The sequence below is a fragment of the Cajanus cajan genome, chromosome 4, assembly GCF_000230855.2.
Source record: "Cajanus cajan strain Asha chromosome 4, NIPB_CcT2T_4, whole genome shotgun sequence".
Classification (NCBI taxonomy): domain Eukaryota; kingdom Viridiplantae; phylum Streptophyta; class Magnoliopsida; order Fabales; family Fabaceae; genus Cajanus; species Cajanus cajan.
Genome location: NC_138520.1, coordinates 55,958,974 through 56,031,062, shown reverse-complemented (window position 1 = coordinate 56,031,062; position 72,089 = coordinate 55,958,974). Strand labels below are relative to the sequence as shown.

The window sequence follows — 72,089 nt, the reverse complement described above, 5'->3', positions numbered from 1 at the left end:
GTGTATTTAGTAAAATTGATCTTAGATCGGGGTACCATCAGATTAGAGTTAAGGATGAGGATGTACCTAAGACAGCATTTAGGACTTGTTATGGACACTATGAGTATCTAGTAATGCCTTTTGGTGTAACAAATGCTCCTGCAATTTTTATGGATTACATGAACCGAATTTTTCATCCGTACTTGGATAAATTTGTAGTTGTCTTCTTAGATGACATACTAGTTTATTCCAAGACTAAAGAGGAACATGAGGAACACTTAAAGGTAGTACTTCAAACTCTCAGAGAGAGACAACTTTATGCCAAGTTTTCTAAGTGTAACTTTTGGCTAGAGGAAGTGAGTTTCTTAGGACATGTGATTTCAAGTGGGGGTATAACAGTAGATCCATCTAAAATTGAGGCGGTACTTAAGTGGGAGACACCTAAGTCAGTTAGTGAGATTAGGAGCTTCCTTGGATTGGCTGGATACTATAGAAGGTTCATAGAGGGATTCTCTAAGTTAGCATTACCCTTGACAAATTTAACTAGGAAAGGAGTTGTGTTTGTATGGGATAGTAAATGTGAGAATAGTTTCCGAACTCTTAAGGAAGTTGACTAGTGCACCTGTTTTAGTGTTACCTGACCTTAGTAAGACTTTTGTGGTTTATTGTGACGCTTCTAAGATGGGTTTGGGTGGAGTGTTAATGCAAGAGGGAAAGGTCGTATCTTATGCATCTAGACAATTGAAAGTACATGAGAAGAATTACCCCACCCATGATCTTGAATTAGCAGCTGTGGTATTCACACTTCAGATTTGGAGACATTATTTATATGGTTCAAAATTTGAGGTGTTTAGTGATCATAAGAGTCTTAGATATTTATTTGACCAAAAGGAATTAAATATGAGGCAAAGGAGATGGTTAGAGTTCCTTAAGGATTATGATTTTGATTTTAGTTATCATCCGGGTAAAGCCAATGTGGTGGCTGATGCTTTAAGTAGGAAATCTTTGCATTTGTCTTCTCTTATGATTAGGGAGATGGACCTTTTGGCTCAATTTAGAGACTTGAGTTTGACTTGTGAGGTGACCCCTAGTAGTGTGAGACTAGGTATGACTCGGGTGACTAGTGAGTTGTTAAAGGAAATTGGAGAAGCACAGTTAGTGGATTCATTTCTAGTGGCTAGGCGTGAAGCTATAGGACAAGGTATTGTAGGAGAATTTACCTTGGGTGTAGATGGAGTGTTAAGATTTAAAGACCGAGTGTGCGTGCCTAGTGACCCTACACTTAGACGTTTGATCCTAGAGGAAGGTCATAGGAGCAAGCTTAGTTTTCACCCAGGGGAAAATAAGATGTATCATGACCTTAGAAAGATATTTTGGTGGCCTAGGATGAAGAAAGATATAGCTGAATTTGTGAGTGCCTGTTTAGTGTGTTAGAAGGCTAAGATAGAACATCAGAAACCTTCAGGACTACTTCAGCCTTTGAGTATACCCGAGTGGAAGTGGGATAGCATTTCTATGGATTTTGTAGTTGCTTTGCCTAGGACTAGGAGAGGGCATGATTCCATTTGGGTTATAGTTGATAGGTTGCTAAGAGTGCACATTTCTTACCTATTAACATTAGGTATTCTCTTGAGAGATTGGCTGGACTATATATTGATGAGATTGTGAGATTGCATGGGATACCATCTAGTATAGTGTCAGATAGAGACCCTAGATTCACCTCTAGGTTTTGGGAGAGCCTACAACAAGCTTTGGGGACCCAACTTAGACTTAGTCACTACTAGAAAAATTAAAATTAGAGAGGGAACAAATCTGTTACTAATTTTGATAAAATCCGTCACAAATCAATTAGTGACGGAATTTGTGACGGAAATGGTTCCGTCACAAAATTTGGCGTCACAAAATATTTAGTGACGGATTATTTTCTCCGTCACAATTAGTGACGGAATTAAGGCATCACAAACAGTATAATTTTCGTCACTAATTTCTAATAATAAATGTTTAGAAATTAATAAAAATCCGTCACAATTTGTGAGGGATTAAATCCCTCGCAATTTGTGAGGGATTAAATTCGTCACAAACTGTGATGACTTTAATTAAGTAGAATCCGTCACAATTTGCGACGCCAGAATTCCGTCATAATTTGTGACGGATTTTATCCGTCACTAATTGGGATGAATCCCTCACTAACTGTTGATGACTAAATTTGAGGAAACCATTGTTTTTAAGAGTCTAGTAATCGATTACCTATACATGTAATCGATTACTAGACAATGAAAATCATATGTTCGAAATTTACTTATTAAAAGGTTCTCTGGTAATCGATTACCCATTTCTTGTAATCGATTACTAGAAGATGAAAATTTCAAATTTGAATTTAAACTTTACAACTTGAAACTATACCGTTGTAATCGACTACCAAGTCTTGTAATCGATTACCTGTCGCCACCGGCCCAAACGGGCCTCGGCGGTCGCGAAGACGGTCGAGCTCGCTTTTATTTTAGTTTTGAAAATGTATTGGATTATTAGAACGACTTGTTCTCAAACTGAGACCTTGTCGATCTTATCCAATTTATTTATTAAAATGTCTCACCAATCCATATTAATCCCAAGCGGGACCCTCCATGGATTAGTGGTTTTCGTAAAAGGAGGGTTCGTGGAGTCGCCACCAATGTTTTACTCAAAACATTGGAAAAAGGGATAAGGCAATTGATTTTATAAATCAACTTTGGCCATTACAACCAGAGTTGGGTAAGGGAGTCGGTTACGCGTGGGGAAGGTGTTAGCACCCCACAGCGCCCCTTTCGGGTTCCCTATGACAGATTATTTTCTAAAATAACAGCGTAAAATTACTAAATTACCCCTATTTATTATAAGCGATTATAAATTAACTATCTACATGATGACAGTTTAAATATGCACACAGAAAGCAGTAAAAGGAAGGATTTAAGAAGAAACCTCTTGAAGCGTGCTTTTATATATTGAGTAAAACTGGGAAGCTTTTTGGCGTTCCCTCGCTCTACAAGCTCGCTCGCTCCTTCCTAAAAACTTTTAACTATGGAAATCCGGAGGATTTCCCTTCGACTAGGTTCGATCCTCAAGCAAAATGGCTCGGGGCTCAAGAACTTTGTCGGATCAACTCTCCGAGTGATTTCTAGGGCAGAACACTGCTCAAAAACCCCAGAATACTCAAGGAGAGGGTTAAAACTATCTGAAAAAGTGTGGAATGACGTCCAATTGACGTCATATTTATAGGGAATAGGCGCAATACGGCCTACAGAAGCAATACGGCCGTATTGAAATTTTTGAACTTCAATACGGCCGTATTGAGTTCAATACGGCCGTATTGAAATTCAGAAATTTCAATACGGCCGTATTAAGTTCAATACGGCTGTATTGAAGCTTCAATACGGCCGTATTGATTTCAGTACGGCCGTATTGAAGTTTCAGAAACTTCAATACGCCGTATTGAGTTCACTGCGGCCGTATTGAAGCTTCAATACGGCCGTATTAAGTTCAGTACGGCCGTATTGGGCTTCATTCCCTCCACTTCCTTATTTTGAGCTATTCTAAGACCTCTAGACCTACAGAGAACCCTCCTAGGGCCTTCCAGGAGTCCTTCTGGCTGATCTTCCTTCAGTCTTCGAGAGTCTTCAAGCTTTATTTCCGACCCGGACAATTTTAGGGGTCTACAGCTGCCCCCCCTTTACTTAGTCAAACGGTCTTTTTAGTGTATCGATTGACAAGTAAAGGAGTTGACCCAATTGTCCGGGTAATAATCCAACCTTCTGACTTGTAGTGTCTTCCGGTGGAAAATTGTCGAGTAGCCTCTCCAGGTTTTGCTTTGCTTGCTGCCCAAGCTGGAAGCTGTGAATACCGCCTCTCCAGGCTTAGCTTCACTCTTTGTTCGAGCCGGAAGCTAAGTACCCTTGTGACAACGGTAGCAGTGTGAGTTTCGCCTCTCCAGGCTTAGTCTCGCTCTTTGTTCGAGCCGGAAACTAAGCACCTTTGTGACGACGGTGAGCAGTGTGAATTTCGCCTCTCCAGGCTTAGTCTCGCTCTTTGTTCGAGCCGGAAACTAAGCACCTTTGTGACGACGGTGAGCAGTGTGAGTTTCGCCTCTCCAGGCTTTGCTTTGCTTGCTGCCCAAGCTGGAAGCTGTGAGTACCGCCTCTCCAGGCTTAGCTTCACTCTTTGTTCGAGCCGGAAGCTAAGTACCTTTGTGACGACGGTAAGCAGTGAGTGCCTCCTTTCCAGAGATAGCTTCGCTCATTGCTCGAGCCGGAAGCTGTGTACCTCCGTGTTTGTGACGACGGGGTAGTGTGAATATCTCCTTTTCAGGGATTTGTGATGATTTTGTCTCCACAGTCCACGATGCTGCTTCGACGGTTGTTTTTTTGATTTTGTGCCACTGAGGGCTGGATAACGCAGGGATCCGTCTAGGGGATGTGCAGTCATTCACAGGTTCCTGTGCCCCAACTTGCATTGCATTGTTGGTACCCTTGGGGAATTTCTGACTCCTTGGGGTATAGACACAGATGCTCTTTCTCTCTGAGTTGAGCAATGCCTTATGTTTGGCTGACGTCCTTTTGACGTAGGTGGAGTATCCCGGTTATCCTTATTCGGGTAACTCTTTTTAATTTTTGGATTTTGTTGCCTCTGTGTAGGCTGTTATCCGCCAGGGGATTTTGTCATTGGTTGTGATTGGCCTCTTCTGTTAGGCAGATCATCTTGATATTCAATGATAGGCTGAGAGCCGGATTCCGCTTGGGGAATGATTATTGATCTTTTTATGATTTTTCCTTTTGAAGGAGTGCCTCTTATGTAGGCGACTGAGGAATTGGAGTTCAGTGTTCGGCTGAGTGCCAAATTCCGCTTGGGGAATAGTTATTGATGTTTTTTTGATTTTTCTCCTTTTGCAGGGATGCCTCTGAGTAGGCGAATTATCTTAATGTTTGATGATTGGCTGAATGCCGAATTCCGCTTGGGAAATATTTATTGATATTTTTTGATTTTTTCTCCTTTTGCAGGGATGCCTCTGAGTAGGCGATTGGGGAATGAGGGATCTTATGTATCCCAGAGTATTATTTAGGAAGCCTCTGCAGGCTTAGCCTCACTCAGCGCTTTGAGTCGGAGAGCTATCTTCCACTGAGGAAGTGTTAAGTCCTTTGACTTGTATATACTGTTTGGATGATCGCACTTCCATTGGGGATTGCGTCGATTTTGCTTTGATAGCTCTTGCTGGGGATTCGTTCCATGAGCTTGAGTTGAGGTTTTCTCTGGGGAGTATTATTTCTGCGAGCCTCTCCAGGCTCATTTACTCTGTACAGTTGGGGGAGTATTATTTCTGCAAGCCTCTCCAGGCTTTAGTTATTCTGAGGAAGTATTATTTCTGCAAGCCTCTCCAGGCTCAGTTATTCTGTGCAATCTTTTTGTTGGATTTTCTATATCCTTGCTTTTTTCATTTTCGGCTTTTTCTGTATTTTGCCTTTTCTTCTGATTTGGCTTTTTTCTGTATTTTGCCTTTTTTATGTTTTTGGCTTTTGCTGTACAGAAATTAAAAGTGCTAAAGAAATTAAATTCAGTTATTATGAGAGAGTATTATTTCGGCAAGCCTCTCCAGGCTCAGTTATTTTGTAGGAGTATTATTTCGGCAAGCCTCTCCAGGCTCAGTTATTCTGAGAGTATTCTTTCGGCAAGCCTCTCCAGGCTCAGTTATTCTGAGAGTATTCTTTCGGCAAGCCTCTCCAGGCTCAGTTATTCTGTATGATGCTGTTGATTTTCTGAATCTTTGCATTTTGCTTGCTGCTGTCATACACAAGCAATTTTCTATTTTTCTATTTTATGCGGTTGCCTCATGATAAGGTCTTTGAATGTACAACTAATGTGTGTGTGATGCACAAATGCAATACAATTTTTTTATTTTTGTTCATTTATTTAGAAAAGTGAGTGGCTCTCCCTATCCTCTTCTTCTTGGAGGACTTTCTGTCATTGACGCGAGGGAGTATTTTTGTGAGCCTTTATGCAGGAGATTATGGATTTTACAGGAACCCCTCCAATTTTCTTTTATTGACCGATTATTAATGGAATTTCGTACAATTTTATGAAAAACCAATTCAGAGGCATAATCACATGGTCAAGAAAGAAAAGAAACAAATGGATATTTTATTGATATTCACAAGTGTTTTTTACAGAAAGGTTTACAAAGGGAATTTCTGAAGAATGGCTGGCCGAGGTGGGCTATACATTTTTTGCTTAAACAATTATATCTGTGATTGCTGCTCTTCCCGTTTCCCTAGTTGTTTCGGGTGAGATGCCTGAGCCAGGAGTGTAGATACTGCAAGACGCTTGCTTCTAGAAGATTATCACTTGAACCGCCTTTTGGTTTTCGGTTCAAGTGATCGTTGCTTGCTTTACTTTTTGCATCTTATTCTTTTGCCCCTAATTTTTTCCTAGGACATGTCCTAGCGGGGATAATTTTGCCTTTGTTTTGCCTAGTACCCTTGTACTGGCGGGCTTTTTGTTTTGCCCTAACTTTTGCCTAGGATGCCCTTTTTGGGTTTTCATCCTAACGGGCTGATGCAAGCAACGTCTTCAAGCATAATACTTCTTTACCACGTCAGCATTGACTGGGTATCGAAGTTCTTCTCCGTCCATGTCTGTGAGAATCAATGCTCCTCCGGAGAAGGCTCGCTTCACCACGTATGGTCCTTCGTAATTTGGGGCCCACTTTCCGATTTTGTCCTTTTGAGCTGGTAGCAATTTCTTCATCACCAGCTCTCCCTCATGGTAGATTCGAGGATGGACTTTCTTGTCAAAAGCCTTTTTGATCTTCCTTTGGTAGACTTGACCATGGCATATGGCGTTCAGTCGTTTTTCTTCGATAAGGTTCAATTGGTCGTGTCGACTTTGAACCCATTCTGCCTCGGAAAGTTTTGCTTCCATGATTACTCTCAGAGACGATATCTCGACTTCAACCGGCAGAACTGCCTCCATTCCATAAACAAGGGAGAATGGAGTAGCTCCTGTGGATGTACGTACTGAAGTCCTATAACCATGGAGAGCGAAGGGTAGCATCTCATGCCAGTCTTTGAATGAGACAACCATCTTTTGTACTATCTTCTTGATATTCTTATTGGCTGCCTCGACCGCCCCATTCATCTTTGGTCGATATGGGGAAGAGTTATGGTGCTGAATTTTGAACTCTTTGCACAGTTCTTCCACCATCTTATTGTTCAAATTGGATCCATTATCAGTGATGATTTTGTCGGGAATACCGTATCTGCATATGATATTCTTTCTGATGAAGGATGTTACCACCTTTCGGGTCACATGAGCATACGATGCCGCTTCTACCCATTTGGTGAAATAGTCAATGGCCACAAGGATGAACCTATGTCCATTGGATGCCTTTGGTTCGATGGGTCCAATAACATCCATGCCCCATATTGCGAACGGCCATGGTGAAGCCAACACATTGAGTGGCGTTGGTGGGACATGAATGTTGTCGGCGTATGCTTGACACTTGTGGCATTTCCGGACGTATTGGTAACAATCCCTTTCAATGGTCGACCAATAATATCCTGCTCTGAGGATTTTCTTAGCCATTGCAGGCCCGGGAATATGGGTACCGAAAACCCCCTCATGTATTTCTTTGATTACATTTTGAGCTTCGACTCGGTCTATGCACCTCAACAAGACCGAGTCATAATTCTTTTTGTAGAGGGTTTCTCCAATCAACAGAAATCCCATGGCCCTTCTTCGGATATGCTTTTTATCATTATCGCTAGCCATATCAGGATATTCCCCTTTTGACAGATATTGTTTGATGTCATGGAACCATGGATGATCGTCAACAGCTTCATCTATCAGTAGGCAGAACGCTTGCTTATCGTGCCGCCGGATATTGATGATGGGCATTTCATGCTCCTTATCCAAGGCGAACATCGATGATAGTGTGGCAAGGGCGTCAGCGAACTGATTTTCCTCCCTTGGGATATATTCAAAGACGACATTTTGAAAGAATTGTATCAGGTCTTTGATATGCTCAACATATGGTATCAGCTTAGGATTTCGGACTTCCCATTCACCTCGCAGTTGGTGGATGACTAAAGCCGAATCTCCGAATACTTTGAGCTTTAGGATACCATTGTTGATTGCTGCTTGGATTCCTAACGCGCAAGCCTCGTATTCGGCCATGTTATTTGTACAGTCGAAGTTGAGTCTTGCCGTTAAGGGGATATGCTTTCCTTGTGGGGAGATTAATACTATTCCAATCCCCTGTCCAAGCATGTTGGAGGCTCCATCGAAATACATGGTCCACGTATCATCCTTAGGATCTTCATGTTGTAAATGCATTATATCCTCATCGGGGAAATCATCCTGAAGGGATTGATAGTCATTGGTCGGCCCGTGCGCTAGGTAATCAGCTAGGGTACTACCCTTGATGGCCTTTTGTGTGACATGTATGATGTCAAATTCTGATAATTGCACTTGCCATCGGGCAATCTTCCCAGTGATTATCGGTTTGTCGAACACGTACTTAATTGGGTCCATTTTGGAAACCAACCAAGTAGTATGCCTAATCATATACTGCCTGAGCCGTTGTGTTGCCCATGCTAACGCACAGCACGTCTTTTCTAGTGGCGTGTAGCGGGTTTCATAATCAAGGAACTTTTTGCTCAGGTAGTAGATGGCTTGTTCTTTCTTCTTTGTTTCATCTTGTTGTCCTAGCACAGCTCCCATGGACTCATCAAGCACCGTTAGATAGAGGATTAATGGTCTTCCCTCGACAGGTGGCACCAACACTGGTGGATTGGCCAAACACTGTTTGATCTTATCGAAAGCTTGTTGACAATTCTCATCCCAAACTTCGGAATGATTCTTGCGCAACAGCATGAATATTGGTTTGCACGTGTCAGTCAACTGTGCGATGAACCTTGCGACGTAGTTCACCCTGCCGAGGAATCCTCTAATTTCTTTCTCAGTTTTAGGAGGAGGCATTTCCATTATTGCCTTTACTTTATCGGGGTCCACCTCTATGCCTTTTTCACTGACGATAAACCCGAGAAGCTTACCTGACCGAACTTCGAAAGTACACTTAGCCGGGTTTAGCTTAAGCTGATACTTACGAAGCCGATTGAATAATTTTCTCAAATATTGGATGTGGTCCATCTCGTCTTTTGACTTTGCGATCATGTCATCCACGTATACTTCAATTTCTTTGTGGATCATATCGTGGAATAGCGTCACCATCGCTCGTTGGTAGGTGGCACCCGCATTTTTAAGTCCAAAAGGCATTACCCTGTAGCAGAAAGTGCCCCAGGGTGTAATGAAAGAAGTTTTCTCGCGGTCTTCTATATTCATCTTGATTTGATTATACCCCGAGTATCCATCCATAAAGGAATAGAGTGTGTTTGTGGCGGTGTGATCCACAAGTGTATCGATGTGGGGCAAGGGAAAATTGTCCTTTGGACTGGCACGATTCAAATCCCTATAATCAACACACACTCTAACTTTCCCATTCTTTTTGATGACTGGCACAATGTTAGCCAGCCATTCGGGATACTGGGATACAACCAAGAATCCCGCATCCAATTGTTTTTCTACCTCCTCCTTAATCTTTAAGGACCATTCGGGCTTGATTCGTCGAAGCTTTTGCTTAATGGGTCGAAACCCCTCTTTTAAGGGCAACTTGTGTTCGACAATGTTGGAGTCCAAACCGGGCATATCATGGTACGACCATGCAAATACGTCCTTGTATTCCCTCAATAATTGAATCAATTGTGTTTTTATTCCATCACTGATACGGGTCCCAATGTTGACCTCTTTCAATTCTTGATCCTGCCCTAAATTCACGGTCTCCAATTCTTCTTGATTCGGTTGGAGTAGACGAGCTTCTTGATCTAGCAGTCTTTGCAGATCCGGAGAGATGGTCTCCTCATCACTGTCCAACTCAACCCATTCACCCTCGGCTTTCGGATCCCGGTCAGAGCGAGCAATCACAGACATAATTATTTATTGGTTCTGTTTAGGTTTAGAGTTTATTAATATTAATGAGAGAGAGAGAATAGAACAAAATGAGAGAATAATGTGTGAAAAATGCCTCTTTATTGATATATGTATGTAAAACTGTACAAAACCCTTTATTTACATGAAAAGGTCCTCATGATCTCGGGTACTGATCATGAGTCCCTAAAAGAAAAAATGTGGAGGGGCCCTATCATGGCTTGCCCTTCTCTCTACTCCTGCTGCGGTAGAGGATTCTTGCTCACGTCGGGCGCCGTCGAATCGAAAGTGACCCACCCAGCATCGATAAGGTCTTGGACCTTATACTTGAGAGCTCTGCAATTCTCCGTTGAATGTCCCGGTGCCCCCGAATGGTATAGACATTTGTCTTGTGGATTGTACCAATCGGGGTAAGGTGGATTCACTTTCTTTGGTGGAATGTAAGCTATAAGACGCGCCTCCACTAGCTTCGGCAGGAGATCGCTATAAGTGGTCGGAAGTTTATCAAACTTCTTCACAGAGTTGTTTTGCGATTTGCCTGACTTCGAAGCGGAAGAAGATGGAGAAATGGTTATAGCGTTGACTCCTCCTTCTTTCTTCTTCCCGAAGGCCTTCTTAGCTTCATATGGTTGGGAAGGCTTAGCCAGCTTCCCACTTTTAAGTCCTTGTTCCACCCTTTCTCCAATGGTGATGATGTCCGAGAAGAGTGTCGTTGTGTTCCCTATCATTTTATCGTAATAGGGACCAGTCAACGAGTTGATGAATAAGGACACCGTCTCCTTATCCGACAGCGAGGGCTCTATCTGTGCCGCCAACTCCCTCCAACGTTGGGCGTACGCCTTGAAGGATTCATTGTTCTTTTTGCTCAAGGCTTGAAGATCAGACCTATCGGGTGTTAGGTCGATGTTGTATTTATAGCGCTTGAGAAAGGCGTCGGCCAACTGCCTCCATGTATGTACTAGATTTCCATCTAGCTGCATATACCAGTTGAGTGCAGTTTCAGCTAAGCTCTCTTGAAAGCAGTGGATCAAGAGCTTTTCATTTGTGGCATATGCAGCCATCTTGCGACAGTACATGGTGAGATGACTTTTGGGGCAAGTCGATCCCACATACTTTGGGAAATCCGGCACTTTAAATTTAGGAGGGAATTGAATGTCCCTCACTAAGCACATGTCGGCGGCATCTTTGATGTCAAAATCATGCCCCTCCATAGCCCTTAGCCGATCCTCGAGGGCGTGGAATTGTTCCTTTGATACTTCGGGCTCTTTAATCATAATTCCAGCCCCAAGGTGTACAGCGTGTGGAGGATCTTTTTCATGCTCTTCCTCCTCTCCCTCATGATGGGACCCATGATCACTGTGATGAGATTCATGGATGTTGTGATGACGCATGAGTTCCATCATTTGCGCCATTTGGTCTTTAAGTTGTGAAAGCTCGGTTGTGAGCTTTTTGTTTTGCTCCTCCAATGCTTCCATTTTCTTGATCTTCTTTGCGCGTGTGAGGACAGAGAGATGACCAGCCACTTTCTAAAAATGAATATTTAATCTAATTAATTTATGGAATGAATACGCTCTTGACATGAGCTTGATAACCCTCCATTTTTAAGGCGCTGCCTTTTTAAAACAGAGTGTTACCACCCTCCTTGACTTATGATCTCTCCTCAACGAAGAATCTCGATAATTATGGGTCACTTTTACTCATGTCAAGAGGTATTGGTGAACCTAAAATGCATGGTTTATGAGGATGCATGATATCTTTATTGGTAATGATGCACATGCTCCTCATTTTTATTATATTTTTACACATGGTCTTTCCTCTCATGTCATGGTTTTTTCATGCATGGGGATTATTCTTTAGACCTTATCACGAGGTTATTTATTAATGCACAAACAATGTCACATAACGAATGCACAAACAATTCACTCATCCACGAACAGTCACGAGCGAATCACGAGGTAGGGGTCTCCTGCAGAAAAGTGCATATTCAAGGAGGATCTAACTGTTCTCACTTGGTCAAAGGCCCCCAAGGTGCCCCCATTATAGGGACCCAATTCCTCTCATCGTAGGTCGATGGAAAGCTCCAACGCACCGTTGGACTCAAGTTCATGGTTATCACCTTGAGTGATGTTTTCCGACAACGGTCTACGGGCACCTATAGACCCATTCGACAACCGGCCGTACTAACATCCACTCCCTATGGTTAATCACTCATGCCCCCGGGTATAGAGGGAACTGTTGTGTGCAAAGGTTTGTGTACAGTTTGTATTTCAAACAATTGCGGAATTTAAACATACAACAGTTATTTAAAGCCACAAAATAAATCATATTATCATACAATCAAGGGGTAATGAAGTAATTTTTAACTATTATTTGTTAAAAACAATCTGTCACTAAATGGGACTGACTCTCGAAGCTTCCCCAGTGGAGTCGCCATCTGTCGCCACCGGCCCAAACGGGCCTCGGCGGTCGCGAAGACGGTCGAGCTCGCTTTTATTTTAGTTTTGAAAATGTATTGGATTATTAGAACGACTTGTTCTCAAACTGAGACCTTGTCGATCTTATCCAATTTATTTATTAAAATGTCTCACCAATCCATATTAATCCCAAGCGGGACCCTCCATGGATTAGTGGTTTTCGTAAAAGGAGGGTTCGTGGAGTCGCCACCAATGTTTTACTCAAAACATTGGAAAAAGGGATAAGGCAATTGATTTTATAAATCAACTTTGGCCATTACAACCAGAGTTGGGTAAGGGAGTCGGTTACGCGTGGGGAAGGTGTTAGCACCCCACAGCGCCCCTTTCGGGTTCCCTATGACAGATTATTTTCTAAAATAACAGCGTAAAATTACTAAATTACCCCTATTTATTATAAGCGATTATAAATTAACTATCTACATGATGACAGTTTAAATATGCACACAGAAAGCAGTAAAAGGAAGGATTTAAGAAGAAACCTCTTGAAGCGTGCTTTTATATATTGAGTAAAACTGGGAAGCTTTTTGGCGTTCCCTCGCTCTACAAGCTCGCTCGCTCCTTCCTAAAAACTTTTAACTATGGAAATCCGGAGGATTTCCCTTCGACTAGGTTCGATCCTCAAGCAAAATGGCTCGGGGCTCAAGAACTTTGTCGGATCAACTCTCCGAGTGATTTCTAGGGCAGAACACTGCTCAAAAACCCTAGAATACTCAAGGAGAGGGTTAAAACTATCTGAAAAAGTGTGGAATGACGTCCAATTGACGTCATATTTATAGGGAATAGGCGCAATACGGCCTACAGAAGCAATACGGCCGTATTGAGTTCAATACGGCCGTATTGAAATTCAGAAATTTCAATACGGCCGTATTAAGTTCAATACGGCTGTATTGAAGCTTCAATACGGCTGTATTGATTTCAGTACGGCCGTATTGAAGTTTCAGAAACTTCAATACGCCGTATTGAGTTCACTGCGGCCGTATTGAAGCTTCAATACGGCCGTATTAAGTTCAGTACGGCCGTATTGGGCTTCATTCCCTCCACTTCCTTATTTTGAGCTATTCTAAGACCTCTAGACCTACAGAGAACCCTCCTAGGGCCTTCCAGGAGTCCTTCTGGCTGATCTTCCTTCAGTCTTCGAGAGTCTTCAAGCTTTATTTCCGACCCGGACAATTTTAGGGGTCTACATTACCAAAGCCTATTATTCTGGACTAAACAATAACATTTGTCTTCTGAAATTTAATAAAAAGTAACTAAGTGTGCTATATAATCCTATCAGATGCAAACAATCATTGAAAAATGCGTTTATAGTATGTTAATGGAACAATTATTGATTCAAGATCTTGTGTATTTAATTTGTACAATTAATCAACTGTATATAATAACTCATTACTATTGTCCAACATATTATATTCATATGTTCTCATATAGTAAAACTCTAACAGTAATAATTATAAAAATTGAATGATAAAAAGGTTATAAATACCTTCAGTAAATCAGAAACCTTCTCAGTAATATATCTTTGTTCAATATTGACTCCCTCCTATGTTACTTATGAACATGAATGCACAGTATAACTTCATCAACACATTACACCTAAAAGTAAAACTTAATAAATTCTAGGAACAATATATATAAATTATTGCAACCAAAACTACATGCCTGGGTGGGTTCAAAACTATATACGGAATAAATAATACAAAAACACAATAACAAAACTCCAACAACTTAGGTACTCACCAATTCCAGTTTCTGAATTATCAAGATTCCCCTACTTTTGATCTAGAGACAAGCCAGATCCTACTTTTTCCTGAAACAGTTTTTAATAGGCAAACTGAAGTCAAGTCAAGGCAATACAACCAATAACTTAAAAAACCAAATCAAATATCACACCACTAACTGCAGACAATAACTTAAATAATAAATTGTGTTGCACAATTAAAGTGTTACCAAACATACAAACCAGGTGTCATCTAAAATAAAACATTCAGATGAACTTGGGGTTCCCGACAATAAAACATTGCACCCAATTGAAAATCTCACAAAAGAGTTTGATGATTAAAGCAGCTTCTTACCTCCTCAACGTGTTGGGCATCACCAAGCATGCTCCCGACAAGAACATTAAAAATCATTTCATATTCTAAATATAAAAGACCAAAAAGCACAAAATCATAAAATAAATTTCAAATTAAGTTTCCACATTCATACTTAACACCATTGAAAGTCAAAATTCTTGAGCACAAATTAAGTTTTCAAGTATAATTATAAAATGATCTTTTGTGCAACAAACCTTTCTCTAACAGCTCCACCAGATAATACACCTCCATAGGCCCGGTTTACTGTCCTGCGGTTCCTAGGCAATCTGGACCTCTTGTATTCAGCAGGTCTCAAGTGTGGGATTTGCAGATTATGTAAGGATTAGAAAATCATGATAGGAGAAGAATGCTGCTCACACTACTTAGGACATGTTCCGATAAACAGCTTAATTAAATACCAAAGGCAAATTTAGGTAAACAGCTTCATTAAACACTTATTAAAACATGCATTTGGTAAAACTTATTTACAGTTTCATTGAGTTTATCTTGCAACGGAAGCACTATAAAAGTTCAAAAGCTTCTTTTAGTTTGTTTTACTTAGCTCTCCAAAATAGCTTACAAAAACAATATAACTTTCTTCCCTCATTGATTAAAGGTACAAATTACACACATAAGCACTTCTTCAATAAGTGCTTAATTAAGTTGTTTACACGTAAGTGTTTACCATGTACACATTTGAATAAATAGTTACTATAATGGAAGAGGAATTATAGCAAAACTACTTTCATATACATTGTAAGTGGTTTTCATGTTATTCAAAAGATTGGAATAAGTTGAAACAAAATTTGTATACATCATAAGCTATTATTATTAATTGTCCCAAGCCTAAACAAAATGTAAATAAGTTCTCCCAAACATCATTATTCAATATGTTCATATTAAGTGAAAGCTTACTCATAAGCTTGGCCAGGAGCTTACAACAATAAGCCATAATCAAAACTCGTTCCAATCAGATAACTGATATAAATCATTTCAAAAAAGTGTTCACCGCATTACACATAACTCATTAACATTCAAAATCTGAATTCGGTTATCTAAGAATTAAGGCTACCAAAAAACACCCAAAGGACTTGAAAATTATAGCATCCAAAACACCTCCTTAAAATGTCCATACCAACACCCATTCCAATCAGATAACTGAGAAAAATCATTAAGAAAAGCAGCTCAATCTCATTCCCACAACCTGTCCTCAATAGATACATACCCGTCACAAAAAACATAATCAATTAGGCACTGAACCAAAATTGAAGGGAAAAAAATAAGAATCATCCAGAAATTTTCCATCTCAACAATTTCACAAGACACAAGATAGACAAATTTCCCCAGAGTACAAAGCATGCCTATCAGATACATTCAGTAATTTTATAAATACCCAGATCTCTAAGTATACCAATTTTCATATATACAAATTAGATTCTTCACAACAAATCACTGATCCTTAGTATTCAAAGGCAATATGAAAAAGAAGACAAAATAAATAAAAAAAATATACATACCCCTTGGATCCTCTTTCAAGTGACAGGGCATTTGGGTCCGCTTGCCCTCTTCTTAGTGGTCTGGTACACCAACTTCCCACCTGAGACATACCCATTTGCAAAGGTCAGTTAAGCCACCAAACAACATTAACAAAATCAGATTTTGACAACAACCGAAGGAGCATAATTGAGATCAGGAGAAAAACACACAGTTGGGGAAAAACAAAACATAAAAAAATTGAAAGAAAAAGCATACCAGGGGTCTTAACAACCCGGTGTTGGTTCAATTTGGTAGCATAGCTATGGCGCTTCCGGTAAGTGAACCTCTGAACCATCGTTGTTGTTGACGAAAGCAAATGCTCAAACATTAACGAGAAAACACGAGCAAGAAAGTAAAAAGCAAAGGAGCATGCACGTCAAGCCAGAAAGAGAATGGAGTAGAAAGGAGGAAGAGAATAGAGAAATGGAATTGAAAACCTAACCTGGGCGGCGAACTCTTAAATTTTTGGGGAGACAGAGCGAAATGTAAGGCGCGGGGGTTTTTTTTTTATCTCGTGAGAAAATTAAACAGGGCGAAGAGACAAGGAAAAAAAAAAGGAAAATTACAAAGGGGAATAGATGTCCTCCCCTACTACTTGACCATAGTGTATGAGCAAAGAGGAAACAAATTGTGAAGGGGTGACACCGTTCGCTAAAGACCTAACAGATCCCACCAGATTGCGCGTGAGATAGATAGGGGTTTTGTTTGGAATTGAAATTTGAAACGCATTGCCTTATGGGATTTGAATTTTCATGAAAATGGGGAAAATTGAACAGCGGGATAGTTTCCTGCTTAAGATATTTCTATTTATCAAATTCATTTTTTTATATAAAATAACATAAATATAAATTGTCATTTCAATAATTTCTAAATTCATTTTTAAAAATTTAAATATATAATCATATTTTATTATAAATTCAATTTTAAAATTAGCCTAATTTTGAATTTTGAAATTTATATAATTTTTATGGGTTTTTTAATTACAAAAATTTAAATAACTAAATTTATGTTATTTTTACTATTTTATTTGGAAATTCAATTTCATTTGAGTTTTTTCCAAAAAAAAATTATAAAAAAAATCTACAATAAATTATTATGTTTAGTCTTTTTTTTAATCTAAATCATGTTTACTCATTTTTTAAAAAAATCAATTTAAATTTATTTATAACTTAACTAAAGATAAAAGAAATACAAAGGTTTTGATCTCCACTTTATTAAAAAATAACCTCCATGTAGTAGTTTTGTTGGTTATCCAATTTTACAGTTTTGTTGGTTTTTATAATAAAAATAAGACATAATTTAAAATAGATAAATTATTGACGGTTGAAAGAGGATGGAGCAAAGCAATTCTTGCATTTCAAAATCAAAGTGTTTAGGGTTTATTGAATATGCATTCCAATTCATCACAGTAGTAGTACTTTCCATTTTCATTCGAATTAAATCTTCGATATAAGGTTCCCAACCTCTCCATGTTCTTGTTAATCGAATTCATAACGACCATGTGTTACTGTCAAAGCCATGGTTGAGCCAAGTACTATGATATTGATAAAAATTGATTCACTAGAGTGTGGGATTGTTTCTCATAATTTGTTAGATATGACTCAATGAAGGGTTTCAAGATTTCTTGTTTTCTTACTTCTTTTCCTTCATTTAGAAACAATTAAAGTTAAAAAAATAATTAAAAACTTGTAAATTATCCTTGTCACTTTTAAATCTAAATTACATTAATTTATAAGTTTGTTTTTAAACATAAAAATAAAGAAATTAAAAGATATTATTTTATTAACATAAAATAAGAAACTTTTAATTTTTTAACTAAAAATTTACACTTTAAAATTATAAAATTATGAAATTAGAAAGATATTTTTCAATAAACAACTAAACTAAAAAATAAGAAATCAATAACTTAGAAAAATAAATTGACACTTCTAATTTCTTTACTTTAATTTATAATATTATTCATAAATTAATATCAATAATATTATCTACTATATTTATATTTTTGTAAAAGTATATTAATATATACTAAGTTATATTTATCAAATTATCAATTTATCTATAAATATACTAAAAATATTATTGATATTAATTTATTAGCAATATTAAATTATTAATAATATATAAATTTTATTTATTTAGTAATAATAAATATATATCATTTGTTACATTAATAAAAATTATAGTATATGTTAACTTAAATAAGCAAATAATTGTATAATTTTAAATTATTATATATATATATATATATATTAAAATTTTAAAATTATTAAATTTTTAATGGGAGAGATTCAAATTGCACAATTATGATTTTTGAGGGACTATAATTGTTCAATTAAAAATTAAACGACTAAAATTGCACAATTACAATCCTTTAGGAACTAAAATTATCCAATTAATATCTTAGGGATCAAAATTGCACAATTACAATACTTGAGGGATCAAAAATGTAATTAAGCCAAAATTAAATTAATATTCTTTTTTTTTTTAATTTCACAAGTTTTTTTTTAAATATTTTTAATGAATGTCTTAGTTTCTTATTTTGTTCAAAATTGACAATTTTTTATTTAATTAAATGAATTTCATAATTTTTTCAGTCCTTTAATGAAATGAAATATTTTTAATTTTATTATTTTTTTAAAAAAATTTAACATATTTTCTTTAATTATGCATACTTCTTAAATATAAAAGTTTCATAAATAAAATTTAATATTTTGAGAGGGAACAATTTGTCACAAATTTTTCACAAAATATTTTAACCTATTTGTGACGGAATTTTGAGAGGGAACAATCCGTCACTAAATTTTTTCATTTTAGTGACGAAATTTGTGACAGATTTTTTAGAGACGAAGTTCATTCCGTCACAAAATCTGTCACAAACATTTTTTTTATTTAGCGATGAAATTTGTGACGGATTTTTAGAGACGAAAATTTTTCCGTCACAAAATCCGTCACAATTTTTTTTTTTTTGATTCAGTGACGAAATTTGTGACGGATTTTTAGAGACGGAATATATTCCGTCACAAAATCCGTCACAAAAGTCAATAAATTCTAGTCTGTTACAAAACTTAAAATTCCCTCACAAAATGCGTCACTATTAGCGATGCTATTTTTTCCGTCACAAAATTCGTCACAAATATTAATTTTTCTAGTAGTGAGTTCAGCTCACCACCCTCAAACTGATGGTCAGACTGAGAGGACTATTCAATCTTTAGAGGATTTGCTTAGAGCCTGTGTGTTGGACCAAGGGGGTAGTTGGGATAGTCTTTTACCTTTGATAAGTTTACCTAAAATAATAGTTACCACTGTAGTATAGGTATGGCACCTTATGAAGCCTTGTATGGTAGGAGATGTTGGACCCCTTTGTGTTGGTGCGAGCCTCGTGATAATGCTATTTTAGGACCTGAGATTGTGCAACAAACCACTGATAAGGTTAGATTGATACAAGAGAGAATGAGAACAGCTCAGAGTAGACAGAAAAGTTATGCTGACAGGAGAAGGAAGGACCTGGAATTTCAAGAAGGTGACCATGTGTTCTTGAAAGTCACTCCGTGGACTGGGGTTGGTAGGGCATTGAAATCCAGAAAACTTACTCCTCGATTTATTGGTCCTTTCCAAATTCTAAAACGAGTCGGTAGTGTTGCCTACCAAATTGCTTTGCCTCCTAATCTGTCAAATCTCCATGATGTTCTCCACATTTCCCAACTTCGGAAATAATCCATGATCCTTCGCATGTGATTGAGTCGGATCATCTTGAGGTTAAGGAGAACCTAACTGTAGAAGCTACCCCAGTGAGAGTCGAGGATCGAATGGTGAAGCAACTTAGGGGTAAGGAAATTCCTTTGGTGAAAGTTATTTGCGGAGGAGCTACACCTGAAAGTGCTACTTGGGAGTTAGAGGAGAAGATGAAAGCTTCATATCCATTTTTATTTGCTTCAGGTAATTTCGAGGACGAAATTTCTTAAAGGATGGGAGAATTGTAACACCCCAGTTTTTATTTCACTTTTTATTTATTTATTTTAATTGAGGGTATTTTGGTAATTTTATAAAGGTGATAGGGGTGATTCATTAGCTTGGAACGGGCTGTTCCGGAATTGGAACGGGCCGTTCCAAACTACCAAAAGGTATGTGATTTAGTAGCTTGGAACGGGCTGTTCCGGATTTGGAACGGACTGTTCCAAACTACCAAATTGTATGTGAGGCAATAGCCCAGAACGCGCCGTTCTCAAGATGGAACGGGCCGTTCCAGACTATTAAATATGCCATTAACCCTAAATGGGAACGGGCTTGGAACGGGGTGTTCCCAAAATTATGGTCGTTGGGTGTAATTAATGCACACCAAAACGGGCCGTTCTGGTTTTGGAACGGGCCGTTCTGGATGTGATTTTTAGCCATGGTTTAAGGGTCCAGAACGGGCCGTTTCGGATTTGGAATGGGCTGTTCCGGCACAGAATGCCTATATATAGAGCTGTTTGCCACTCCCAAAAAGCACACCTTTCATTTCTGATTTCTTTTCTTCTGCTCTCTCTCTTCTTTCCTCTACTTTCTACTTCAGACCGAGGGGAACCCAGCGAGGGAGATCAACCAGATCTAGTGTAGATATTCAACTTTTACATATCTAGATTCAGCTTCTTCATATCCAGTTACGGGGGAAAAGGGAATTATTTATATGTAGAGTTACATGAGAAAATTGGGTAGAGGAGAACCCTAATTTTATAATTATTTCTGTTTGAAGAATTATTGGTCTTATTTGATTATGTATGTATTTAGGAACATGGATATATGATTAATTGGTAAAAATGATGCTCTAGGAGAGAAAACGAAATTATAGAAAAGTGCCTATAAGTTAGGTTGTGAAAAGTTGGATGATTTCTGTTTGAGGAATGGATGATCCCATTAGATTTTGTATGTGATGAGGATTATAAATATTCCAATAATTTGTAAGAATGATGATCTGGGAGAGAGAACGAAATTATAGAAAAGTGCTTGTAAGCTAAGTTTTGGAAAAATTAGAATATTTCTGCTTGAGAAATTAATGATCCCATTAGATTTTGTATGTGTTGAGGATTAGAAATACATATTTAATTTGTAAGAATGATGACCTGAGAGGTAGAACGAAACTGTAGAAAAGTGTCTGCGAGTTAGGTTTTGGAATAATTGGGAATTTTATCGTTTATGTTAAGCTTGTATTAAAATTGATTATTATATTAATTTATGAATCTTATTGCTATATTACTTGATAAAAATTGATGACTTAGATGTGAATTGCTTGAGATGTGCGTATGGAATTGAATTATGAGATGTTGTGTGGAATGTGAATGAGATGTGATTGTGGTTCTTCACACCTATGACCAAGGGTGAGCACGGCCCGAGATTGTTACGTGAGTATCGTGACCTTGGTTAACATGTCAGGGGTGAGCACGACCCTAGGCTAGGGGTAACGTGACCTTGGCACAGTGTTATATCAGGGGTGAGCACGACTCTGGATTGTTACGTGGGTATTGTGACCTTGGTTAACATGTCAGGGGTGAGCACGGCCCTGGGATAGGGATAACGTGACTTTGGCACAATGTTATATCAGGGGTGAGCACGGCCTGAGATTGTTAAATGGGTATCGTGACCTTGGTTAACATGTCAAGGGTGAGCACGGCCCTGGGATAGGGATAACGTGACCTTGGCACAGTGTTATATCAGGGGTGAGCACGACCTGAGATTGTTAAATGGGTAGCGTGACCTTGGCATAGTGTGAAGTGCAAGATTTGTGATGATTTGGGTGATTGAGAATTATGACGTGATGATGATGCATGATTGATTGAAATACGATATGTTGAAATATTTATGAATATTATATAATGAGATAATATGTTGTGTTTTCTTATGTGCTATATATATAGATATTTTCTTTTCTCACCGTGCGATTTGTGGATATTTTAGGTGAGGAAGATCCGGCTACGAGTGGCATCTAGAATGCCAACGGTTGAGTTGTGGGTATGCTCTGATATTGTGACATCGGGGTAGAGGATTTTCTTTAGGACATAGATTTTTATATGAAATTGGAATTGTAAATATTATTTTTGAAAACAATTTGTAAACTCTTGCCTTTCATTTTTATTATTGTGATTATTGAAGAATAATTTTGAAGATTCTCATGTGAACCCTTTTTACCGAAATTGAAGAAAAAAATATTATTAAGTTTTCATTATTACAATATATGTGTTAGGGTAGTAAGGGTGTCACAAAACCTCTTTGCAATTAGACTATTTTCTTAACCACACCTTTAGGTATCTTGAAACGAGAAAGATAATACAGAGGTAGTGCCAACAAGACAAAATTAAATAGACAGATTCTCCCAACCATGCATATTCCACCCAATCTAGCTTTTTTTCTATTTTTTTTCTATGACCAATTTCCATGTGTCCTTCCTCCTCGGATTAACCCTTATTTGAATTTCTAGATACAAGAATGGTAAAGCCATTAGTTTACAATTCAAGATACTAGTAACAACTTTTCCAAGTCTTCTCTTTCAACTCCAATTACCCTAAATTTTCTCTCGAAGAAGTTAACTTTTAGGTCGGACGCGAGTTCAAAGCAATGCACTAGGAACTTAATGATATTCACATTGTTATGGTTGGCCTCACCCAAAAAAACTATATCATCAGCATATTGTAGGAGACAAACCTCAACCTAATTTTTTCCCACCTTGTATCCAAATAGATTCTTCTCTATGGCCATCATCATTATTCCGCTTAGACCTTATGCCACAACAACAAAAAGAAAAGGGGCAAATAGGTCCCCCTTGTCTAAGATATCCTTTTGCAAATCAAATTCTGCCATTAGACTACCATTAACAAGCACAAAGACAAATCAATAATCAAGCATTCATACATCAAATGCCTCTATTGTTTTCAAAAACCTAGTCTATGAAGCATGTATAGTAGGAAATCTCATGAAACAAAATAATACACTTTTCCATAGTCCACCTTAAAAAATATGCATTTCCTTTTTCCTCTTTTCACCTCATCCAAAGCCTCATTCATAGCCAAAACATAGTGTAACAAATTCCTACCACTCAAGAAATCACTCTATGATTGATCAATAATACTTGGAATGACCTTTTTTAGTCTATGACAAAATTTTAGCTAGGATCTTATAGATGCATCCCACTAGTGATGTTGCCCTAAAGTCATTCAACCCCACAGGAACCATTACTTTTGGTACCGAAGTTATGAATGAGGAATATTGCATCATCTTGATAATTTCCCATTTACAAAAAAAGTAGTTCATGCACCTTATTTTGTCTTTTTTTACTAAGTCCCAAAATGATTTTATAAAATTGAAATTTTAGCCATTTAACCCCTATCACATTCCCAAACAACTTCTTGGATCTCCGTTTCAACAAATTGTGAAATGAGAACATTGTTTTGGGTTAGTGTAGTCATTGGAAATAAATCCCATCTAGCCTAGGTCTTTGCCACTTATCCTCTTGAAATCTTTGTTCAAAAAATTTGCTTGACTTCTTCCTTTGCCTATCTTGGATCATCTACCCAAGTTCCTGCAACGTTCAAACCCTTAAGCTACTCTTCCTATATTTCCAATAATTACAATATGGAAATACTTGATGTTAGAATCACCCTCCAAAAGCCATCTTATCCTAGGTTTTTGTCTTAATATGGACTCATTCCTCAATGTCAACTGCCAAAATTGTACTTATGTATCCCTTATAGCCAGCTGTTCCTCCTCTAATAATTGTCCCCTTTCCTCCTTCCTATCAACATCACTTATTTTTTTTCTTTACTATTTTGAGTTATGACCGAATATAGTCGACAAACTATCCAGCATTCTAGAGTTTCATTTTGTTCCTTCATTCTCTTTAATTTTTCCTTGAGTACAAACGCACCTAGCCTTGCACCTGACCCTCTTTCCATGAATTTTCAACTAATTGCCTAATATTTTTATTTTGTAACCAATAGTTGAGCAACCAGAACGTATTCGGTCCCCAATCTACTAATAATTTTTTAGTAGAATGGGGCAATGGTTCGAGATATTTCTCTCCAGAATATGTTGGGGGATCATCCTAGCCACATTGTTAGCCATTCCCTAGAAATTAAAAATCCATCCAACTTACTTCTCTAGTTCTATTAGGTTGAAACCAGGTGAAGGGCATCCCCAATGATGGGACATTTTCTAGTTCCATATCAGATATGAACTGATTAAATTCTCATGTATCAACCTTCCCTACTTCAGATCTTGACTCACCTTGTCTCTCGCACCTCTTTCTAGTACTACTGAAATCTCCTACCACACACCCCATACAATTATTATTGTTTGCTTTTTTCTTCCTCAATTCAATCGACATCCTCAATTTTTTGGTTAGACTACAAGATGCATACACATCGACAATGGTTACTTGTATACCTTTCTCCTTCCACATACCTACCACCCCTACATATCCATCCCCTTCAAAATATATTCATCATGTCAAACACTGAGTTATTCTAAATGCACAAGAGTTACCAACTAAATTATTTGCAGGTTAAGTCACCAAATCAAAATCACTATCACCCCATAGTGATTGAGCTACTTGCCGACTAATATCCTCTTTCTTTGTCTCCTGTATACATAGAAATTGCGCTTCCTCTCTATTAACCAGATTCCTGATGTACCTCAACTTCACCTTCCCCCAACCCTTTTATATTAAATGACACTATCTTCATAAATTACACTTTAGTACTCCCTCTCTTTCATTGAGTTTCTCATTCGCTTACTAATTCCTCTTTTTTAGCACCTAACAGTATCTCCATAATTTATTTTTCATTCCCTCCATGTGTTACCCCCAATGACAAGGCCATCTCCCACAATTTTGTTTACTTCCTTACCCTGATTTTGCAACCAGAATATAATCGAAGAGATAATAGAGCAGGCCATATTAAGTCAAATGGTTTCAAGGACTACAAATTTTAAGTTTTCTCTTTTGATTATGTTCAAAGCTTGGCTTTGCCATATTGAAATTATGCTATCCTACATTTGCTTACTTTTATGTTAAATAACGTTAGTGGTTTTAGGACCTTGCAATTTAATGTAAGTGGTTCCTCAGTTTGTTTAATTTGTTGGATTATCCTACTTATTGTATTGCTAATAATTGGATTTCCTTGGATTCTATCATATTTATAATAGTAAACTAGTACATGATCTTCTTTAAAAGAAATTGATTATCTCTTTTAAACATTTTATTCTTGGGTTGGTTTTCTAAAAGTTTTAATCATAATGCGAAAAAAAAAACAAAAGTTATTTTGAATTTTCACTTAACAATAATGTCATTTGTTCTATAATTTCCTTGTATACATGATATATCATAATAATGACTGACTTGTGTTATTTTGATTACATTGCATTTGTTGAGATCTAATGCTTCTTAATAAAATGAAGTCGGTTGTGCTGTCATAAATTCTTATAATAGGCCGTTGACTTAGAATATGCATAACTTGAACTAGAAAGTCGGTTGTGGTTTTGAAGCTGATAAATGATTATTTCTAAGCAACACTTTTCATATCTTGGAGCCTAATAGTCTACAGATTGCTCAAAATGCACCGAAAGCCATATCCATCTTTTCCTTGCCTTTTGCCTAGGAAATTCTTATTCCTACAATCCTAAGCTTGTTAGAAAGCTAATGCATTTAAGAGAGGCCACCCAAAAATTCCCTTAAAAACTTTTGTATAGTTTTTTTACATGCAAAACAACTATTTTCATTTTTATATATATATATATATATATATATATATATATATATATATATATATATATAATGAAGAATGATCCATTTACTCCAACTTATTTCATTAAATAACACATGTTTTACATCAAATTTCAATGATCCAACCATTGAATTTAAAGTTCTTAATGGATAAATCAAATCTACAAAATTTTAAAAAAAATTAAAAATTATTTGATACTTCACTTCATTAATTCAAATCAACGTATAAAATATTTTTATGATTACCCGTCAATTTGAATTAATGAAATGAAGTATTAAATGATTTTCAAATTTCTGAAAAATTTATAAACTTGATATATGTATTAAAAATCTTAAATTTAACAGTTGAATTGATGAAATTTAATGTAGAACATGCGTTATTGAATGGAGTAAGTTTAGATAAACTCTCCCAGAATAAATGAATCTCTCATATATATATATATATATATATATATTAATTGAATTTTCTTTCAAAATAATAAAAAGTACATCACAATTACACAATTAATTCATGCATGGATCACATTTGATCAAATATAAAACAAATGAATATATATTATATATATTATACCAATACCAATCGTTTAAATATGTATTCTTCGTGTGATTACAGCGTTTTCCCTTTTTTCTTTTTTGCTTTTTCTTTTTTCTCTATGTATAAGATTAGTTATGTAATGCATTCTCTAGTTATATTAATAAAAGAGGACCTTGTTTTTTATTTTTCAATTATTAGAGTAAAATGGTTTTTATGCAATACAAAGTTGATTTTTATATATAGCAGATGATTTTCATTTACAACATTTTCTCATTTGGTCAATCTTTATATTTTTATGCATTCTTTTGGGAAAATTGGTTGGTGATGTTATACCTGGGACCCATGGTCCATGTCCTGCATGAGATAGCATCTCAAGTTTTGTACATTAGAAATTGATGGAAATGGCTTGTAGGAGTGGTTGATGATCTCCTCCAAGCTTCATCTCCTTTGTCCAATCTTTTCTTGAGGTTGAGACTTGAATGCGAAATCAAGGAAGCAAGCATCAAAACTTGAGAAGCAACCAATGAGATTCAGTTTCTTCTTGAAGAAGAAGAAGAAGAGTTAGGAAATCAAGACCCAAAGGAAGGATTCCTTTGTGAAGGTTCCTAGAAGGGAGAGTGATTTCTCCGCAGTTTTAGGACCTTTGAGAGAGATAGAAATTCTGAAAATTCAATCTCATATATGTCAAAAGTGATTACAAAAGTTAGGGAAAGGTTTATATAAAGTAGGGAAACTTGTGGAACAAACTAGGCTAACTATATGGTTCAAGATGACCATAGTAATCGAAGCCGTATCTATTCAAATAAAAACAAGTAAATGTAGTACTACGAAGCTTTCCTAGGTCGTCTCCTAAGGACCAATCTTCTTTATCAAAGGTTCAAACACAAACATGTAATGGGGGGTTTGGTTCAGATTTATCAAAGTTTAAAATGCAATAAAATGCAAACTAGAATAGTAAGTCAAGTAGGTTGACTCCTTGTTAAGATTGCAACTCTCTTATCCATGGTTCACTACAGATTTCTTTGTCAACAACTTAATCCTCGTTCCATCCGAGTTAACCAACTAAGTGAAGATTAACTCAAGATTTCCCTACACGAATTAAGCAAACGTATACAACATTAAACTTCTCCAAAGGATTAAGCAAACTGTGGCATTAAACGCAAGCAACCTAGATTCATTAAGCATGAAAAGATGTTGAAAACTTATTAATATAGAAATCCAATGAAGAAGAAGAAAACGGAACAGAAATGCATATGCGAATAAAACCTTAAATAAAGTTTTCAATCTGCTCAAGGAGCCAACCCCAAGGGTTTTAGCCTTCCATTAAAATGAAAATGCAGAGATAGCAAAATAGGAGAAACAAGAGAAGGACAAATACGAATCTGTATTAACTTCAAGTAACAGAGAACATAAAAAATGTGAAGGAAGAAACAAAAATGTCCAAAGGAAGAGGAGGAAAAAACTAAAGCGTGGTCACATCAGTCTTCAGGTGGTGGCTGCATGATCAACCTACTTAGGTCCTAAAACCCTAGAAACATAAATGGGCCCCCTTCCCATGTGTCTGGCCCAAAATTACAAAAAATGAGGTTAACAAAAATGTAAATAAGTTGCTGATGTGGTGACATGGCGCTGACGTGACACTTTATCTCTTGAAATCCAAAAATAATGTCCAAGCCCAAAAATGCCTCACAATTAACCTGAAAATAATTAATAGACAAAAAATTAGACCAAGTGAATTTGAATTAATTAAAATTTGAATTACTGGCCAATGAAGCCCAAACAGTAAAAATGTGCAATTAATAAGCAATTAAGTTCAAATCATCAATTAAAATAAGTACAAAAAGATAAATAAATAAATAAGGGAAAATAATGACTCATCACATAGTTAGCTTAACTTGACTGTCCACCATGGTTTGGGAGACTTGTGGAGCAAACTTCTAACTTAGAAGCTTGGGAAGCAAGCTAAGTTAAAAGCTTGTAGCACAAGCTTCCCAAGTGTGCAAGACAAGCTGCTAATTTGGCCAAGGGAGAAGCATGGGCTGCCTAGGCTTGTTTCCAACAAGTCCTCCAATCAAAAAATCTTGGAATTGGTTTAGTTAGGTTAAATCAATTCCTTGGAAAATATGGAAAAAAACAAGCCCAATAAGTAAAATTTGGCCTAGGCCCAATCCTAACCCAATTACTAATTGCACCTACACACCTTACTAATTGTCACCCCACTTCTATTGTTGAAAATACAAAAATGAATGACCTTTAATACAAGGTCAAATGGAGTAAAAGTCTCCAAGGAACATACCCTAAAATCTAAAAGGAACATTCTATAAGTAAAGAAAGAAAGTGTCTCACAAATACAAAGGTAAAATGAACCTATACAAGAACTACTATATACAAATGGTATGAAAGGTCTTCAAAATTAACTCATTCCTCTTGGATCCTTAAATATATCACCTCTTGGTCTTCTTGGCCTTAATTAGCATGAAATAGTGAAATAACTTTAACTCTTAAACAAATAAAATTAAAAAATAAATATAGAGGATTCAAATTTTTGTCTCTTCCAGGTTGGTATTCTTGTACTTCTTTATTCAACAATCATATAACTCCAATAAAGAAACTCTTCTATACATATGTTCTATGTATTTCAAGGCCATTTTTACATACATTACCATCCAAGATGAGTTTCCAATGGAAGAAACATCTCGAGGCTTTGACATATGGGGCTGGTTCAGATTACAAGTTATAGTGACAACTTTTATGTTTGATTCATATCAAACAAAAAAGTAGGGGGTGATGTGGCATAAATGGTTTTAACTTTTAAGGCATTGGTTTTTCCCTCCTATACTATTTCATGTGTGATTCTTCTAAAGATTTACTCTCCATTTCATTCATGATCTTCAATAGAAATCGGATGTTATCTTTTAGCATAGATATGCCTATATGTTCAATTAAGTGTATTCTGTTTTGGATACTGGAATCAGGATTGATTATGTTTTTAGGGATTTGCTAAAGAGATTTAGGGGGGTATATTGGATTAGGATTTTAAAGGACTTTTTTAGTTTAAAAAAAATCCTGCAGATTTTGAAAGACTTTGCAGGATTTTCATGACTTTTAAGATTTTGCAAGATTCTACAAGACTTAAAATCAAGATTTTAATAGATTCTGCAAGACTTTTAAATCAGGATTTGTGGGATTTTGTAGAATTTTTGTGGATTTTTTTACATTTGATAAGATTTCAAAAAAAAATTCATACATTCAAATTTAAAAAGAGTCAAAGACAAAAATAATAAAAAAAACAATAATGTCTAGATAAATAATAATAATAATTCTCCATAATATTCAATCCTCTTAAATAGCATTCACTTATATATCCATAGCAATACTAGTCCTCCAAGCATTAGCGTCTTTTCGCTCTTGCTCCTAGGTTTGAATAATAAGCTCAAAAGTATGATCTTCATTAACTGGTAACATTGAAGATGAAGGTTCATCCACCGCTTCAATTGAAAATTCATCGGAATGACATTCTTTACGTAGAAAGTTATGTAATGTTGCACATACTAACACAAGTTCTACTTGTGTCTTAAATAAAAATTGTGAACCTTAATTTAAAAATACCAAATATTCTCTCAATCACATTCCTTAAAGACGCATGACGAAGATTGAACAATTCTTTCTCATTTGTAGTCATTACCCTAACCTGCAAAATCTTGTAGATGATATCTTACACCTCGAAATGGAGCTAAAAATTGGCGTCGATTAGGAAATCCACAATCCACCAAAAAATATTTACCTAATTACATATGCAATATATATAATATTAGTATAATAATAATTATAATTATAATAATTATTATTATTTAAAGAATAAGAATTTAGATATAGAGAATATATATATATATATATATATGTATATTATTTTAGTTATATTTTTTTAACGATATTTATAAATGTAAATTATTCTAACAAATATTTTAACAATATTTTCTTTTTTAAAAAATAAGCTAATGAAAGCATAAATCCTAAATCCTAAAAAATTAGATACTGCAATGTCTTATGTTATTTTTTTTTTTAAAATATAAAAAGTCCTAATTTCACAATATAAAAAAAATTCATAGTAAAAAAAATAAAATAATTGTTGAGTCATAAAAGGAGGAGGGATAAGAGTAACAAACTTAAGGGAATGAGAGATATTGTAGTTTTTATACTGAGAGGGTTCTTCCCTCAACTAAGATCCATTTTCATCTCATTCTACTCACAGAAATCCTAACAAATTCATCTTTTATATATATATATATATATATATATATATATATATATTGTAGAGATTATGATATTAATTTCATCTTTTACCTTTTTCTTTTCTTGACGTGTGTTATAAAAAAAATTACCACTTAAAAATTGAAATTTCAAGCATTTTTTTGTGTTATATAAAGGAACAAATTCAACTACATAGAATAAAATAAAGCAAGTCAATTAAAGAGAACGAACAAAAAAATAGAGCAAGTCAATGACACTATCATTTACATATCGGAGTTTCACAAAATAGGAGAATGAGATGAGAACAGTATTACAATATTATATATGAGCAATGAACAATAGTGCAGTAATATTAGCAGAGAAAAAATGGAGAAGACAAAAGCATAAAAAAAAAGATGAAAAACTCACTTGAAAATTCTTGAAAAGTCACTTCAAACAATTCTTCAAAATCTGATGGGTTTGGATGAGATTGTTTTATGAATTTGGTATTTATAGATAACACTAGAAAGTCCTTCAAAATTCCTCTCACACAATAATCCTTTAAAATCCTTATATTTTTGAATACCAATGGATTGTTTTTAAGTTGTAAAAAATCTCAAATGAATACCAATAGATTTTAATTGATTCTTTAAAAAATCTTGAAAATCCAGATTGAATACCACTGGATTGTTTTTAAGTGACATAAAATCCTGATTGAATACCAATGAACTTTTTTACTCGAAAAAAGTCTTTTAAAATCTTACGAAATCCTAAACCAATACACTCCCTTAGTATTTGGATTCTATTTTTTTTTACCCATTGAATAATTATTTATATATGTTGTGTAATTTTTTATTTTATTTAATTATGATCAAATATTGTCATTTATTTTTTATGACATTTAAAACTAAATGATGATGCTTTTAAATATTGGTCAGGAGCTGTAAATTTCTTAAGAAAGAGGTAACAAGAAAAAAAATACTATTTTTGGTAGCTTTAAACGGCTAGAAAATGTAAAATGTCAAACATTATAATTTATGTAATTATATTCGAACAATAAACACGTAAATATTATTATAATTATAAATAGTATTAATTTATTAAAATAAGTGGTCTTAGAATTCCATAAGTAAAATTATTATTAAAGTAAGAGTTACTTGAATTAAATAACATAGTCATTATTAATTTTAAAGGATTAATATATATAGATGTTTGTCATTAATATATAGAGTTATTTAATTAAATAATATTTTAAACTTATGTATTAACTTAAATTTTATATATAATTAATACTATAAAATAAAATATTATTTTATCTTTTATATTCATAAAAATAACAAATTAAGTACATTAAGAAATATTTATCAAGTACTTTATTGATTTCTTGGTACATCGAAAATCATATTTCAAAATATGACTTTTTAATATATATATATATATATATATATATATATATATATATTATTTTAACATTAAAAATTAATTAAATTTGAAACACAACTTTTTTTTCAAGAAAAAATTTATGAAAGTAGTCTCTAAAAGAAGAAAAAAGAATTAAAAGTGTTTTCAGTCATTTTAGGAAAATTTTAAAAATCTACCAGTTGGAGAATTTCTTAAAAAAATTACACCGGAAGATAAATAAATAAATAAGATGTGTAATATTTATATCCAAAAGAAAGTAGTAAATCCATATAAAAATTGAAAAGTGGTTAGGGGAAACACAATCTCATATATGCAACGAACAAAGATGAAGAAAGAAATCCTGTCATGGCTTCCGGTGAAGGATCTCATGCGATTCAGGTGCCTTTCTAAGACCTGGACTACCCTTATGTTTTCATCATGCATTCGTTAAATTGCACCTCCAAAGATCTTCCAAGAACAAGCATGTTCTATTATCTTTCTACCAACATGACAATGTTGTGCACTATTAAAAATTTTCTTATTACATACGGCTTTCTTGCAAAGTTTTCATCTGTAGGTAATATCTTCGTATATAATATATTTTTGCGAATTTTAAAATTTTTAAGAAATTTTCCTGCGAAATTTCTTGCGAAAAAAATTTCGCAGGAACGTTTCCTGTGAATTTTTTTGCAAAAAATTCTGCAGGAATAATTTTTACGAAAAAAATTAAAGAAATTACTATAAATTCTATCAATAATTTTTTAACTTTCAAATGCTTACAATGAGTTGATCCGAAGTATTTGTTTTCATGCCTCTAACATGTGATACACAATCTTTTAAATTCTAAGATTGTAGATTATAAGCCTAACGCTCAACCATACAAATCAACTTGTAAGGTAAGTGTTGCCCCAATATTCTCTTTAATTTTTTTTTTATTTTCAATCGATGTGGGACTTGAAGTTTTTTTTAAATATTAATCTTATAAATTTAAATATATTTTTTTTTATTTTTCCTGCAGATTAAAATTGGTAGGAAAATTCGCAGGAAAAGTTATTTGCAAATTTTTTCTACCATTTAATAAACATTACTTGCGAATTTATTTTTGCAAGAAAATCTGTAAGAAACAAAATAAAATTCTTATAATATTTTCTGCAAATTTTTACCATGAAATTTTTTTTATGATCATTAAAATTGTAGTAAAATTTGCAAAAATTTCTTGTAAATTATTTTTTGTAAAAAAATTTGTAAGAAATATTTGCAAATTATTTTTCGCAATTAAATTCGTAAAAAAATTTACAAAATTATTATTGCAAGAAAATTTACAAAATATTTCTGCGAATACTTTTTTTTTTTAAAGAAAAATTTGCAAAAAAAAATGACATTTCTAATACTGGTAAGGTGATTGGAATGATGCAAGTGTTGCTGCTGCAACCTGTTCTATACATGGTTTACTTAGAACCCAACTTCCACTATAAATAATTGTATCCGCCGTTTCAGTGAAACTAACATTGTTATAGGGGGGCATGCAATGGCTTAGTTTGCATATGTAGTTTTTATATTACAGATCATTATATCAAATACTGGGTTCGGTTTTGGAACCCCGCCACGAGAATCATGTCCGAAGATTCACCACACATAGTTCTTTTTGTGTATGATTATCAAAATGAACCCTATTATCTGAAATTTGGATTTGGGTTTGATGATTAGAGTGACACTTATAAGGTGGTGATGATCCTTTTGAATGTTCAGTCCCCTAAATGGGAGACGAGAGAGTTCTCACCTTAATTGGGTGATTCTAGTTGGAAGAAGACTTTAACTTGCCCCCTTTTTCCCTTGCCAGATCCAGTTGTTTGACAGTTAGTAAGTGGCACTCTTAATTGGTTAGCACTTAGCAGCATCGGTAATGGACCTTATGGTTATCAATGGGATAGTGTTACTATTGATGAGTTAGTAATATTTTCCTATGATCTAAAGAATGATACGTACAAATATTTGTTGAAGCCTCATGGTCTTCTTGAAGTCCATCCTCGTGAGCCTTATCTTGGGTTTTGAAAAGATGTCTTTGTCTTTCTCTTGATTACAAGAATACCCATTTTGTTGTTTGGCTAATGAGAGAGTTTGGAATTGAAAAATCTTGGACTCAGATTCTTAATGTTAGTTACGAACATCATCAACCAAGACATGGCTTTCCACTTAAATTCATGCCTTTGTTCATGTCTGAAAATGAAGATATCCTGCTTTTGGTAGACGAAGGAGGTTCACAATTTGTTGTCTATAATCTGAGAGATAATAGAATAGATCATACTCATGGTTTCAGTGTCCGCTCATATAGCTATTTCTCTTATGATTAGATTCTGAAATCACTGAGAAACAAATAAGCAAATGGATAATAGTATGGCTTGACTTTGCCATACTGAACTTTTACTATCCATTTGCTTATTTGTTTCTCAGTGATTTCAGAATCTAATCATAAGAGAAATAGCTATATGAGCGGACACTGAAACCATGAGTATGATCTATTCTATTATCTCTCAGATTATAGACAACAAATTGTGAACCTCCTTCGTCTACCAAAAGCAGGATATCTTCATTTTCAGACATGAACAAAGGCATGAATTTAAGTGGAAAGCCATGTCTTGGTTGATGATGTTCGTAACTAACATTAAGAATCTGAGTCCAAGATTTTTCAATTCCAAACTCTCTCATTAGCCAAACAACAAAATGGGTATTCTTGTAATCAAGAGAAAGACAAAGACATCTTTTCAAAACCCAAGATAAGGCTCACGAGGATGGACTTCAAGAAGACCATGAGGCATCAACAAATATCTGTACGTATCATTCTTTAGATCATAGGAAAATATTACTAACTCATCAATAGTAACACTATCCCATTGATAACCATAAGGTCCATTACCGATGCTGCTAAGTGCTAACCAATTAAGAGTGCCACTTACTAACTGTCAAACAACTGGATCTGGCAAGGGAAAAAGGGGGCAAGTTAAAGTCTTCTTCCAACTAGAATCACCCAAGGTGAGAACTCTCTCGTCTCCCTTTTATAAGACTGAACATCCAAAAGGATCATGACCACCTTATAAGTGCCACTCGAATCATCAAACCCAAATCCAAATTTCAGATAATAGGGTTCATTTTGATAATCATACGCAAAAAGAACTATGTATGGCGAATCTTCGGACATGATTCTCGTGGCAGGGTTCCAAAACCGGACCCAGTATTTGATATAATCATCTGTCTTAAAATAACTGCATATGCAAACTAAGCCATTGCATGCACCTATGACAATGTTAGTTTTACTGAAACGGTGGATACAATTATTTATAGTGCAACATGAGTGCTCAAGTAAACTATGTATATAATAGGGTGCAGCAAAGTGGTCTCAGATATGATTTATTTATTTTTTTTGACAGAAAATGGTGTCAGGTATGATGTTCCCTTGTCTCGTCAATCTCCCTACCAACTTTTCAATTTTCAAATGATTTCTAATACTTTTCTCGAGATGGAAATGTTTAAACACCTAAATTATATACCAATGTATCTATAATTTACAGGTAGGCAAATTCTATCGTTCACCTATGAGTGGCATGTAATAATGTCATTTCATAATCCTATTATTACACTTGGTAATTTTTGTTGAGAGTTTTAGAGTTCACAGGTATTGAGAACACATTAATCTATGAAGGATTGAATAAGAAATATGAAGAGTCAGTTAAAAAAAGGTATAAAAGAGAATTTTTCAAAAAGGAAGTTGATAACTCAAAATTTTCAAGAATCCTAGAGAAAAGTTAGAGATAGAATTCTCACTCCCTTCTTTCTTTCTTCTTCATTTTCATTTTAAGTATTCCTTTTCTACCATTTTCTTCTCTAGGAGAGGTGGTGAAGAATCTGAGTTCCGAGGTCAAAACTTCAAGCTTGTGGTGTACTAAGTCACTTTTCCTTCTATTTCTTTGCAGATTTTCTTTGAGAGGTAAGGAAAGTTGTTATTTCAAATATCTTGTGTACATTGTAAGGTTGTAATGCTGAAGTGAATTAATTTTGGGTTGTTAAGAAGCAGTGAATCTAGAAATTTTTTTTTAAGTGGGACAATAAAATATTTTATAATATTTTTCTATTAAAAAATATAATAAGAGTTTAGAAAAAGTTTATTTTTGTGATAAAAGAATTAACATATCCAGTTTTTATAAACTAAAATATTCTCATAAATAGAGTAACAATTTGTTTTCTTTTTCTGACTGATATTATATTTAAGTGTGACTTTGTAATTTTTAGTAACTTATTTAATATTAGAGGAATAAAATAGTATAAACTATTATAAGGTAAAGATAATATAATTACTATTTGTTTTCTTTTGTATCTCTTCTAATTTATATGTTCATTTAAAACAAAAATAGTTTATGAGAACAACGCCTATTTTTTTTATAAGAGTAAATTTATTTATTTTTTATTAAATATGTTTAAGTAAGAAAACTTTGTGTAACAATTACTCTCATTTCTTTTAATTTGGATTTTCCCATACCCATATACGATGTACATATACAAAACCAAAAGAGTTAAAAGTTAAAATAAAAATTAAGAAACAACATATATTTGTAAACTAAATTATGATATCTTTAATAAATAAAAAAGTAATAAATCTTTCGGTCAAAATTATTTGGATTGGACACATGGAGCAAAACAAGCCAAGGCCGCCCACTCCCTCCTTTAGCCGAATTGGCTCCTTAGCCTTGGTGCCTTGGGAAGCTTGTGCTACAAGCTTATAACTTAGCTTGCTTCCCAAGGAAGATAAGATAGAAGCTTGCTCCACAAGCCTCCTAAACTAAGGTGGACGGTCAAGTTAAGCCAACCATGGTTCTCTTGAACCATGGTTAAGCTTAGCTTTCTCCATAAGCTACCTACTTCTATATAAGTCTCTCCCTCACACTTGTACTCACTTTTGACCTTAATGAGATTGAATTTTCAGAAATTTCTCTCTCTCTCAAGAGTCCCCAATCCGTGGAGAAACTCTCTCCCCTAGGAAACCTTCACAAAGGACTTTTTCCTTTGTGCCTTGGTTTCCTCTTCTCTTCTTCTCCTTCAAGAAGAGACTGGGCCTCAAGTGTGGCTTCTACAAGCTTTGGTGCTTGTTCTTGTTGCTTCCACCATTGTTATCAAGGACCTCAAGAGAAGAAAGGACATGGAAGATGGAGCTTGAAGTAGAACACCAATCACTCTTCAAGCATTTCCATCACTTGCTAAACCATGAAAGCTTCTAACTTCTCCAACACTTTTTGGGGTGGGCCAATCTTGGATAGCTTTTATTTTCTTGGGGTCAACATGCACTCCCTCTTTACCGACTATGAATCCCAAGAAATTGACTTGATCTTGACAAAAGGTACATTTCTCAAAGTTGGCATAGAGGTGGTTGTCCCTAAGAATTATTAAGACTTTCCTTAGATATCCAAGATGTTCATCTAAGGTCTTGCTATATACAAGAATGTCATTAAAGTAAACTACGACAAACTTTCCTATGCAATCCTTAATAATATGATTCATTAGGTGCATGAAGGTGCTAGGGGCATTAGTGAGGCCAAAGGGCATCACTAACCACTCATACAGACCAAATTTGGTCTTAAAAGTGATTTTCCACTTATCAGCCTCTTTAATTCAAATTTGGTGATAACCACTTTTATGGTCAATCTTGGAAAATATGATGGCTCCATGCAACTCATCCAACATATCATCTAACCTAGAGATTGGGTGCTTATACTTTATTGAAATGTTATTGATGGCCCTACAATCAGTGCACATCCTCCATTTTTCATCTTTCTTTGGCACCAAAAGAATAGGGACGACACAAGGGCTAAGACTCTTTTGAACCCAACCCTTCTTCAACAAGTCATCAACTTGAGACTCTATCTCTTTGGTCTCTTGAGGGTTAGTCTTATAGGCAGGCCTATTTGGAAGACTAGCACGCGGTATGAGGTCTATTTGATGTTCTATTCCTCTTAAAGGTGGAAGTCCACTTGGAACTTCTTGAGGAAATAGGTCATCAAATTCTTTCAAAAGTTTTTGAACCTCTTGAGGTAGAGACTTAAGCTCATGACTAGTGGCAGCTAATGTCTCTTTGAAATATAGATGGTACAAAGGTTTTTCAAGCAAAAGTGTTTTCTTAATGTCATTTTTAAGGGATAAATGACTTTTGTGGAAAACTTATTTAGAGGGGACACTTGCCTCTAAACTTGGTACATTCTCTTCCCTTTCTTTATTTTTTTGGGGAAGGCCTTTCTTTTCATTCTTTTGTTTTCTTTTTTTTTTCTTCATCATCTCTTTTGACTTTCATTTATAGTTTGTCCTCGCTCACTTGAGAAGGTGATAGAGGACACAACACAATTTTCTTGCCCAAGTGATGGAAACTTATTTTGTTGGTGAAGCCATCATGAATAGTTTTCTTGTCAAATTACCAAGGCCTCCCAAGTAGAATATAACTAGCATCCAATGACACTATATAACATAAAACTTTATCTTTGTATTTTCCAATGGAGTTAGGTATATTCACTTGTTGGTTAACTACAATGCCTCCTTCCTCATTGATCCATTGTAATTTGTAAGGTTTAGCATGAGGTATAGTAGTTAAGGTTAACTTATCCACTAATATAGTGCTACAACAATTGCAACTAGATCCACTATTTACAATGAGAGAACAAGTATTTTCTAAAACTTTGCATCTTTTATGAAACAAGTTCTCTCTTTGGGATTGATCTAGATCACTAGATTGGTTTCCAATAAGCCTTCTAACCATTAACAAGTCTTCTTCACAAGGGTAGGTGTCTTCCTTAGATTCTAGGATTTCTTCCTCATCACTTGAAGAAGAAGTAGCTTCATCAAGTCTACTATAGTGATCTTGGCCTCTTAAAATCATGGTTTTCTTTGTTGGACATTGAGAAGCAATGTGCCCTCGACCAAAACACTTAAAGCACTTTATGTCACTTGTCTTAGTATCTTTGGAAGACGTCCTATAAGAGGGTTTATCTTTATCTTTTTCTTTTTCATTAGGAAAAGGTTTGAAGAGGGACCCTCCTTCTTGAAACTTTTGGAAATAGAGATAGTGGAGTCTTTTCGAAAAGTTTTTCTTTTAAGTTGGTGTTCCACTCTTGATCAAAGTTGAACAAGTTCATTCAAATCTCTATATGGTAGAAGCTCAACTTTGTCTCTTATTTCAAGGTTAACACTACTTTGAAACCTTGAGATGGTGGTCCTCTCTTCTTCCCTTATCCTAGCCCTCATCATGAGTAACTCCATAGATTACCTATATTCTTCCACACTAGATGACCCTTGTTTTAACCTTTGATGTTTATCCATGAGTTCTCGGTCATACTATGGAGGAATATGCCTCCTTCTCAAGGCACTACGGAGCTCATTCCAATACTGGATTAGGGGCTCATGGTTTATTCTTCTTTCTTTTTCTAAGGAGGTCCACCAATACATGGCATGCCCTTGGAAGCTAAGGGTTGCCAAGGAAACCTTCCTTTCTTCACTTATTCCGTGGCAAGAGAAAAGTTGTTCAACTTTCATTTCCCAATCTAAGTATGTTTCCACATTATCCTTGCCATGAAATGAGGGAAAAGTGATGGTGGGTTCCTTATTGGAAAACTCCCTATGCCTAGGTTGTCTTGGGGGTCTTTGATAGTAATCATCATTATGATGACTACTATATAGGCTATCACTTGGAGGTTGGGTATGATGCCCTTCCTCCTTATGTATACTTTGTAGGTATCCTAACCCCTTTTGCCCTTTGAGGACTTAGGAGGAGAGACTCTTGGTCTAGATCTACTAGGTTCCCCCTCCACAACTAGCTAGTCTAGCAAGCAACCTTCTAATCTTTTCATTTTTTTTCTCATTTTCTTTTTCCCTTTTCCTAAGTGCTTCCTCTTTTTTTTTTATTTTCTTCCTTTTTTTTTTCTTAGGTATTCTTTCAATTCCCTAATTTCTTCCCTAACACTAGGACGACTACTATATGAGTTTTGTCCATGCACAGTTGAATGATCAATCATCTTTGATTAAAAAAAGGTTTTCAAAAAAGTTCAAAAGATTTCACAAAGAGTGAGTGATGAAAAGATTTTCACAAAAGTTTTAAAGGTGCAAGATTGGTATAAAATGACCTAAGTGTACAAATTGAACTATCAAGGGAGGTGGACTACTAGGAATCACTTAAAAACCAAACCTTTTCAAGTAAGAATCACTAAGCCCTTTTACACTTTCTTACAAAAACAATTTTTGCACAAGAATTGAGTGTGTGTGTGTACGACCCCCTAGTAGGCAAATTGAAGCCTTCTAAAACAAAAAAAATTAAAGTAAAATACCTAAGCAAATAGACTACCAAAGCAAATAAGCATGCAAGGAAGGCAAATAAAGCATGTGCTAGTCGAGCTCCCTAGGGTGGGAGCTTGAATGGACCTTGGTGTTATTCAAGCAACTCCTACAAGCACTACTGGAATTACCCTAAGACAATGAGGTTTAAAGAGGCCAAATTACAACCCAAAATAAAAGAAACAAGGCCCAAATACAAGTGGCCTAAAAGAAATTGAACAAGAAATAAGCAAAATAGAATTAAGTCTTCAACTCCTCCAATTCGGCTCCTTTCACAAGGAACAAACTAGGTTAGTCCTCTCCTTTGGTGTTTTCACTCTTTGAGATGGGATCTCCATGGATTCAATCTCCACTCAAACCCCCCAACGAAATTTGCTAAGGGTTTTTGGAGGTAGTACTTCACTTACACCCAAAGATAACAAACCAACCAAGAACAAGAAGGAGGCCAAAGGAAATAAAACTGAAAATGCTCAAATAAAAGGCTAAACTCAATGAGAGATTAATGAGACAAACATAAGAGTTCCAAAGAAGACAAGCAAAATTAAGAAACATTAAAAGGGCTAGCACTCAAAGGGAAAATCCTATAATGGCACTAGAATGGAATTAAAACTTGATGGTTTTTGCTCTTGTAAATTTTAAGTCCTTTTTGTAAGGTCCACCCACGGTTTTTGAGTCTCAAACAAGGTTCAAAATTCAGTACAAGTCCAACTCCAATGTGCAAGGGTATTTAGGTCAAATTTCCACAAGTATAGCAACAATTCCTTTTGTTTTCCTTTTGTTTTCTTTTGTCTTTTTGGTTACGATTTTTTTTTCAGTTTCTGTCCAAATTTTGTTTCTATTCTTTCTTTAAAATGTTGCTTGGTTTTTACACTTGTGGGTGACTAAAAATGCAACACACAATAGGAGTCAAAAAGAGAGAGACAAGTGGCAACACATGAGTGGGTGAGGAAGCATTCTGTGAGTGGAGTGTGTCTTGTACTATTTTCTTTTTTTGGTGCAAATTTTTGTCAAAGATCCCAGCACTTACCCACAAGATTTTATCACTCACACATGTGCACAAAGGACAAAGGAATAATGATGTAATGATTATCATGGAAAGGTGGTCAATCATGTATGTGTAAGAAGTAAATCACACACAAAATTCAACTCAAATTTGGAGCATGCCAAGGACTAGTTAACATGCATGAATGATCCCTAAATGGTGCAGGGAATTTCAACTAACTCATGGAAAATCACATACATCACATATTTTCATTTTTTTGCATACATCAAATGGGTGCATCATACATGTGTGTGTGAGTGTGTGTGTATATATATATATATATATATATATATATATATATTATTTTTGGAGGTGGGTGAGAGAAACACAACTTTTGAAAAAACTTAAAAGGTAAAAAGATTAAAAAGAGATGCAAGAGATGTTCTTCATGTTCTTGACATATTTTTCCAGCACTCAAGAATAAAAAGAAAAAATGGCACACAAAAACCTAAGACTCAAGAAAAACCCTAAAGCACCAAAGGAGGCTTATGAACAAGTAATGAGCCATAGAGTAATAAAAGAAGACACTTACAACAAGGTTTTCATGGATGATAACAAGACATAAAGGAGGATGCAAGCTATGACCAAAAGATATAAGGACAAGAAATATAGAAGAAGACTAGTTATCCTTGAAGATAACCAAAGTTCATGATAACAAATGATGGACTCCTTTTCACCATTGGAGGGATAGTGACGTCCAAAGGGAAGATGAGCCCTTTTTTCCATGTTCAAAGTGATGCCTAAGGGCTGGACGTTCTTCAAGGGAGTGAGGAAAAAGAGGACATGGGTGTGAGAAATGAAGGAAGGGCGAATCAAGGAAGTGGAGGTAGGATGGTGTATGTTGGTGCTCTAGTTGGCTCACTTCACCAAAGTGGGGCTGAAGGCCACTCAAATAAACCCTAAACTCACTCAAGGAGGAGAGGGGAGGTTATGGGCGTGTAGACCTAGGTGACTAAGGAAGGATTTGAGGCAAAAAATGCTCACTCAAATTCATATAATCCAAAGTGTGTATAAGGTGGTAGGCTAAGGGTATATATAAGAGTAGGAAAGCATCTAAGGTTGCATTTAGGGTTGCATGGCCATGTAATGCAAGCCCAAATGCAAGCTAAATGCAACCTAAATGAACCCTAGATGATGTGTGGGTTCCCTTCCTCCTAAAAGACTAAAATACCCTTTGACCTAAAAATAGAAAAAAATGGACTTTGACCTCACAAGTCAAGGTTTAAGTCCTAAAATAAATCCTAAGCTAATTTGCCCATAATACAAAGGATAAATGAAAATACAAAATAAAATCCTATCATCTAAAGTACCCCAAAATACAAGGGTAAAAAGGAAAATAAAGCAATAAAATCCTATACTACTCAAAATGGGCCTAGGAGATGGATCAATACTCCACACTCATGATGAGTATGGCTCTAGGCATGGTGTTTCCTTCATCTTCCTCCATTCTCCTAGCCATGGACCTAGTAATAAGTCCCACGTGAAGCTCTAAGGGTGGTCCTTCATCATCTATCATATTCCCAGACAACTTCATGGATCTCTTTTTCATCAAATTGTGAAATGAGAACATTGTTTTGGGTTAGTGTAGTTTGTTGGAAATAAATCCCATCTAGCCTAAGTCTTTGCCACTTATCCTCTTATAATCTTTCTTCAAAATATTGCTTGACTTTTTCCTTTACTTATCTTAGATCATCTACCTAAGTTCCTGCAATATTCAAACCCCTAAAGCTATTCTTCCTACATTTCCAATTAATTACAATATGGAAATACTTGATGTTAGAATCACCCTTCAAAAGCCACTTATTCTAGATTTTTGTCTTAATATGGACTCATTCTTTAATGTTAACTGTCAAAATTGTACTAGTTCGTCACTTTTAAGCAACTATTTCACCTCTAATGTCCCATTTCCTCCTTCCTATTAAAATCATTTATTTTTTTCTCTACTATTTTTAGTTATGACTGAATATAGTCAAAGTATCTAGAATTCTAGAGTTTCATTTGTTCTTTCATTCTATTTAATTTTTCCTTAAGTACAAAAGCACCCTAGCCTTGCAAATAACCCTTTTTTCATGATTTGTAAACTAATTGCCTAAAAATTTTATCTTGCAACCTACCCAAAACATCTTTGGTCCCTAATTAATCTACCATATAATTTTTAGTAGAATGGGGCACTAGTCTAAGATATTTCTCTCACTACTACAGAAGTCACATTTTACATCGGTTTTTTTAGACATTTTACATCAGTTTTGAAAAAGATGTAGATTCAAGCGATGTAGAAAGTGCAAGACATTTTAAACCGATGTAAAAAGTCTCATTTCTACATCGGTTATTGACATAATCGATGTAAAATATGGCATATTTTACATCGGTTCTTGGTGGAACCGATGTAAAATATATCATATTCTACATCAATTATTAATAGAACCGGTGTAAAATATGTCATATTCTACATCAGTTATTGATAGAACTGATGTAAAATATGTCATATTTTACATCAGTTTTTGTTGGAACAAATGTAAAATATACATTATTCTAAGAGTGAAAAGAGCACCCATCAAGATGAGACAAACTGCATCATGATATGCGTGAGAAAATGTAGAAAGACAATAGGATATGCCTATAATCAAATAAAGTTTGCTATGGGTCAACAAAAATAATATAGAAAAAAAAGACTGATAAAAATTTAATTTAGAAACAAATTTTTTTATACTATTAGCCAATTGTAAATCATATAAATTATGCAGATATATATATACAAAAGTGAACATGTAACCAAAAGATAAGCTTATACACTAATACCAGTGCATCTAAGAATGGAAATTTTGAAGCAAATTTCAAAACGTACTAATTTAAATTTTACAATGATTCATGTTAACTAATTTTTTTAAAAGAAAAACAGTATTGATCAATTCAGAAAAATGAATAAATAATAGTATTACTCAGTTTAAGAATTAAAAAAAATCAGCATTGAACATTAAATTTACCAGAATGAGCATGTGCATACTAAGCATGCAAAATTCATATGAAAAACCAAAGGACATTGTCACTGAAAACAATGAATGCACAAAAAAACAAAAAAGACAACCCAAAGCTAGATAAAAGCAAGAAGTTGCCATACTTTCTCACATTCTGTGTAGGCATGCTAAACTTTGAGCACATGATTTCACATTCATAAATATGAATATGCAAATTTCATCAAAACCAAAGGTTCACTTTATGAAATTTGAAACACTAACACAACACATAATAAAAAGAAGAACAAACACTAATCCTTTCATCTCATAAATCAAGGAGAACAAAAGTAAAAAACCAGACAAACAGGAAGCACATAGAGAATTACAGTCAGGAAAAATTATCAACAATCCTGGCTCATAAGCATTGGCATCTGAACAAAATGACCCTAACAAACAAGTTATTTTCTCACTACAATGAGTCTATTTGGATACAATCTACAAATGCTTCTGAGAGCTTTTCTACCAAAAATTAGTTTTTTTTTCTCCCAGAAGAGAAGTTCTAAACTAGTATTCAAACAAACTCAATGTTCTTCATAATCATTTCAACATGAGATAAACAATTATCACTCTCCTAAACAGTAAGTAAAGTTGTCAACAAAACGATCTCATCAAAGATATTATTTTCTCACCACAACCACAATGCATGCAATCAAAATTTCAACAACAGACAAACAAAACAATCACTCACCCTCCTTACAACAATATATAAATCCAATGCAACAGCAGAAGAACGAACCTAAGATTCCTTGGTAGCACCACAAATAACCGAGGAAACATTGGGATTGGCAGCACACCACGGAATGGCAAGCTATACGACAAGGGCACTCCAAGCTCATCCGCTATCGGTTTCAATCCATCAATCTTCTTCAGCACATCATCCACCAATGACCTCGACGCCAAATTCTAAAAAATAAAAATAAAAATTAAAAAAAATCCCCTTTCAGTCGTAGGGATTGTAATTGGAGTGTGAAAATAGACATGTGAGTGAACCTTGTAATTCTCAAGAGAGAATATGCTATATGGAGGTATAAGTCCTTTCTTGTACTTGCCAGTGAGGACAGCCAATGCGAGAGGACTCCAAGTAGTGAGGCCCAAGCTGTAGTTGGAGTAGAGAGGGAGAAACTCAGCCTCAACCTTGTGGCGGGCCAAGAGGTTATACCCGGGCTGTTCGATGACGTTGTTAGAAGGGTAATACGGAACCCCGAGGAGCATCTTCTCGACCTCGGCCTTCTTCCTTTGGGCTGGGGTCTCAAGTTTAAATGCCAACGTTTCGTCGAACGAGAGGCTCCCGCGAAAGTTGGGAGCTTGGAGGGAGTCAAGGACGAGGACGGAGCGAGGCGCCATGTGGGCGGAGAGGAGGGCGCGGGCGAGGGCGTGGGCGAGGGCGTGGGCGAGGACGGGGACGGCGGCGAGGAGGGCAGAGGGGGAGAGGGTGAAGAGGTCGGCAGTGTGGTTGGGGCGGGAGAGGGGGAGATCCAGGAGGAGGAGGGTGTTAGAAAAGAATGACTCAATCCAAGAGGGGGGTGAATTGGATTCTATAACACTTTAAAAATTTTCAGAGTTCTTAGGATCTTTATTTCAATTCAAACTTTTCTAATATGAATTTTCAATGAAGTTCCTTAAAGACTTGTTAATGAAAATGAGTCCTATATGCTTTCTTGATTAATCTTTAATAAACTCCAAAGTTAAGAGCAATTAATATGCAATACTTTGATTCAGTCTAAAGTAATGTTGTGCATATAAACATGTTAATCAAGATTATTCCCTTTCACACACAACCAAAATATTGTTCAAAGTAAAAGATAAGGGTAAGAGAAGATTGCACAAGTCTTTTATCCGGGTTCAGCCACTCCACATGTGACCTACATCCAGTCCTCAATCATAACTTTATCAAGATTTGTTCCACTATCTTAATGAAGAAGGTTTACAAGCATACCACACATGCATACACTCCTACATTCAAGATAACCACTTTCTTGACCCCAAGAAAGCACCTCTTGTAGAAACCCACTACAAGAGTTCCTTACCACTTGAGACACCTAATCAAGATTTACAATCATTCACAAAGAATTAAAGGAACGAATTCATCTGGAAACTGAACAAATCAGATAGTGAACTCAGAAGCAAATCTTAATCTTTCTATTTCAAGAATGTGATGATGATGATGATCTTTTCTCAAAGCATTTCAAAAAGGTTTTACTTCTTGGTTTCACAAAGAAAACACTCCAAGAAGGTCACAAAGACTTCACAATAACGTTTTTCTCTTTTTGATTCTCTGTTCTATCTTTTTTTATCTTGTTCTGAAGTTTCAAAATGTGAACTATTTATAACATTTTCAGAACCAGATAATCGATTATTTTAAAGGATAATCGATTATTTTGTTCTTCATGATTGCTGGAAATTAACCAAGAATAGATTAATCGATTATTTTGCAGGATAATCAATTATTCCAGAGATTGATTCCTGGGACACAAATAATCGATTATTATAGCAAGGCATCATTTTCACCTGTTGCTGGAATAATCGATTATATTTAATGATAATCGATTATTTTGAGTTAGTTTTCAAAAACTCTGTTTTATGTCTCAAAATAACTTTTCAAGTTTCTAACTCATCATCATACTCACTCTTAGTCAGATTACATAAAGATTAATCCATGCACAAAGCACACACACATGCAAAATAAGCTCAACAAAACAATACAACTTATGAGCTACTCCTATTACACAACATAATAACCATATTTTTTTCTTGACTTTGTTTTTGACTTGTTGATGTCCTTGGTCAGCTTTGATTCTCAGAATCCATATTTTGTTATTATCAAAACCTTCATTCTCCAAGTTTGAGTTGATTCACTACTCCATGAATCTCAATAGAGGGAGGCGGCGGGGGTGGAGTGGCGGAGGCGGCGGAAGAAGGCGGAGAGGGCAACGATGAGGAAGGAAGGAGTGTGGGGTTGGGAGATGAGGAAGGGTGTGGGGAGAGATGGGGAAGGGGGTGTGAAGGTGTTCGCAGGGCATAACACATATTAGGGTATGACTTCTACATCGGTCATAAGAAAACCCGATGTAAAACAACTTCCTGATTCAATTTCTACATCGGTCAATAATAAAACTGATGTAGAATTGTTCATATTTACATCGTTTCTTCTCCTAACCGATGTAAATATGTTTTCATTTTCTTGTTATTTACAAGTTTTCCACCGCGTTTATGATTTACATTGTTTCTAGTATAACCGATGTAAATATAGCGATGTTAAAGAGTGTTTTTCTAGTAGTGTCTCTAGAATATGTTGGGAGCATCCTAGCCACATTGTTAACCATTCCCTAAAAATTAAAAATCTATCCAACTTACTTTTCACAGTTCCATTAGGTCTAAACCAAGTGAAGGTCATCCCTAATGATGGGACATCTTCTAGTTCCATATCAAATATGAACTAATTAAATTCTCTTGAATCAGCCCTCCTTACTTCAAATCTTGACTCACCTTGCCACATAGACCTCTTCCTAATACTATTGAAATCTCCTACCATGCACCACATACAATTATTATTGTTTGCTCTTTTCTCCTTCAATTCAATTGACGTCCTCCTTTGATTTCCTACCACGCACCACATACAATTATTATTGTTTGCTCTTTTCTCCTTCAATTCGATTGACGTCCTCCATTTTTGGCTAGACTATAAGATGCATAAACATCAACAATGGTTACTTATATACCGTTCTCCTTCCACATACCTACCACCCCTACATATCCATCTCCTTTCAAATCTATTCATCATGTCAAAAATTAAGGTATTCTAAATGCACAAGAGTTTACCAACTAAATTATTTGCAAGTTCAGTCACCAAATCAAAATCACTATCACCCCATAGTGATTGAGCTACCTGTTGGCTAATATCCCTTTTCTTTGTCTCCTGTATACATAGAAATTGCACTTCCTTTCTACTAATCAGATTCCTAATGTACCTCAACTTCACCTTCCCCTAACCCCTTCATATTAAACGACACTATCGTCATAAATTACACTTTCGAACTCCCTCTCCTTCATTGAGCTTCTCATTCCCTTGCTAATCCCTTTTTACTAGCACCAACAGTTTCTCCATAATTTCTTTTTCGTTCCCTCCATGTGTTACCCCCAATGATAAGGCCATCTCCCATAGTTTTTTTTAGTTCCTTACCTTGATTTCGCAACCAAAATAATCGAAGAGATAATAGAACATGCCATATTAATTTGAATAGTTTCATGGACTACAACTTTTTAGTTTTCTCTTACGATTATGTTCAAAGCTTGGCTTTGTCACATTGAAATTATGTTATCCTACATTTGCTTAATTATATGTTAAATTATGTTAGTGGTTTAAGGACTTTTCAATTCCTTAGTTGGTTTGATTTGTTAGATTTTCCTAGTTATTGTATTGCTAATGGTTAGATTTCTTTGGATTCTATCATATTTATAATAGTAAACTACTACATGATCTTCTTCAAAAGAAATCACTACTATAAAAGTGTCATTTTCTTGCAAATTTTCCTACAAAAAAATATTTGCAGAATTTTTTTGCGAATTTTCCTGAAAAAAATATTCGCAGAAATTTTTTGCGAACTTATTTGCGAAAAATAATTTACAGATATTTCTTACAAAATTTGTTACAATTTTAATAATCATAGAAATTTTTTTCCATGGTAAAAATTTGCATAAAATATTGTAAGAATTTTATTTTGTTTCTTGCAGATTTTCTTGCAAAAATAAATTCGTAAGTAATGTTTACTAAATGGTAGAAAAATTTGCAGGTAAATTTTCCTGCGAATTTTCCTACAAATTTTAATCTGCAGGAAAAATAAAAAATATATTTAAATTTATAAGTTTAATATTTTAAAAAAACTTCAAGTCCCACATCGATTGAAAATAAAGCAATTAAAGAGTATATAAGTTGGGACAACACTTACCTTACAAGTTGATTTATATGGTTGAATGTTACGCTTATAATCTACAATCTTAGAATTTCAAAGATTATGTATCACATGTTGGAGGCATGGAAACAAATGCTTCGGATGAATTCATTGTGAGCATTTGAAAGTTAAAAAATTATTGATAGAATTTATAGTAATTTCTTTAATTTTTTTCGTAAAAAATGTTCCTGCAAAATTTCTTGCAAAAAATTCGCAAGAAACTTTCCTGCGAATTTTCCTACGAATTTTTTTTTGCAGGAAACTTTCCTGCAAATTTTTTTTCGCAGGAAACTTTCCTGCAATTTTTTTCGCAAGAAATTTCGCAGGAAAATTTTTTGCGAATTTTAAAATTCGCAAAAAAATATTATCCACGAAGGTATTACCTGGAGATAAAATTTCGCAGGAAAATTTGCAGGAACAACATTTCCTGTGAATTTTTATGAAAAATTTGTAAGAAAAGTCGCATGTAATAAAAGAAATTCTAGTAGTGAATAGTTGATTATCTCTTTTAAACATGTTATTCTTGGGTTGGTTTCCTAAAAGTTTTAAATAAAATGCAAAAAAAAAAAGAAGTTATTTTGATTCTTCATTTAACAATAATGTTAGTTGTTCTATAATTTCCTTGTATACATGAAATATCATAATAGTTACTGTCTTATGTTATTTTGATTACGTTATTGTCCTACTTATTGTATTGCTAATGGTTGGATTTCCTTGGATTCTATCATATTTATAATACTAAACTAGTATATGATCTTCTTCAAAAGAAATTGATTATCTATTTTAAAAATTTTATTCTTGTGTTGGTTTTCTAAAAGTTTTAAACAAAATGCAATAACATATTGGCTGTTGTCTTGTGTTATTTTGATTACATTGCATTTGTTGAGTTCTAATGCTTCTTAATAAAATGAAGTTGATTGTGTTCTCATAAGTTCTTATAATAGGTAGTTGACTTAGAATATGCATAACTTGAACTAGAAAGTCGGTTGTGGTTTTAAAGCTCATAAAATATTATTTCTAAGTGACATTTTTTATATCTTGGAGCCTAGTAGTCTACAAATTGCTCACAATGCACTAAAAACCATATCTATCTTTTCCTTGTCTATTGCCAAGTCCTAAGCTGTTAGAAGGCTAATGCATTTAAGAGAAGCCACCCAAAATGACCCTTAAACATTTTCATATAGTATTTTATGTGCAAAACAATTATTTTCATTTAGATATACGAGGAAGAATCTGTTTACTCGGGAATAAGTTTACCTAAATTTATTTTGTTAATTAATTTATATTCTACATCAAATTTCAATGATCTAATGGTTAAATTTAAAGTTTTTAATACATAGATCAAGTATGAAAAATTTAAAAGAAACAAATTGAAAACTATTTAATAATTTTATTTCATTAGTTCAAATCAACATATAAAATGTCTTTATGATTATCTATCAATTTCAATTAATGAAACAAAGTATCAAATGGTTTTCAAATTTTTGAAAAATTTGCAGACTTAATCTATGTATTAGGATTTTTAAATTTAAATTTTTGAAATTTGATGTAGAACATGAGTTATTGAATAGAGTAAGTCTAACTAGACTTACTCTTGGAGTAAATAGATCCCTCATATATGTGTATATATATATATATATATATATATATATATAGATAGATAGATAGAGAGAGAGAGAGAGAGAGAGAGAGAGTAGGGTTCAAACAACATCAATGTAACTTTTACTAAGTATTTCACTATTCAATAACTTTATATTAAATGTGAATTTGTAAATGTAACCGTTAAATTATAACTTTGTATCACTTTATATGTTTATATATATATATATATATATATATATATATATATATATATATATATATATATAATTTTGTTAAAATTGAACAACAACTTGAAGGTAATCAAAGTGTTCATATTTTACTATATTTTGAAATGTATATATTACGTTAATTTTATTTTATAAGAATGAAGTATCAAATCATCTTGAATTAATATAAAATTTGGTATGTATGATCTAAGAGTAAAAAACTTTCAATCTAACGATTGGATTTATAAAATTCACATTTAATATAAAGTTATTGAGTGGTGTAATACTTAGTAAAAGTTACATCAGTGTCATTAATTTGAACCTTTCTCTCTCTCTCTCTCTCTCACACACACACACACACTGATGGAAATCTAATCCCCAAGGATCCCTTTGGAAGAGGTAAGACCAAGAAGGGTGAAGGTTGATCCAAGGAGGCTCACACTTGAAGACCATTGGGCCTTTAACTAGGTCCAGGGTTAGGAGGCTAGAGGAGGCTTCTAGAGAGGAGGTGCTTCGTAGACCTATGCTCAATATGAGTATTGAATATGATTCCTCTTTTTAGTCTCATAGTCTCTATTGTACATACATTGTATAGTTTGATTTCTTGTACCTTGTATATAGTAGATGCTTTTATAGGTGTATTTTTGCCTTTGTATTTGTGAGGCACTTTATTTCCTTTCATTAGCTATTGTATATTGTTTCTAGGGTAGGTTACTTGGACAGTTTGACTCCATTTAACCTAACCTAGTAATACACTCTTTTCTTAGTTTTCTAGTAGTAGGATTGGGAGTGGCATTAACAAGCTAGAGAGTGTCACTAGCAAGCTAGAGAGTGTTACTATCAATTTAGCCAAGAGGTGGTCCTAGGCTAAAATTTTCATATTGGACTCATTTTACTCCTAATTTTTCATAGATTTGATTTAGCTAGGTTCCATTCACATTGGATGAACCTAACTAAACCAAATTAACAATTTCAAAACCGGTTGAAGTAAATTAAGTCCAAAAAGCCGCCCACCTTAGATGTGTTCACACTTGGCCGGATTGCTTGGCTCTTCTCAAGCTTGGAAGCTTGAAGCACAAGCTTTTCCTTAGCTAGCTTACCAAGCAAGCTAAGTGAGAAGCTTGCTCTCCAAGCCTTTAGACCATGGACGGATTAGCTAGACCTTACCATGGTTCCTAGTGAACCATGGTTAAGGCTAGTTTGCTCTCTAAGCTTCCTACTCCTATATACTTGTATTCCTTTCATTGTAAGACACTTTTGGAGATATTGAGATTTCATTTCTGAAGAATTGTTCAGATTTCTCTCTTCTAAAAGTCCCTAAACCTCTTTGATATTCATCCAATTCTCTTATCCCTTCACTAGAAGAGTGTGGTGAGAATTGAAGAAGAGACTTATCTCTTCATCAAGGAGTGGCGTCTCTTGGGAGATTTCTCCACCAAACCATGGTGGTTCTAAGGTCTCCTCCTCCATTGGAGACCTTAGCAAAGCTAAGGAAGAATCAAGGAGCCAAAGATCTAGGGAGGAACTTGAAGAGGATTCACATCAATCCGGATTCTCCAACAAGTTTTCCATCATTTGGTATCAGAGCTAGGTCTCCTTGGTAAATTCGTTCCTAAGCTTCTTGTCTTGTTTTGTTTGGTTCAAATCATGTTAATATGTTTCTAAACTGTTCCTACATGTATTTCCTTTTATTGTATTGTGTTTGTGTGCCTTGAGTGGTTCTTGTGTCACAACTATAAATCTATAGAACACACTCACTTTGTCTTGCTTGTTTTTGGTTCATCTTCTAAATTCTTGTGAATCAATCTTTGTGTGTGCCTTAGGTATTCTCTGTATGTATTTTTAAATGTTTTAGGGTTGCTTTTATCTTCCTTTGGACTCCTATAAATTCGGACTAAAAAGAAACTCCTAAAAAGAAACAAGAATACAAGCATTTTTCATTTCTTAATCTACTAGTTTTGTCTTAGAGTCATGTGTAGTTGTTTTACTTGTCATTAAATCCTTGTTGTGCCTTTTTAGTTTTGAATCTAAATGTGTTAACCTTTGTTCATATATGGTGTCATTTCTGGTTGAACATTATTAAATCTTAGTGTGCTCATAAAATGATTCCAATGCATGTTATTAGACCTAACATGTTCTAGAGTCAATTTTTTGTGAACTTCAATTGCTATTTGTTTCTTAGAAATTTGTGACCAAAAATTCCTTGTGTGTCTTGTGCTTGTTTTGAAAAAAGAAAACAGAGTTAGAAGTGTATTGAAAACGAAAATCAAAGTGTACAAAAGATAAGAACAAACTAGTATCAAAACTAGTAACATTTTTTGGTTGAAATTTTTTACTAGTACACTTACACTTCTACTCTTCTTACTTCTCTTTTCTCCACCACTTGGAAACCTCTTTATTAATTGTGTGGCCTCTGTTTTTAAGTGCTAATTCTCTGTATTAAAAGAAAATAAAGAAAAGAAAAGAGACAAAAATATAAGAAAAAGAAAAGAAAACAAAAGAGAAAAACCTAGAAAAAGCAAAGTGAAAACAAAACATTATTAGTAGCACTTGGCCTTGAAAATTTGTGTGATTTTTCTTGAGGTTTGCTTGCTGTCCAGTGGTTGGAAAAATACTTTGAAACACTCAAAACAATTGCACAAATTTTGTTTTGGTTTTTGTAATCCATTCTAGTGCCATTCCTAGGACTAATCTTTTGTGTGCTAGCTTTTGAAATTAGCCTTTAATTGTTGCTTTGTGTCTTCTTGGCTCTCTTTGTTTTGTCACATTAATTCCTACAAGAGTGTAGCCTCTTCTAAATTGTGCTTTTCAGTTTTCATTTCTTGGCCTCTACTCTCTCTTGATTGGTTGTTAAGCCTTGGTGAGACATAATACATTTCAAGCCATTACACTTGGAAGGAAAGGCTAATTGAGACATATTGGATAATCTCAAAGGGGTCTACACTTGAAGGAGATTGAGGTACAAATAACTTGAGTGAAACACCTTGGAAAGGCTCACTTGTTTGTTCTTTTTGCAGCCAAGACTTGTTTTGATTTTTAGGTCAAAGTTAGAGACGGATTTTGGAAGCAAATTAGTGATGGATTTGGAGAACTTGGTGACGGATTTGGAACACTTAGAGAAGGATTGGTGGAGACCAATTTGGGACGTTTCACTTGACTCCAAGGCTGTCCAAGCTTGCCTCCAAACACCCTTGGTGGAAGTTCTTCAAGCATCCTTGATTAGTTTTGTTTCCATTGTGTTGTAACTCCTTAACCCTACCTTGGGTTAACTTTTAGTTTCCTTTGTTAAAACAAACCTACATTTAGGAGTGGTTGTTTGGGAAATTTTTTAAGTCCCACCACTTCCTAAATAGTATTAAATAAAGCTTCCTAGACACGTTTAGTACTTGTGGAAGGGTCCCCAAAGGCTTTCAGTGCCATTTGGGCTTCCACTAGGACACGCCTAGTTTTACTAGCTTTCATACTACGTTTAGAACTTGTGGAAGTGTCCCAAAAGACTTCAAGTGTCACTTGGACTTCCACCTTAGGACCCTACGACTAGTATATGCTTTACTTGCTTTCCTTTTACTTGTTTAATTTCTAAGTTCGTTTAGAAGGCTTCCTTTGCCTACTAGGGGTTTCGTGCACACACACACAACTACTTGACTTGCTTGTGTGAAAAATTTGTTTTGTAAGAAAGGTATAAGGGGGTTTAGTAATTTCCACTTGAAAAGGATTGGTTATTAAGTGGCTCCTTGTAGCTCACCTCCCTTGATAGTGCAACTTGTATACTTAGACCTCCAAGTACTTAGTATTACACCAAAAAAAAAAGAAAGAGAAAATCTTTTGTGAAAATTTTTATCACTCACTTTGCAAAATTCTTTAAGACTTGTGAAAACCTTTCTCTTGCAAAAATGAGTGATCATTCTCATGAGAGTAGTGTGCATGGTCATCATTCTCCTAGGAGTCATAAAAGTACTAAAGATGAACTTAGAGAACTTAGGAATTATATTAGGAAAAAAGAGATAGAAAATGAAAAAAACAATGAAACTATAAGAGAGTTGTTGAATAAGCTTGTGGTGGGGGGTGAGACTAGCAAACCCCATGCCAATGAGGTTCATGGGCCTTCTAAGCCCAAAAGACATGATGGTGAAGGGCCTTCTAGGTCCCATAGGCCTAAACATGAAGAAGGATCATCTAGGTCCAATAGTCACCATTCACACACTCACCCATCCTCAAGTGAAGGGTTTTATAGTAGTCACCATGATGATGGCTACTATCAAAGACCCACTAGGCAACATAGGCTTAGGCATGATACAACCTCTTCTAGAGAACCTAGGTTTGACCTTCCTCCCTTTTATGGAAAAGACAATGTGGATGATTATCTAGATTAAGAGATGAAGGTTGAACAACTCTTCACTTGCCACAATGTGAGTGAAGAGAGAAAGGTTCCCATGGCTACCCTAAGCTTTCAAGGGTATGCCATGTATTGGTGGACTTCCCTTGAAAGGGAAAGAAGAACTCATCATGAGCCTCCAATTCAATATTGGAATGAGCTTAGAAGTGCCTTAAGGAGAAGGCACATTCCTCCATATTTTGAGAGGGAGTTGATGGATAAGCTCCAAAGACTCCAACAAAGACACCTTAGTGTTGAGCAATATAGGCAACAAATGGAGTTGCTTATGATGAGGGCTGGAATTAGAGAAGAAGAAAGAACCACCATAGCTAGGTTTCAAAGTGGCCTAAACCTAGAGATTAGGGATAAAGTTGAACTACTACCCTATAGAGACCTTAATGAGTTAGTTCAACTTTGTGTTAGAGTAGAACAACAACTTAAGAAAAAGCCTACCCTTAGGAAGGAATCTGCCTCATACCCTAGAAAGGACTTCAAGAAGGAGGGTCAACCCTCCTATTCAAAAGAAAGGCCACTAAAAGAAAAACAAAAAGAAAAACCTTCCGATGAAACTAGGACTAGTTCTATAAAGTGCTTTAAATGCTTAGGGAGGGGACACATAGCTTCCCAATGCCCCACAAAAAAGACCATGATCATTAGGGGTAATGAGATCCTAAGTGAGGAAAGCACTTCATCTTCTTCATGCTCCTCAAGTGAAGAAAATGAAAGCCTTAGTTCTAGTGAGGAAGCACCATGTGAAGGTGACCTATTCATTGCTCAAAGGTTACTTACCAACCAACCCAATGATCAATCACAAAGAGAGAACCTTTTCCATTCTAGATGCAAAATTTTTAAGAAAACTTGTTCTCTCGTTGTTGATAGTGGATCTTGTAATAACTTTGTAAGCCAAAGGTTAGTTGATAAGCTTAACCTAACTACTATAGCCCATCCTAAATCTTATAAACTTCAATGGCTTAATGAGGATGGACCTATAGAAGTTAAGGATCAAGTAAATGTTCCATTCTCCATTTGAAAATATAAAGATTAAATTTTATGTGATATAATTCCAATGGATGCAAGCCACATTTTACTTGGAAGGCCTTGGCAACATGATAGGAAGGCCATTCATGATGGTGTTACAAACAAAATTCGCCTAGTCCACCTAGGCAAGAAACACACCTTGACTCCTCTTTCACCTTCAAAGTGTTGGAGGATCAAGTATTTATGAAATCAAAAAAAAAAAAAAAGAGGAGAAAAAGAAGGTTCTAGAGTTGGAGGGTAGTGTCTCCTCCAAAAAAGTTGTTCCTAGAAGTCAATTTTTAATAAAACATTCTATTAAAAAATGTCTTCTAGTTGAACAACCTCTTTACCTTCTCAATGCTAAAAAGACACTACTCTTGGAAAAGAGTAAGGAGGATAGTGTCTCCTCCAAAAATCTTGTGATAAAGGAAAGTCACTTTTCTATTAAAAATGATTGCAAAAAGACTTTTCTTCTTCACCAAGATTTTAGCTCTTTTTCTATTGCTGCCATGGACTTAGAGCTTAAGATCCACAACCTAAATAATTTTGAAAATAAAGGTTCTCAAGTTCTTAGTCTAGTGAAGAAGAAGTGGACTTCACCTAGTTTTACTTATTATGCTACTACTTTGGTGGTGCCCAAAGTAGACAGCCATTGTCTATTTAGAACTTCTCTTACTTTAGTTGTTCTAATAAAGCACCCAACCTTTGGTTTATATTGTTTATTAGATACATCTCATGGTGTCTTATTTTCTATTTTTGATCTTAAGGGATGTTCAAACTTCTTTGAACTTAACTTGACTACTTCCCTTCAAGACCAAATTAGATTCTATGACTTTTCTAAACTCTTTACACCCTCTTCCATGATGTATCTAACATATAATATGATCAAGGGTTGTCTAGGTAGTTTCCTTATTATGTTCACTTTGTTTTCTTGTAGAAGCCTAGGTTACTGCATAGGGTACTTTAGGCAAGATACCTTAGTATGTAGGAGTACTTCATTAGTTTCTTATAGTTTTAGTACTTTAACATTTTTAGGATTTAGTTTTACACTTAGACTACACTATAGTGAGGATCCTATTCTTATGCTTAGAGAACCCATTTTTCCTAGTCTAAAAACCCTTGTTAGGACTATAAAAAGGATTCCTCATAGGGTGCACTTTCCAAATGTATTATATGCATATATAATTACTAATGCTTTGTTTCTTATATTTGTAGGTGATGTTATCCTTGTGGAAGGACCACGAGATTTGAGGACAAATCCTTTCGAAGGGGAAGGGTATGATGGAAATCTAATCCCCAAGGATCCCTTTGGAAGAGGTAAGACCAAGAAGGGTGAAGGTTGATCCAAGGAGGCTCACACTTGAAGACCATTGGGCCTTTAACTAGGTCCATGGTTAGGAGGCTAGAGGAGGCTTCTAGAGAGGAGGTGCTTCGTAGACCTATGCTCAATATGAGTATTGAATATGATTCCTCTTTTTAGTCTTATAGTCTCTATTGTACATACATTGTATAGTTTGATTTCTTGTACCTTGTATATAGTAGATGCTTTTATAGGTGTATTTTTGCCTTTGTATTTGTGAGGCACTTTATTTCGTTTCATTAGCTATTGTATATTTTTTCTAGGGTAGGTTACTTGGACACTTTGACTCCATTTAACCTAACCTAGAAATACACTCTTTTCTTAGTTTTCTAGTAGTAGGATTGGGAGTGGCATTAGCAAGCTAGAGAGTGTCACTAGCAAGCTAGAGAGTGTTACTAGCAATTTAGCCAAGACGTGGTCCTAGGCTAAAATTTTCATATTGGACTCATTTTATTCCTAATTTTTCATAGATTTGATTTAGCTAGGTTCCATTCACATTGGATGAACCTAACTAAACCAAATTAACAATTTCAAAACCGGTTGAAGTAAATTAAGTCCAAAAAGCCGCCCACCTTAGATATGTTCACACTTGGCCGGATTGCTTGGCTCTTCTCAAGCTTGGAAGCTTGAAGCACAAGCTTCTCCTTTGCTAGCTTACCAAACAAGCTAAGTGAGAAGCTTGCTCTCCAAGCCTTTAGACCATGGACGGATTAGCTAGACCTTACCATGGTTCCTAGTGAACCATGGTTAAGGCTAGCTTGCTCTCTAAGCTTCCTACTCCTATATACTTGTATTCCTTTCATTGTAAGACACTTTTGGAGATATTGAGATTTCATTTCTGAAGAATTGTTCAGATTTCTCTCTTCTAAAAGTCCCTAAACCTCTTTGATATTCATCCAATTCTCTTATCCCTTCACTAGAATAGTGTGGTGAGAATTGAAAAGACTTATCTCTTCATCAAGGAGTGGCGTCTCTTGGGAGATTTCTCCACCAAACCGTGGTGGTTCTAAGGTCTCCTCCTCCATTGGAGACCTTAGCAAAGCTTAGGAAGAATCAAGGAGCCAAAGATCTAGGGAGGAACTTGAAGAGGATTCACATCAATCCGGATTCTCGAACAAGTTACACACACACACACACAGACACAGACACAGACACAGACACAGACACAGACACAGACACAGTCACAGTCACAGACACAGACACAGACACAGACACAGACACAGACACAGACACACACACACACACACACACAGAGATATATATATCAAGTGAATTTTCTTTCAAAATAACAAAAATATATCACAATTACACGATTTATTCATACATAACATTTGATCAAATTTAAATCCAATGAATATGATATCCGATATAGATATTATACCAATACCGATCGTTTAAATATGTATTCTTAAATTTATATTTTTTTCATTTATTTACTAACTTAATTTTGCTTATAATATTTTAAATTAAAAATTATCGAATTCCATAAATATAGATTTAGTGAAATACTATATATGTAGAGTTCTTTTGTCTAAAATTATTCTTTATATGATTTGTTATCATTTAATTTGTCTAAAAAATATTATTGAGTTTAAGAATGTAAACATTGTGAAATTAAACTTTTTAGCTATGTTGAAAAATTACTACATTTAGTTATCTTTTATTATTCATCTAATTTTTCAATTTTTTATTGTAATTATGATTGATTAAAAAAATCAAGTAATTGATATTTTTGTAGTATTAAATTAAGTTTTCATGCAAAATTTTTAGCTAAATTATATTTCTACCAAAATATATATAAAAATTAACATAATTGTTAATATATATTTTTAATAAATACAAAAAAGTGCTCTCTCCGTCATTAATCCATGCATCACATGGGTATACACCTTTTCTTGTGTACAAAAATTGCACTAATATTTGAACATAAGATCTCAAGTATATTATCTCAACCCTCACCATTAAATTCATCACAATAGTTCGCATGAGTTAACACTCTATCTAAAAATTAGATGGAAGCATGAAGTGTCTTTTTTTACAATAATATATGTTGAATCCTTACTAAATATGATTTTAAAAATGACAAATTTTTAGTTTCAGATTCTATAAAAGAAAAGTTTTCATTTGTGCGCTAATTAGTTTGTTTAAGTGTTTCAACAAAATCATGACTAATCACAAGGCTACATGGGTTACTGATGTCATTGAACAATGAAAGAAATTCACAAGACATATTTTTTCACTTTTAAGGATTGTTAATTAGCATAAAAGGCAATGTTTGTCCCAAGCAAGAAGTAAGTATCCTAAGATGTTAATCAGAATGTTTCAAGTAAAACATTTATTCTCAAGTGAAATGTCTTGAAAACCTAGTTCATAAGATGAATACTTCAAGTTTCCTATTAAAAATCTTCAATTAAAATAATGTTTCTCATAAGATTTGTATTGAAGACCTAGTTTAGAAGGCATGAAATGAAGAGTTACTCCAAAGGAACTTTAATTGTAAAGGCTAATAGAAACAAAAAGGAACATACAATGATATCAACATCAAACTTTAAAAGAAGCAAGCTACAACTGATCTATTAATGAGTGCCTATAAAGGTAAGACAAAAGTTTATATTTAAAGCAAGAAAGATCATGGAGAAAAAGAAACTACACAAGCACCACAAGTTACATTCCTTGCTTCATCCTCTAAATTTTTTTAGAGACTTCTACTTTATATTTGTATATTTATTTCTATAATAGAATAGAAGTGTGAAATCTTCCTTAATAGAAGCTCCATTGTAATATAGTTACGTATGATCTTTGCAATTTGCAAGAACACAAAACTCGTTTTGTAAACACTTCCCCTACCAAAAACTGAGTGTAGTGGTATAGGAAAATAAAAGGTGTAACACCTCGGGTTTCGTATCTTAATTATAATAAATAGTATTTTAGAAATTATTTTCACATTTAATGTATTTATTTTAGAGTTTTGTATATTATTTAATTAGTTATATGAGATTTATTTTAACTATGAAACACGATTTGTAATTATATTTTGTTTAATTAGAGGAGCAGGAGTTATTTTTATGAAATCTATTTTATTATTAATAATTATATTTAAGTTATCTTATAAAAGGGAGAAGGCATGTTTAAAATTATTATTATTATTTATTTTATCAAAAGAAGTTATCAGGGGTTTTTTCCATGTCACGCTCTCACTTCTCATTTCTTATTACATGCTCTATACATTGTTCTCTAAAGAACAAAAAGAGCTAAGAGAAGGAGAACAATCAGATTCTACTCGTGCTTCATCTTCTGCTCATCAAGGTAAGAGGGGGGATTGAGAAACCTCACTTGGAGGTGTGGGAATATCGATTGGGTAGTCAGATTAGCCCCAAATCTATTGCCTAATGCATGCCCTTAGGAACAAACACTTTTTGAATGTTTTCTATTTTTATGCTTGAGTTTTCTATTGTGTTCCTTGATCGATGTTTGCTGAGTGTGAATATGTGTTTAATTTTGAAAATAGATAAGTTTTGATGTGAATTAGAGTGTTTTGTGGGTTCCTATGGGAGATATTATGAGGTAAAATTAGGAACATGATCTTTCGTTGAGATTTGAGGTGTTAGGTAAAATTGTGTATGAATTCATGTTTGGGTGATGTTTGAAGTGTTTTGACCTATTAAATTGAGTAATTATCTGCTTGATTGTGCAAATTGTAAGAATTGCAAAGTGAACAAGTGTAGGTTCACGTTGGGATGTTAGGCATAGTTCTTGGTGCTGGGCACGGATTCATGAGCGTGGGAATGAAGTTCCTAAGGAGTCTTACGTCGGGTGCTTGTTGAGTCCCATCAGGTGCAAATCCCTTGGAAGGCCTATGTTGGGTGCATGGAGAGTTGTGCAAGGCGGGCTTCTCCGATATAGGAACAATGTTTAATCTGTTGGGCGCGCTCGAGTTGCATTAGGTATGCTGCTCTACTTTTGGTGCGACGTTTAGTGTGTCGAGCATGAGTTGGGGTGGACCTAGTGCGAACCCTATGATGTTTTGCATGTTTTAAGCTATGTTTGAAGGTGCTAATGGTGTAAGAATTTCCTTATTATTATGTTAATGCAAGTGATATGTTTCTTTGAGCATGATTAAGATGAAAATCTCTTACATGTGACCTTGTGACTATGAGTATGATAATGTGATATGATAAGTGAAATGTTGAGCCCGTGAATATGTGAATGTGTGACATGCATCTATGTGACATGGTACGATATAGAGTACACCATTAGGGAAGGCCCTTCGAGTGAAACATCTCAGATGAGACTGTTAAGTCTCAATTTTACCTCTTTTTGGATGAGACTTATACAAGATTTAATGATCAAATTCTTCCATTCTTTGTATCATTGCATATAATTGTTCTCATTTTGGTTTCTTTTGTATATGCAGGTATTCAAGTAGAGAATTGAGGATAACAAGGCCAAAAGGAGTGGAAATCAAAAGAATTAAGGAGCAGAGCAGGCAACCGCGCCGGGCGCCGTATTAATCTCGCCGGGCGGGCATAAAATAGAGTACTCTCAGCCTTTGGAAACCTCGCGCCGGGCGCAATTTAGAATTGCGCCGGGCGCAATTCAAGGCCGCGAGCACATTGAGCATCAGGGGAAGCCCGCGCCGGGCGCGAAGTGTAACGCGCCGGGCGCAATAACCCTAATTTGTCTCCTCAGGCTGCATAAAAGGAAAATTTCGAGGGTTTTCTCCCTAATTCGCCCAGGGGCGCCTCCAGGAGCTCTGCAGGAGGGATTCTCAGGCTTTGGAAGCCTCCCACGGTGGATCATTCCTTCGGTTCTTCCTTTCCTCTTCCATCTCTATTTTAGTTTTCCCCTCTTTGTTTTGAGAGGTTCTATCCATTGTATTGGGGTTTTGATGTAACCAACAAACTCTATTGTAATCCTTTTGTGTTTAATGTTATATATGTTTTGTTTCATTCCTTGTTGTGTATGATTCTATGCTTAATGCTTGCTTTGGCTTGATCACCCTTTGCATGATTTAAGGTTTCATTGAGTATTGGGAAATATCCTTGAAACTAGTTATGAACATATGCCTAGTGGGAATTGTACCTAGGGATAGGGCTTGACCCATTAGTAGTCTTAAAACCCTAATCGGTAATGCGGGTGGAGGTATTGAGTACTCAAGGGATTGATATTCAATATTTTGCACCTAGGCTCTTTCTCTAAGGAATTAGGTCTGAGTAAATTTATGGTTGACTGAACAATGGATGTAACAAGAGACATAGGATTCACTAGTGTTTGTTTGGTGAAATCAAACCCCCACAACTTCAAGTGTCCATTTTACCATTTCTCACCCCATTTCATTTCTAATTCATTCATTTGTGTTTTAACAATTCCAGTAGTTTTGTTCTTAAATTCATATTCATATTTATTGGGATTGTTCTCAAGTCACAAGTAGCCAATGAATGCTTAGTTTACCTTCTAATCCCTGTGGATACGATATTTTTACTACTTGTACGGCCGGTACACTTGCCGTGTTTGAGTCCGTTGAGGGAAGTAATCTAATCTATAATTATAAATAAAAGTACTTCAACGGAATTCTCAACAAGTTTTTGGCGCCGTTGCCGGGGATTAGAATGGCAAATTGAGTATTTATAGCTATTTGTGACTTGTTTGTTTATATGTAAATATGTTTTGTGTTATATGTTGTTTGTGTTATGTATTGTTTGTGTTATTTGTTAAGTGTGTGAATCATGTTTGAAATGAGTAAATATAGGCTATACTTTGTTTGGAGTGTGAGATATGAGGTAATTCTGGTTCTGGTTGGTTACAAGGCTCCCTTCAAAGCAAATTTAGGCAAAATGTAACCATTTCAGAGTACCACGCCCGGCGCGAGTTTGTGCTGCGCCCGGCGCGGTATCAGAATTTGAACCTCATTGGCCTTTTACTGATATGGAGCCCGGCGCGAGTTTGTGCTGCGCCCGGCGCGAGCACTCTCCTGAACCTATATTTCTCTGTTTTCAAGCATGTTTCTTTGTGGTTAATTTTGGTCTAAGGTTGTTCTTCATTTTTGATATAATTGTATGGTCATCATTGTATACTATGCTCACCATGTTCTTCATGATTATACTCTTTCACAACTTCTGGTTACTAGGACTTGCAGGCATATACTGGTTGGCCTGGGGACCAGGCTTCTAAATGTGGGGGAGTGGAGCTGCTGATGCAGATGCAGTTGAGCACTTATTGAGGAAGATGACCAAATTTGATGGAAATAGATGAAGCTCACCTTAGTTCACCTCTGTTTGCAATTTATTTTTCTGTTGTTATTTTCAGTATTTTAATTGTTGTTGGATTACTCTGGTTGGTACATCTTTTTGAATATCCTGCTAGAGCATGGTTTTTAATCTTGTTGAATACTTGTTTTGTATGTGATCAATTTTGGATTGAGGTTTGCTTAATGTTTATGGTGTGTGTACTTTAGACATTTTCAAGTCATATTAGAGCTTTAGTTCATGATTAGTTGCATACGGGTTTCAATGTTGATCATAGACTGAGCTGAGTGTGATAATCTGTGGATGCCAACCGAGTGAGGTCTGAGCCTAAATACTGATGAGAGAAACTACACTTATGTTGCATGATAGACTTTGCTTGAGTTTCCCGGGTGGTTTGCTAGTGTAGTGTATTTACATGATCAAGGCATTTCTATATTTTGATAACCATCTAAGCCAAAAAGCCATATTTATTTTTCTTTTGACCCATATCTTCCTAAGCTTAAACACTCAACCTTCCACTTATCCCAACTTTGAAAAATTAACCTTAAATCCTTGTTTTGGTTAAGAGAGTATATTGATGACATCAAATAAGTTTGGGGGAGTTGAAGAATGAAGAAATTTGAGAAAGAAGAAGTATGTGGTCAGTAAAAAAAAAAAAAAAAAAAAAAAAAAAAATTTGAAATAAGATGCAAAAGTGTACAGATGCATCATATAAAGGCTAATGGCTGGAATTGGTTGAGGGCATGTGCTAAAATGATACATTGGGGTATGGAGAAAGAAATTATTGAAGAAATTTCAAGTACTCTCTTAAGCTATAGCACCCTTATTCCTTGAAAAACCATGAAACCGCTATGCTTGACCCTAATTACCTTAAATTGCCCTAATAAAGCCCTTGTGATAAGTGCCTGCATGTGTATTACCATTAGTTTCATTTGGAAACGAAGAGCAAAGTTGAATCCTGTGGCGTGAGTAGTAGATATGAGAGAAACACTCACCCCTATACACTAGTGTGCATAGAGAGAAACATTTTCCTAGTGAGGATGCATACACAGATAGTCATTACTCTTCTCAGTTCTTTGATCTCTTTTGAAACTTTTGTTTGCACATTGTCATGTTCCATTACAATAATTGTGACTGAAAATTCGTTTAAGGTTCATGCTTGTGAAATGAAATTGTAAGTGAACCAAGAATAAGGAATTTGACACACATGCATTGCTTGTTATCTGCTTGATTAATTACCTTTTGCTTGAGGACAAGCAAGGTTCTAAGTTTGGGGGAGTTGTTAAGTCTCAATTTTACCTCTTTTTGGATGAGACTTATACAAGATTTAATGATCAAATTCTTCCATTCTTTGTATCATTGCATATAATTGTTCTCATTTTGGTTTCTTTTGTATATGCAGGTATTCAAGTAGAGAATTGAGGATAACAAGGCCAAAAGGAGTGGAAATCAAAAGAATTAAGGAGCAGAGCAGGCAACCGCGCCGGGCGCCGTATTAATCTCGCCGGGCGGGCATAAAATAGAGTACTCTCAGCCTTTGGAAACCTCGCGCCGGGCGCAATTTAGAATTGCGCCGGGCGCAATTCAAGGCCGCGAGCACATTGAGCATCAGGGGAAGCCCGCGCCGGGCGCGAAGTGTAACGCGCCGGGCGCAATAACCCTAATTTGTCTCCTCAGGCTGCATAAAAGGAAAATTTCGAGGGTTTTCTCCCTAATTCGCCCAGGGGCGCCTCCAGGAGCTCTGCAGGAGGGATTCTCAGGCTTTGCATGTTTTAAGCTATGTTTGAAGGTGCTAATGGTGTAAGAATTTCCTTATTATTATGTTAATGCAAGTGATATGTTTCTTTGAGCATGATTAAGATGAAAATCTCTTACATGTGACCTTGTGACTATGAGTATGATAATGTGATATGATAAGTGAAATGTTGAGCCCGTGAATATGTGAATGTGTGACATGCATCTATGTGACATGGTACGATATAGAGTACACCATTAGGGAAGGCCCTTCGAGTGAAACATCTCAGATGAGACCTAAGTGACAAAGTGGTTTGGAAGGCCCAATTTTGCCCATTTGTGTGCACGGGAGGTATCTTGTGCGACTTTGTTATCCCGACGAGATCATAGTAGTACATCATTCTAGTTGAGAGTGCGCGATTGAGTCGACATGTATTCCTAGACTACTTCAGGTCTGTTGCTCCAGCATCATACCACGTGATATGTGATTATGAGACACGTGACTGGCGCCACATGCAAGCATTAAGAGTCGAGTACATAACATCATTGCATGATGAGTGATTGTGTGTGTGATATTGGCTATGTATGGATGGTACTTTTACCTTGTGTTATGATTGTTATTGTGTGTGCTATTTGACATTTATTTTTGCACCTGAACCTGAGTGAGATGTTTCTCACTCCCTTGTTTGTTCTATATATGTATGTTTTCTTGTGTTGTAGTAGATCATCAAAATGATGATGTTGGTGATTAGGCTTAGGCTTCAATTGGGCATGCTCTGATAGGATATGTGACATCAGTGCTTAGTTAGGATTAGTTTAAGACTTAATATTATTTCTGTTATTTTGGAAAAACTTGATTTTCTTTATTTGTAATTTTGCATTTAAGACTTGGCTAACAAATTATGAAAGTGAATCCTTTATTCCTATGTTATGAGAACAATTGTTTTAATTATGAAATTTTTTACTTACTTGGAAAATTATGTTTCATATTTACTATATATTTATGTTGGGGTAGAGGGTGTCACATTTAGTAGTATTAAAGCCTGGTTGATTCAAACCGGACTTATGTGTTATGTGGTCATTACATTCTAATGTTAATGTTATGTTTAATTGTGTGTTTCTTTTCTCAAAATATGGTCGGTAGGAATAATTGTGCTATTGCTAGTGCTCTTTAAGCATTAACACAAGTTGTAAGTACTAACAGGACTAAAGCTGCACCTAGCTGGTTGGAGCAATTTTAGCGTAACCACCAATCTACATTCAAAGGAGGGTATGATCCCAATGCTGCTATTATCTAGTTGATAGAGATCAAGAAGATCTCCAATGCTATAGAATGCCCTGCTACTTTGAAGGTGAATATGGCCACCTTCTGGTGGAAAGAAACATTGCAATAGATGATTGATGAGGGAGTGAATCTAAATTGGGACAACATCAAGAGGGTCTTCCTTAAAAAGTATTTAATGGATGATGTGAGGAGTTAGAAAGAGGTGGAGTTCCTTGAGCTGAAGCAAGGAAATGACACTGTAGCAAAGTATGCTGCCAAGTTTGACTCACTGGTTCATTACTGCTTTCATTATTGGTGAACAAGTGTTGCATCTTTGACCATGACAACCGTGCACATGCCGCTTTCTATAATGGAGCTGGAGGTCCTATGTGTAATGCAAGTTCCGGTACTTCGAGTAGGAGTAAGCCTTACTCCGCTCCTGCTAGGTTCCAAGGGAGTTGAGCTACTGCTAATGGCAGCAAATCACATGTTGGTGGAAGCAAACCCTATGTTGGGGGATCCACTGTTAGTGGTAGAGGAAATGTTGGAGGGTATGTTTCTACTCCCACAGATTGATGCAAGAAGTGTGGACAATGTGACCATATTAGCTACGAATGTCCTGACAAGAATGTCATGTTCTTCAACTATAAAGGAAAGGGTCATATCAACACCCAGTGTCTATAGCCCCCAAGAACACATGTTACTAGATCGGGTTCTCAAGCTGGACGTATAAAGTATACTCGGAGAGTATTTGCTCTTAGTGGTGCTAAATTTGCTCAGTCTAAAAATCTAATACAAGGTATTTATTTCATAGTTGAGACTCTTTTTGTTGTGCTATTTGATTCTGGTGCAACTCATTCTTTCATTTGTATTTCATGTGTCCAAATTTTGAAATTGCCTGTGTCTTGTTTAGATTTTGATTTGATTGTTGAAACCCTTACTGATGGCCCTGTAATTACATCCTAAGTTTGTTTGAAGTGTCCTTTGGTTATTTCTGATAAGCAATTTCTAGTTGACTTGATTTGTTTTCCTCTTAGTCAATTAGATGTTATCCTTGGCATGGATTGGTTATCTTCCAATCATGTCCTTTTAAACTGCTTTGATAAATTTATTTCTTTTGATGAATGTAAGAGTACGGATGCCTTAATGATGCTAATATAAAAACCTATTTGACAGAAAATGATAAAGTGTACATGATCTTAGCTTACTATTATCTTAACTCTTGAGACTAATAGTAAGCTAGATGAGATTCCCTTAGTAAGAGAATTTCTAGAAATGTTTTCTAAGGATGAGTCTAGTTTACCACCTGACAGAGAGACTAAGTTTAGCATAGACCTAGTGCCTGGTACCTCACCTATTTTTGTAGCGCCTTATAGGATGTCTCCTAAGGAGTTAGCTAAGCTTAAAAAACAGATAAAGGAGTTACAAGAGAAATAGTTCATTAGGCCTAGTGTGTCACCTTGGGAAGGGCTTGTTTTACTAGTTAAGAAGAAAGATATGAGTATGAGGTTATGTGTAGACTATAGGTAGTTGAATAAGGTTACGATTAGGAACAAGTATCCTTTGCCTAGGATAGATGACCTCATGGACTAACTAGTTAGGGATTATGTGTTTAGTAAGATATATTTAAGATCAAGATACCATCATATTAGAGTGAGGGCTGAGGATATTCCTAAGAATTCCTTTAGCTAGGACTCACTATGGATACTATGAGCATTTAGTTATGCCTTTTGGTGTGACTAATGCACCTAGTGTTTTCGTGGTCTACATGAATAAGATCTTCCACCATTACTTAGATAAATTTATACTAGTCTTCATAGATGACATCTTATAGTATTTTAAGACTAGGGAAAAACATGTTGAGCACCTTAGAATGGTCCTACAAACCCTTAAGGACGAACAATGGTATGCTAAATTGTCTAAATGTGAATTTTGGTTGAGTAGTGTTCACTTTCTAGGAAATGTGATATCCGAGGGTGGGATAGTTGTAGATAATGCTAAGGTAAAAGCTTTGTTAGAGTGGAGTGCACCTAGATCAGTGTTTGAGATTAGAGGCTTCCTAGGACTAGTTGGATATTATAGAAGGTTCTGATGACATCCTTATTAGCATTGGTGGAGAGACAATGACCAATTTGAAGGAAGCCATGACTCCTTGGATCAAGTTCTTCAAGATTGATGTCTTTGATGGAGGAAAAAATGAAAATGAAGGTTGGATAGAAGGTGTTTGATGGAATGCTTGAGAGGTACTCAAGGGTTTGGCTCACTCCAAGGTAGATGAAGGCCACTCCTAGGGTTTTTACTCAAGATGGAGATAGGTAGGGTTCTTGGCCGAAAATGACCAAGAGAGACTAAGGAAAATATAAAGGCGCAAAAGGCTCACTCTATATTAATTTCCAAAGTATTTACAAGGAGGCTAGTCTAGGGTATTTATAGAAGGGAGGATGCATTTAGGGTTACATTTGAGAGTGCATGGCCAAGTAATGCAATCCAAATGCACATCAAATGAAACCTAAATTAACCCTTGATGCTACTTGGTGGCCAACGATGGAATCTTTGGGTTTGGTTAAGCTACATCTAGGTGCATGATAAGACCATGCAACTTAGGTGCCCTCCACTTGGGCCTAAGCCTTGCCAAGTCCAAAAATAAATCCAATGCCACCAAAAAACATGTCTAGGCCTAGTTTCCAACCTTAATAAAATACCCTACCTATAAAATAAATCCTACAATCTAAGACACCCCATAATATAAGGGTAAAATAGAAAATACAAGAAAAATAAATCCTATGCCTAAGGTACTCAAAATACAAGGGTAAAATAGGAAATTAAAGATAAGCGCAAAAATAGGAATAAATCCTATACTAATAAAAACTTAGGAGCTAAGGCCTAAAAGTAGTCCCACTCATCTTATGGTTTTCAAAACTAACCCATTATTCTTGCTTGCTTCAATATATCACCTCTTGGTGTTCTTGGCCTTAGTGTCATTCCATCATTCTCTCCTTCGTGAAAAGGATTTGACTTCAAATCAAGAGGTTTTTCATGGTGGACATCATGAACAACAAAAACATAGAAGTAAGCATTAGAAGCAATAGTATATGATATAAATGGAAAGTGCATCCTAAGAGGAGTTCCACTAAAAATGCTAAAAAGTTTGTCTAAACTAAAAGGACTAGACTCTCTAATGCTAAAGGTAAGATCCTCCCCATGGTGAAGTCTAGGTGTTTAAATAAAGCCTAAAAAGGTAAAAAGACTAAAACTATATTACACTAAAGCATTTTTCCTAAGAACTAAAATATCTTTTTGGAGGTACCCAATTTAGTGACCTAGGTATGTCTTGGAACATGATGGAAACCCTCCTTGCATGGATTAAGTTAGGAGCATCAAAGAGGGAATACTAGACTCCTTGGATCATGGAACTCAAGGTTTCTAGCCTTGGTGATGGAGATGAGCGAATGGTGTTTATGGAGGCTAGGTGTTTGATGAAATGCTAAGGTGGTACTCTAAGGTTTTGGCTCACTTCATTGATGGATGAAGGCCACTCCTAAAGGTGAGAACACTCACGGTGAAGATGAGAAGGATAGTTGACCAAAATGACCAAGGGGACTAAGGAAAGAATATTAAGGCTCAAAGGCTCTCTTAATATCATAAATTCCAAAGTATTTACAAGGTTGCTAGCCTAGGGTATTTATAGAAGGGAGGATGTATTTAGGGTTACATTTGAGAGTGCTTGGCTGAAAAATGCAAGCCAAATGCACTTCAAATGAAACCTAAATTAACCCTAGATGCTACTTGGTGGCCAAGGATGAAATCTTTGGGTTTGGTTAAGCTACATCTAGGGGCATGATAAGACCATGCAACCTAGGTGCCCTCCACTTGGGCCTAAACCTTCCCAAGTCCAAAAATAAATCTAAGGCTACCAAAAAACACGTCTAGGCCTTATTTTCTCACCCTAATAAAATACCCAGCTATAAAATAAAATCCTATAATCTAAGGCACCCCATAATACAAGGGTAAAATGGAAAATACAAGTAAAAATAAATCATATAAGACACCCCAAAATAAAAGGGTAAAATAGGAAATACAAGATAAATAAATCCTATGTCTAAGGTACCCAAAATATAAGGGTAAAATAGGAAATTAAAGACAAAGGTAAAATAGGAATAAATCATATACTAATAAAAAACATAGGAGCTAAGGCCCAAAAGTAGGCCCACTCCTTTTATGGTTTTCAAAACTAACCCATTCCTCTTGCCCTCTTGCCTCCTTCAATATATCACCTCTTGGTCTTCTTGGCCTTAGTGTGGTTCCATCAGAAAATAAAGAAAACTTAACTAAAAATTTACCTAAAAAGCTTTGTATTGCATTATTTGTTAGATACATATGAGAAAATGGTGTTAAGAGGAGTCTAGAAGACTCATATAATCTAAGTTTGTCTTGTAGGGGAATAGTCAAGTTAAGTTCAAATAAGTTGAACTTCCCTCAAGATCAAAAATAGAAAATACGACACCATGAGGTGTATCTAACAAAGCATACAAACCAACAGTTGGGTGCTTTATGAAGACAACTAAAGTAGAAAGAGTCTTAAAGAAAGAAGGCTTATTTACCTTGGGCACCACCAAGGAAGTAGCACAAGAAGTAGGATTAAGTGAAGTCCACCTCTTCTTCACTAATTCTTGAAGTTGGAATTCTTTTTCTTTAAAATGGACTTGTTTTTGAACCTCCACTTCATGACTAGTGCCAACATGAGAGAAAGAGTTAATGTATTGATGAATGAAAAGAGTTTTTTTAAATCATTTTCAATGGTAAAGTGACTCTCTTTAAACATAAGCCCTTTGGAAGAAATATTATTCTCCTTACTCTTCGTTAAGAGTGTTGGTTGTTGTTTTTCTTGTTCTAACCACTCTTTAACCCTCTCTATACTGTTCTTATTTTTTTCTTTC

At 35.3% G+C, this 72,089-nt stretch overlaps 1 protein-coding gene and 1 long non-coding RNA gene across 2 annotated transcripts; both read right to left on the bottom strand.

The window, feature by feature from the left end:
- Positions 1–13,950: 13,950 nt before the first annotated feature.
- LOC145949237 (uncharacterized) lies at positions 13,951–16,376 on the bottom strand. Its single transcript, XR_014433152.1, has 3 exons — positions 16,286–16,376; positions 14,199–16,130; positions 13,951–14,054 (listed from the first exon to the last, which is right to left on the bottom strand). It is a non-coding gene; the product is annotated as an uncharacterized LOC145949237 (long non-coding RNA).
- An 11,256-nt stretch (positions 16,377–27,632) lies between these two features.
- Positions 27,633–47,824, bottom strand: LOC145957380 (uncharacterized). Its single transcript, XM_083073625.1, has 4 exons — positions 47,755–47,824; positions 45,391–45,935; positions 45,137–45,303; positions 27,633–28,049 (listed from the first exon to the last, which is right to left on the bottom strand). Exons 1-4 carry the CDS (start codon positions 47,822–47,824, stop codon positions 27,995–27,997), a joined length of 837 nt encoding a protein of 278 aa, XP_082929751.1. The 3' UTR covers positions 27,633–27,994.
- Positions 47,825–72,089: the final 24,265 nt, after the last annotated feature.

What these genes read in the sequence shown, in the direction of transcription:
- LOC145957380 (XM_083073625.1), bottom strand. Translation starts at nt 47,824, where the DNA reads ATGGAACTAGAAGATGTCCCATCATTAGGGATGACCTTCACTTGGTTT. An exon ending in TCTCTCTTGAGAATTACAAG is followed by an intron (nt 45,304 to 45,390) that starts GTTCACTCACAT and finishes TTTATTTTTTAG; the next exon opens with AATTTGGCGTCGAGGTCATT. An exon ending in GTGCTACCAAGGAATCTTAG is followed by an intron (nt 28,050 to 45,136) that starts GTTCGTTCTTCT and finishes AATTATTTTCAG; the next exon opens with GTTAATTGTGAGGCATTTTT.